Below are 66,629 nucleotides of genomic sequence, written 5' to 3'. Positions count from 1 at the left end.
GGTCAGGAGCTTACCTGTCCTCTGGGCTGAGGTTTCCCAGCCCCTGGAACCTGGGTGATCCACCCCTTTTAAGCAGATCAGCTCGGAGCTAAACCTCCACCTGCTTAAGGTTTCCAGCCCCACGGTCTTTCTTCTGGAGATGTGGAGGGAGGGAGCAGAGCCTCCGGTCCCGGGCTGTGGGTGGCCCTGGCTCCGCTCACAGCATCCCCGGCTCCGCAGGACCAGGAGCTGCTGCCCTGAGCAAACTCCCCCTGCCGATGCAGCTCTTTCCGCACGGAGTTAACAGGTGCGTGCTGTGGTGCCCACTCTGGCTGGCAGCTTTCACTAGTGCCACCCTCCAGAACACTAAAAAGCAGCCGAGTCTCCTCCTACCTGAAGGAAAAGACAGGAACGAGCCGAAGATGCCCAGAAGCCGAGGGCAGTGTGCCTTCTCCAGAGCTGAGCCAGCCCTCACGGGCTCCCTGGGCGCTCCTCGGTGCCACAGCCGTGCAGGGAGCAGCGTGCTGTCCGAGCACTCTGTGCCGAGCCCAGCCGAGCCGAGCCGTGCCAAGCCGAGCCGAGCCGAGCCCGGCCGAGCCGAGCCGAGCCGTGCCGTGCCGAGCCGTGCCGAGCCGTGCCGAGCCCAGCCAGCCCCGGGAGCGCGGTGCCGGTCCTCCGGCCGTGCTCAGGCCTTTAAAGAGGGAGTGGGGAGGCCGAGGCAGCCAACCAGCTGGGAACGACTCCTGAATATGCAGATGGCCGCCCGGCGGGTCGGGCCCCGCGCCCGCCGCCCTCCCTGCCGCCCCACAGGCCCGGCCTGGCTGCCCGGGTGGGCAGGCCCCGAGGAGCAGTTCCCCTGGAATTTGGCCGGAATCCCCGCTCAGGACCCAGGATGGTGAAATGCTGGCAAAGACGCCAGGCTGACAAGCAGTGCCACAGCAAGGAAGGAGCCGGCCAGATCCCACCAGCTCCCATCTTCCATGGGAAGCGGCCAGGCATTTCCCACATCCCGCACCGTGGGGACACGGAGGCAATTTAGCTGTCCTGGAGCTCTGCAGCATAGGACGTGGCCAAGAAATGGGACAACACAGGAAAAGCAGCAGCAGAGGGTCCCTGGCGTGTCACAGGGTGCTTTACAGACAGCACCAGCATCGCTCCCAGCGGAGCACACCCCGAGCCCAGCCCAGCACAAACCCGCCTGCCCCGCAGCACGCCTGGGGCTCAGACACTGCTCCTCACGCAGGAGCTGTGGGTGCGTGGGCAAAGCCTGGCCAGGCATGCCCTCCTGGGGCTTCACCTGCTTTGCTTCCGCACGCTAACCGGGCACGGCAATGCCTGGTGTGTTCACTGGGCAGGCAGGAGGCTCTGGCTAAAGGCAGCTGACGTCAGGTGGGCAGCACTGTTCAGGGATATTAGCCTTCAAAAGACAGGTCACAGAGAAATCCCTGGCACTGAGCCTTTCTGGCTCAGTCACCATTAATTGCAGCAGCCAGCTCATCCTCAAAGCCTCAGAGACTATCCCCTGTTGATTTTTATTCAACCTCTTTCCTTTGAAAATGATCTCATATTTTGAAGCTTGCAGTTAACCATTCATATATTATTGAGCAGTGGCTAAATTAAGCACATGTGCATAACCCAGACTTGGCTCCTTGAGAGATGCCTGGCTGTCAGACAGCCCTTTGTAACTATCCCAGACTGATTCTCAGAATCTGTAAATAGCTTCCTTGGGTTTTCTTCCACCTGTGGTTCCCTGCATGGAAGCAGGCAGAAAACAGAAGCCAGCTGGGGAATTCTCAAATGTTTTCAACATACAGAGCACACCTGGGGGACAGGGCTCACTTGAGGACTCCTTTTGCCGTTTGGCATGGCGAGATGTCCTCATTGCCCGTTTCTATCCGTGCAGCATCCCGCGGGGCGATGCCTGCGGCAATGTCAGCCACGGCTAGCCACGGTGAGCAGGGAAAACACGGCCACAGCTGCCCTGCAGCGACCCAGAGCTGCTTCAAAGAAGAGCGTCGTGAGTCAGCACTCTTCGTAATGCCCGGGGTTATTTATTACACATACACACATGCCGTTACATGTAATAGCAGCTATATATATATATAGATACGTGTTTATATAAGCATATGTACTACGCAGCTATTTTACATGTCTGTGATCTATAAGCAGTTGTTATACAGGATGTGTTCACACCTGTACCGTTACACGTACGGTACCACACAGCAGCACTGCGAGCAGGCCGCGGCCCCGCCCGCCATGGTCCCGCCCGCCTGCTCCCCCCGCCCTGCGGCTTGGTCCGGCCCCCCGCGCTTCCGCCTCGCGCCGGGCCTGCTTCCGGTGTCCGCCCTGCGGCCCCTCCCGCCGCCGCCGCCGCCGCCGCGATGGTGCCGCTGTGGCGGTCCCGCTGCCTCGGCCGCGCGCTGGGCCGCTCGCTGCGCGCCCTGCGACAGGTACGGCCCGCGGGCACCGCCGCGGGGAGCGGGGCGGCGAGGGAGGGCGGCGGCGGGGCGGGCGAGGTCGGCGGCGCCAAGGGCACCGGGACGCGTCCCCTGCCGCCCGGCGCTCGGCACCGCCGCCCCGGGGACGCGGCGGGGCCGGGCACGGGAAGGGGCGGCGAGGCTGTCCCCCAGCGGGGGCAGCGGGGAGCGCGGCGCTGCCCCTTCCCGGCGGGTGCCGCTGCCCCGCTGCCGGGCCCGGCCCCGCGGGAAGGGCGGCGGCGCCGGGCGGCGGGACGGGCTCCGAGCGAGCCGCGCTCGGGCTCCGCCGTCCCGCCTGTCCTGGCTGCGGCACCTGCGGCCCTCGCTGCCGGCAGCCGCCGGCCCGCGCCGGCAGAGAGCCCCGGCCGGGGTGCGCCGGTGCAGGACCGGCTGCAGGGCGGTTTGCGGCTCGGTGTTCGGATCCGTGCTGGCCCCCGGGGCGGGCATTGAACCGCGGCAGACCGCGGTCACCTCTGCTGCCTGCAGCGTGGGCTGACAGCGCCCGGTAACCACCTAACCCTGCGGCTGTCCTTGGCCGGCTGGCTCCTGTGCCCTGCTCACACATACTGCATTTGAGCAGCAGACACGCACAGCTTCATGCGCGCACACGTGTGTGTGCATACCTACGGGATGAGAAGGATCGCTTCTCTTCCAGCGACCAGCTGGAGCCTTCAGCATGAGACTTGATTTTAGACATCCTGTGAATGTAGGCGGGCAAGTGTTGACAGCTGTTTGTAATGTAATGACACCTTTGTGTTTATAAATGAGTGCTTATACTGCATTATGAACAACTTACAAGTAACTGTATAGTTAGAGTTTGTTATACATATATGTAGAGAAAAATTGTTCATAATGCAGTTTAAACAAGCTTATTAAAGTGGCATTTTAGCAATATTTAACCTTTGTCAGCCCTCAGTGCGATTGTAAAGAATAGGAAGAAGTCAGATGGAATATTCAAACCTTTTACAAAACTAGTCTGAAAATCAGGAGGTTTTAGGCTGAATGCTAGTTAACCTGTTAAATGGACTGGAAAAATTATAGTAGTAGTTTGATTTCCATTTTAACAACGATATGGGAAGTAAATTTTGATTATGATGTAATACAAGATTTTTGGAGAGATAGAAAGAAATTCCAGAACTTGGCAAACCTCTGATGGCAGAAGTGAGAACAGTAGACATGTACAAAATTCAGAGGTGGAGGATTGAATGGGAGAATAGTGGAGTCAGTGAGGGTGAGGAAAGGTTGACTGGGTTTTGACTGTCTGTAAAAGAAGAAAAGGCCCTGAATTCATATCAAGTAGAAACCATGAATGTGCATCAATAGCCTGTAGCACGTAAGAGTCAGGGCAGGGGCAGGCAGACCTTGAAGGCCACGTGAAGAAGTCCAGAGAAGAGCTAGTCTGGAAAAGATAGGTTTGATCAGGAGCTGCATAAAATGCTTGGAGAATCAAATCCTGTTTATCTGGGCAGGAGTTTGTAAAGAACTTTTTCTTCCCTCTTTGATGCTCCCCTCATGCTGGAGGAGTTCTGAGGCTGTTGTCTTGTTAACAGTGTCCACCACTCAGCATTGTTATCTCCAGCCCATCTTGGCACAGTTATATACTCCCATGCAGTATGTCATTGTTTTGATACCCATGAAAGCCCAGCACTGGGGTTTCCACGTGTAGCAGGGGTTTGTGCTCATCCTTGTGGAAGCAGCAGCTGCTTTGCTCTCAAGAAGCCATGGCTGGAGAACCAGTTGCTGCTTTGCCTGTTGTTGGAGCTGCCCAGCACTGGCCTTCTGGTTTGCCTCTGTTGAAATGAGCTGTACTGTCAAGTTCATAGATTCCTTACCTGAACTGGTCCCTCACTGTTGGTATACAGGCTGTTGCTTTAGCTGATGTGTCCATCCTCTGTTTCAGTGTGCAGTGACCTGCTGGAAGGTGATGGCTCCTTGAAAGGTGTGGCCTGGGACGGTGCATGCCAGGGTCACTTTGACGTAATAACAGTTATAAAAACAATTCTGAGAAGTCATGTGAAACGAGAGGGGAATATTAATCACTTGGTACATGAGTCACTGGCTAATTGGACCAAGACTTCTTTCCCCAAGTGAAGGCTGTCTTTTTAAACTGACCCAAAGTGCTAATGCCACGTGCAAAACTGAAATATTTCCATTCTCACTGAAAAAGCTCCAACAGAAGGCAGAGGGCAAATTTAGCCATGTGATCCAGGAAGAGGTGCAATCAGAATGATTCCTTCAGGGAAAAAAGGGAACAGGAAGCAGCCCTGTCCAGTGTCTCCTGAAGCTGCTTGTTCATCTGAGGTACTGTGATTAGGAGACAGACACACAGCAGTTCTGCAGAACGTAAGCCAGAGAAATCACAGTATCTTTTATTAATGGCTTCCTCCTCACATGAAGCTCTTCTCCTAATTTCTTAACCTTAAAGGAAAAGAGTAGAATGATATCAATTTTTTCCTTAATTTTGCTGCAGTTGTAGAACACAGACTTGACACCACTGGTGGAAGAGAGCTGCAGATGTTTTTTCACAGCAATTATTTTAGGATGGACCTTTAAACTTTCCATTTTAACTCCACAGTAAACTGGTCCTCAGCAAATAAAATTGTCTGGTTTTGCATCAGTCTGAGGCTGTTCCTTTCTTAACAATTTATTGTCTGGCATGCTAGGAATGCACTTTTTTTAATAGAGCACCCAGGGAAACATTAATGGATAGAGGGGAACTCAGGTCACTTGATACTCAATTTATGATTGACTCCATGCTATCTGGGACACTACAGAAAGTGGGAAAAATTGATCAATACAAAGTGCTGAGGATTGTGGTGCTCTAGAGAGCTGACCCAGTGGAGTTAAGTTGGAGTTTGTCTTACTGATCCTGGCTTAGAGCTGGCTCTACACAAACCAGATCTGAACTAGCAGGGGCCAGTGCTGCACCAAGATTAGGCATTGTAGCGCTCCAGATGACTCTACAAAGTCTGCACAGTGCTTCCTGCCTTCCCTTCCCCAGCCTGACCCGGGGCAGGGGCTCCAGCAGGCTCTGCCAGAAGCCGGTTTTGCAGAACTGTTGGTTCAGGATCATTGATCCCTGCCGTGAAGTGGCAAGCAGGGTGGCTGCGTGGTGTTGGGCTGCAGCTTAGCAGCAAGTCAGACTGGCTGCCTGCACCCTTGGCACAGCTAATTATAACCCTGTTGAATTGCCCATTGATCATTGAGTTGTCTCCGTGTTAATATCCAACAAGTCAAATCCATTATGAGCTTGGGTAATTAAACCACCAAAGGGGGGGCTTGATTCCAGGCCTGTTAGTAGTTTTGATATAAAGTGTTCATAGAATGTTTTTTTTAGGCTGCAGCACTCAGTCCTGTAGATGGTGTGCCCAGCTTAAATATATTGTTGGTCCTTGGTCTCTGTTGTCTTGCCACACAACTCCTCAAATTATTTTGATATTTAAGGTCAGTTATATCCCATCCTACTTGCTTTGCTGAAGCTGAAATCAGGGCTTGTATGCAAACTTCAGATGCTGAAGGTGTGACGGAAATCTAACTTTTACCTTAGCTGCTGGATAAGGGTGCTTTGAGCTCTTGCTGTCATTCTAAGCCAGTCAAGTGTATTTCCATCATGGCTATGGTGCTGTTTTCTAATTGCTTTTAAAGAGTTCTTATCTTCTCCAATCCTGCAGGTTTGATGTGAGACAAATATGTAATAACAGTAGGGGGAACTAATTGGAATATTTTTAAATGTGTTCTACTTTTGAGCGTTGTTATGCTGAGCTAGGAGTGCAGTCAATGATTACACAGGTATGAAGTGAAACATCATAGAATGTGGAATTCCTGACTAACTGACAGCAGTAGAAATTCTGCCACTGGAAGGAATTCTGGTCTTCTGGAGTTCAAAGGCTCCATAGCTTTAGAAAAAAATTTAAAACCTCTAGATGCTGCATTCATGACTGTAGGAGTGAACATCATGGGATGTTTTATCATCATATCCAGTAGCTACCTTTTACCTTCTCATTCATAGCAAATTCTATTGGAATAATCTGTTCCTTCTTAAAGAGGAAAGTGTGCATGAGAAGGTCAAAACTTCTGGATCCAGAACTGGAAAATGCAAGCACCAAATTTAACATCACTGCATCATAAAGCACCCTGGGAGGAGACAAAGGATAAAGAAGGGCACAGGTGTTCTCCTGCTCTAGCACAGAGAAAAGTGGAATGCCTGCAGACTGGAGCATGGGAATGGTGGGTCCTGTGTCTGATTCAGATCTCAGGGAAAAACCAAAGTCCTTCTAGGATGGGATTATCTTCTTGCAGTACTGATACATCCTTTTCTCTCTGACAGGGAAACTGTACTCTGGCAAGATGCCCTCTGTCTGGTGAGTCTTACACTTTTATTTCATTTCAGGCTACCTAAAAAGAACAGAGCTGGTTATGGAGGTTGGTAATAGGTCTAATTGGGGTTTATTTCTGTCAGTCAGGTAGGGAAGAAGCAGTGGAATGAGCTAAGTTTGCATGGGAGTGCCTCCCTTGCCTGATGTACATGCTGCCTGATCCACTTGGCTCTGGTGAAGATTTCACAGCAGCAGCACAGTGTATTTCAGGCATTGCACTTCTCAAAGCACATGCTGTAGCAGAGCCCTAGCTCTATGATAAACTCCTTTGAAAATGATGGATGGATATTAAGTGACATGTTAGATCTAATGTGCCTGTGAACTCTGCTTCAATGCTTAAACTGTTTTTCCTTAGAGCTCTGTTTTTTCTAGCTGTACTGTAGAAATTGTGCTGCTTTTTTAAAAAATCAAGTGGGGAAATGGTTCTTCCCTCTGGCATTGTGTAATTGAGATAATTATGTCCTCCAATTACTATGCTGACTCTCTTTAAGATCAGTCTGGAAAACTGCCCAGTGCCCTGTAAGTGACAAAGGACAGGAGTCCAGTTCATAATAAAAAATGCAGTGTCAGGGCATGTGAGCAGTGTGGGAAGGGGACAGTGGGGTATCTGAAACTGGGAAGTTGTGCAAGTATTTCCCTATTGTGAGTTTTGGAAAATAATTTTCTCTGGGCAGGGAGTGGGCAGAGAAGAGGGGTGGTGGTGGTTCATCACTCTGCCCTACACCCTTTTATCAGTCCTTTCTTTCCTCTTTGGCTGTCTCTGCAACTGTGAGGCTTTCTGGGGTGCCTCTTACAGGGCTGATACCTTGCTCCATCCTTGCATGGGTGTGGATAACACAGCAGTTCTGGAGGTTCCTCATAGCTCTTTCCTGGTTTTGCTCTGAAGGGTAGCTGCTGCTTTGTTTGCCCTTTTCAAAGTTACCCTTGTTAGCTTTGTTGTCAAGCTGTAACTGTTTTCCCCATCCCTATAAATCTAGATGAAGGCAAAACCACTGTTTTTAGCAAGCTCTGGCCCTGTTTGATGGCACTGAGGTGTCTCTGCATGGATATATTCCCCATTTGGTCCCAAACTTCTTTCAGGGTGGGCAACAGTTTCTGCCTTCTTTTATCTGATGAGGGTACCTGAGGGCTAGACAGCTGGATAATATAACTCCTTTCTCATTCACAGGTGTGTCTGGGAGCCAGGGACTGGCTTACCCAAACAGCAGGAAGCTTGTGTAAGTACCCACAGGAAAACTGCCATGTGGGGAGACTGGGGCTGCTCTAACCATGATAAGATTTGAGGTCTGAGGAACAGAATATGGTTGGCTGTCATGAAATCCTTGTAGAATTGTAGCAGTATGGCGATAGCCCTTAAAAAATCTAGGTTTTGCAGGTTGGAAACTGAAAACAAGCTTTGTCTGCAACCAGATACTGAGACAGGGAAGGGACAGGGATGAGGAAACCAGAAATAATGGATTTCTACTCTTTGATTATCTGACTAGAGGTGGTGTCTGCTCTATGATGGTCTCCTGGTAGATTTTCTGTCAGCAAAGTGGGGTCATTCCCAGAGCTGTTGTTCATATGTTGGGGTTTGCACTAATGAGGTGGTCTTACAAAAATGTATTTGGGAAAATAACCAATAAGAGTATATGCATAAAAGCCTGAAATACTTTGAAATCCTTTGTTTGTACAAAGTAGCCTTTGCTAGAGGAAATGCTAAAGCACATTTGTTTCAGTTTTCCAAATGTGATGTCAGTAGATATAAAAATCATCCTTAGGAATGCTTGGGATTGCTAGCTCCCTGTGAAGAAACATGGTGGAGGAAAATAGCTGGTTTTTGGATGTATTGCCATAGGCAATTTATGGTGCTTTTTTTTTTTTTTTTTGAGCAATCTTAACAACTTCTGTGGATATGACAGTCCTAATCTGGAGGTAAAAAAATTGTTGCTGCCCTAGTCTTGGGCATTATTTGGGCTGGCCGGGTCACCCTTTGATCAGTATGTAAACTATGAAGGTTCTGTTGGGTTGTGTGTCTAAATGGAAATTCCATACCTGTCAGTTCTCCCTGAGTTTCTGAGAGCACTGATGATGGTAGGATGCAATGCTTCCTTTCTTACTGGATTGTTACAGCTTGAGCAGTAAATAGGAGTCCTTTGGATCAAATACATCAGAACAGCCAAGCCTTTCACATCAGTTAAGCAAGTGTAAATTCTGTATTTGAGCTTGGAGCTGGCAGCCTGCAGAGTTCTTCTGTGTTCATACTCTTCTCTCTTTCTGCAGAGTAAATAGCTCCAGTGTCTTCGCTGTCCGCTACTTCAGAACCACCGCGGTACATAGTAAGTAAAAAGGCAGGAGTCGGCGTGATGCTTCTTTTGCTACCTCTTGCTGTCTGCCAACAGCTACCTTCCATCCTGGTCAAGGCTCACTGCTGTCCTGCCTGCATGGATGGCTCAGGGTTTATATCCTCAGGGCCCTAAAGATTTTGTCTGGCATTCCTGTCAAAATTTCAGTCAAATGTGAATTTCTCTGGTGTTTAAATGTTAATCAATGTTGAAGCGAGGAGACGGACCGCAGTTGATGTCCGATGGCCTACCTCCTTTAGCAGAGTTGTGACGACAAGAATGAGACAATACCTTACATTTTTGGCTCTGAAAGCAGTCAAGTCTGTTTGTCTCTCCCACAGGGGATGACGTGGTTACGGTGAACACACCAGCCTTTGCAGAGTCAGTCACAGAAGGAGATGTCAGGTGGGAGAAAGGTAAGCAGTTGCCTCTTCCCTGAAATTCTTATCGCTGTTACTGCTGTGTTGGACACCTTGGGGATGCATTACAGTTTCACTGGCTGACATCCTGCTCTGTGCCTTTCAGTCTATGACAAATAAGGCATTGAATTGCAGCTATCCTAAGGGGTTAAGAATTGCAGTTACTGCCTCATCACTTCTCTGTCAGGGATAGTGTTGGATGAAGGGAGATGTCTAAGCTGGGATCAGACTCTTAACTGTGCAGTAGATTGCTTGAGCTAGTCTTTTCTTTAGAAGTTGTGGAGAAGTGGGATGAAGAAGTTATGGGTTAGTGTGGGAAACTGCTGTGGGTAAAGAGGGGAGGCCAGAGCAACCTCCCTCCTCACAGTGGTCTTCATATCTGTCATTCAGCTGTTGGAGACACAGTGGCGGAAGATGAAGTGGTGTGTGAGATTGAAACAGACAAGGTAGGAGTTTCTGGATCAAAACTTTTTCTAGTTCTGTAGCAGGTACCCTGTGTGGCTTCCCTCCTGCTAAGAGCTCCTAGAGCCTGCAGGCCCTGACTGTGTCTCCTGCTCTCTTTATGGAGAAAAGCTTTTCTCATCTAGTATAAAACTTGCTGTGCCTTAAGTGAGAATTCTTGATAACCCTTACTCATCCATTTGATTTAATCATCACAGGTGTTGTTGATTATTGGAGCTGTAATTTTACTCCTCTTCCAATTTGAGTGCTTTGAGTTTTGAAACCTGTTTGTGCTTAAACAAAGGAGAAATCTGCAAGCCACAGGTTGTCTTCATATCGTGTAATTTAGGCTTTAAGTTTATCACCCCTGAAAGGACTGTTAAGCCTTGAAGTTGTTGCTGAATTCTCTTCTGAGTTCCGTTTCTAGCTTTGCTGTCGGGAAGATGCTGGCAGTGGGTCACTTCTTGACTCTACCCTGGAGATCAGGCTATACATTACGCTGCCAGCATCTCCAAAGCTTCTAACTATTGTCACAAAATCCCAGTGGAAGGTGTGAAAACTGGTGCAAATAGTGTGAGACATAGCTGCTGGCTGTGCCAAATTACAGTGTGTATCTGCACATATTGGCATCTTCTCTTGGGCACTTGGTCTCCAGCTGATGCTTGGGAGAATTTCACTGATTTTCTTTTTTTTCAGACATCAGTGCAAGTTCCAGCCCCAGCAGCTGGTGTGATTGAAGCCCTTCTGGTACCCGATGGTGGCAAAGTGGAAGGGGGGACACCTCTATTCAAACTCAGGAAAACTGGAGGTACGTCAGGCATGTATAACTTGCACAGGCCTTTGTGTTTCTACCAGGTTTTTTCTGAAGATTTAAGCATTTAGAATAAAATGCTTTTTAGCATTTAGCAAAGCATTTAGAGGGATCCTGAGAGAGGTTAAATAATTCTCCATCTGCCTTTGTAATGGGAAGAAAATACTCCTGTTGTCCATTAGAAAAGCATCATTTTAGTCTTTCTGAGGGGGATCTTCTCTTTTGTTCCCTCTGGAGGAGACTGAGCTCCTAGCTATAACTAGTTGAAAATTCCCCTCACTCCCTTCTGTGCTCTCTTCTCTGTAGTAGCCAGCCTCCTCCAATGAGGAGGTCAAGGGTGTTGATGGTAAAACACTCTACAGTGGCATTCTCTTGTGGTGACTTCTGTCAGCTCAGCAGTGCTGAGAGCATAAAGGCACTCTGCCTGAGGGTTTACTTCTGTTTGGTTGGTTGGACTCACAGATCTCTGCCAGTGAAAGCTGGTGCCCTTACCCTGGTTCTTCCTTGTCTTTCAGCTGCTCCTGCCAAGGCTAAACCAGCAGCAGCCCCTCCTCCTCCTGCAGCCCCTGAACCTGTAGCTGCGCCTGCTCCCCCCCCTGCTGCAGCACCAATTCCCACTACAATGCCACCAGTGCCGCCTGTGTCAACTCAGCCCATCGACAGCAAGCCAGGTGAGGCAACAGCCATTTGTTCCTCTCCTCGAGTCTCTGCTTTGGGGCAGAGTGTATAAGGTCAAAGACATCAAACAGAGGCATTTATGGTGAAGGCCTTCCACAGTATTGCCTTGCTTGCTCCAGACTGGATTGCTCAGCTATGCCTGGAACCTTTCCAGCAAGGCTGCTTCCATACTGTGTCACTTAAGAAAGGAGCTCAAATGTGCTTTCTGCCTCAGGGCTTTTTCTACCTGGCTTCTGTTTTTGACGGATGTGTTTTTTACCCTCAGTGTCTGCTGTGAAGCCGGCTGCAGCCCCAGCGGCAGCCCCTCCTGGGGAGGCAGTGCCCACCAAAGGTGCCAGATCAGAGCATAGGGTAAGCTGTGGGAACGGGGACCTTGCCAGCACGTCTGTTGCTAGGTGATAATCTGTTCTGGCTTGAGCTTGCCGGATGTGTCCATATCCACCTGTACACACCCAGCTCAGTAGAGCTGTGACAGGTGGGAAAACTCTCTGCATGAGGGAACCACTTACAAGTGGTGTGGAGAAAGAGCCTGGACCAATCTGGCACGGGTCTTTTCTAGGGAAAACTCTTGTCTTGAGCGCTGCTGACTCAGGACAGAAGGACTCAGTGTGATCTTGGTTTGTCCACAAGCCCTCAGCAGAGGGTTGAGGCTGCTGAAACTGCCTTTTGCATTCTTAAGAGAGCATGGTCAAGCAACCTGCTTTCTTAGCAGTCTTGCTCTTCTCACATTAGCCACATGGAAAGCTATGCATGCTTGGAGGTCTTGAGGAATGCAGAGGTCAGAAGTAGCTACACTGTGATGCATTTCAGCACTGCTTTTCAAATGAACTGTGCATTGAGCTGAGCACTGAAATAAACACCTCAGCCCATTGTGGTCCTGACCCAGAGTGAAAACCTTGGCCCTAGGCATCTAGTCAGTCAGGTGGCAAGAGGAGGGCCTTTTGGGTTTCTTGTGCATTTTGCCCTTGGATGAGCTTTAGGCAGCTTCTGCTTATACCTTTTTAATTTGCAGGTGAAAATGAATAGGATGCGTCAGCGTATTGCTCAGCGGCTGAAAGAGGCTCAGAATACTTGTGCCATGCTGACCACTTTCAATGAGATTGATATGAGGTGAGGAGTAAACCTCTTTTTCCTTTTATGAGCAGAAACAGATTAAGGCAGTAATCTTTAAACAGCAGTCAAAACCTTGCAGGTTTTCTTTGAAGAGACTGGCAGCATGTCTTTTGGGCCCTCTTTCTTAAGTATGTACTGTAGTCTGCGGAGCTTCTTCAAGACCACATTGGTGTTGTGGTATGAGGGGGTACATAGCTTCCTAATGACCTGTCATTCCTTGGGAGTCACCTGCTGCTTGTAATAGGGAGAGTCTCTGACTCCTCTTCTGTGGGCTTTTTGGTGGAAGACTGGTAAATGTTGAGCAGAAGAGCAAAAGGGACTAGGATCACTTGCGTATAGTGGCTGTTAGAAGACAGCAAGATGTAGCATCTGCTTTCTGCCACTCCACCAGGTTACTGCTTTTGGAGGTGTTTAACTTGCAGTGAGTTGGTTCTTCAGGGCTCATCAGCCTTTCAGGTGAGCATTGCTTAGGCCCAAGGCCTTTGCTGTCAGATGGTACAGCTTTCTAGAGACAGACCAGCACCCTTCCCCATCCTCTCAAGCAGGTGGGGGGCTCCTGACTCAAGTGCTTGCATGGACTGAGCACACTAATGTCTTTGGAGGGTGGGCAGCTTATGTTACAGTGCATTAAGGGGAAATTGTGCCCAAATCAAATTGCCTTGTGAAATCCTATGCTACTCCTTAAGACAAAACATGTAAATATTTGGGTCTCAGAACAATAAGGCTGACAAAATAGTCTTGATTGGAGGGAAGTGCTGCAGCTTTATCTCCTCTCAGAGGCTCATTGAGGTGTCGCTTTACGCCGGCCTGGGGCTCTCGTTGCATCTGCTAATGTGGTTTGGATTGATTACTGTGAAGTTGATTTGTGAAGACCTGTGCTGGGGCCTCTTGCTTCCCACGGGGGTCAGTGTCTGAAAGGAGGAGCCCTTAATGAGGCAGTTGCATAGCAAGTTGTATCCTCATTGCTGCAGCCCTTGTGTCTTGGGAGGCACTAATGTCTTTGGGCAGTAATCCTAACTCTAAACAAGGTTAGACACAGGAAAACAAACACTCCAAACCACAGAAAATCCTGCTCCTTGGTGAAACTCTGAAGGTCTCTGAAGGGGGAAGGGATGAACCATGCAATTCCATGGCATCTGATGTTAGGCTAGAATAGGCAGAGCTTGTAGCTGCAGCTTGGTTGATGTTTTGTAAATGGCCTCAATTTTGATTAATAGAAACAGTGGGAAAACGTGACTTTTCTGGTCAAGAGCTATGGGTGGACTGGCACCCACTACCATAGCTCCTGGGAAAATTCCTTTCATATTCACTCAATTTACAAAGCCAGAGAGTTGGGTACAAAAGTGGTGTTGTGCTGTCTGGTGCTGAATTTGCAGAGTGGTTGAGGTCTTTTCCTTTGATCACTTTGATTTTATTTCCTGCATGTTTACTGCTTTTGCCACATCTTGGTTTTTCACCCTTCTCTGTCAGTCCAGCCACACCTGCATTTGCTGTCTGTGGTGCCACACTGGTATGAGCACTGTTGTCTCCAGAGAATAGGTGGCAACATCAGGCCTAAGCAGGAAATATACCATGCCACATCTTGCTTCTGTTCTTGGCAGTGTGGTCCTTGCAGGTTTACCTTGGCTGTGGAGCTCGTGGTCCAGGACCAGTTACTGTTTGATCCTTTGGCAGGAACCTTAGAACCCTGTTTATATCACACATGAAGGCTTTTGCAGCAGACTGGAGGTTTCCCATTGGTGGTGCAGATTTGCATCCTTGGGGCTGGCACTGAAATCTGTTGCAGAGTGAGGGAAGAGTGTTTTCTTGGATTCCCTGTTCACCAGCATGTGTTATCATGTGTTTCGCAGCAACATCCGGGAGATGAGAGCTGTACACAAGGATCCCTTTCTGAAAAAGCACAACTTGAAGTTAGGTTTCATGTCAGCTTTTGTGAAAGCTGCAGCCTTTGCTCTGCAGGACCAGCCTGTTGTGAATGCAGGTGAGTGGTGACCCTTGCTGGTGACTTGCCTATCTAGGGAACATGGCAGAGTGGGGGAAAGCCAATGGCCAAGTCTATGGCAGGAGTAGTAGCTTGCAGCAGCAAGTCAAATGCACAGAAAACATGGGGACAGCCCTGCATGCTTCTGCTGATTTTGCTAAAGCCACTTACATAGGTAGAGGACAGCTTGCCAAGAGGGACTCAATTAGGAAGGGATGACCAGGAGTGGGGCTGGGGCCTTGCATATGCAGCTTGCAGAGGGCAGAGCCTGCTGGTTGGTGTACAGGTGACTGCTGTAGGCACAGTGCAGTTCCTGGGCGTGTCAGAGGTGCTTGCTGAAACACAGAAGAACAGAATAACCAAGGGGAGAATAACTGAGCAGGACTGAGCTGTGTGGACTGTTTTCTTTCTGTCTGTCCTGGTGCCTCACCCACAGGTACAGCAAGGAATCATTCTTCTCTGGAGTTATGTTTAAGCTGGACATGAGCAAGTTGTTATGATTTTTTCAACTGTCAGACCCTTGATCTTAGGTTCTGCATATGTAACACAAGTTTTTTCTCTTTCTAGTGATTGATGACACGACCAAAGAGATTGTGTACAGGGACTATGTGGACATCAGTGTTGCTGTAGCAACTCCCCGGGTAGGTGCCTTGGATGCTTTGTCCATGCTTCCCGCAGCCTTTCCTATGGGATGATCATATACTTTGAGCCAGCTCAGCTTTGTACTCTGCTGCAGCAGAAATTAACTGATAAGACTGATTCTAAAAATGAGAATCATTTATGGACTGCTGAGATAGGTTTTGAGAGAAGGTGGAGGACCAAGAGTATTCTACCACTATATTCATCTTAATAAGAGATCTGGTAATAGAGTCAATATAGATCTCAGTTGTTAATGAGTAAGGCCAGGTTAGGGAAACCCTTTCTTGTCATGAATCCATGACATAGGCAGTAAAAGCTTTGAACGTCCTGTCCTCTGGCTAACTTTGCTGTGCTGTTCCACAGAGATATTTCTGTCCAGGGAGAGTATGGGATGGAGTTACAGATGTTGAATTAGTGAATTACCTTCTTGATTAGAAGATTCTGCTATGAAGCAGAGGTTTCAAAAGGACTAAAGTTCTGTCACTGTCTTCTCCCAAAGTCAAGGGGAGGCCCAGCAAAAAGAGGTGAGAGAAAGAGGTGCCAGCTGAAATCTCCCAGTGCCTCACCTGGGAATTTATCAATGTGGATCTGGCTCCAGACAGGCTTGGTTGATTTCATGAGATAGGCTAGCAAGGGCAAAGATGATGGCACAATTTAAGGTGTCAGCCTTTGATGTGTGTCATGCCAGGTTTCCTGTCAGGCTACCAGGGTGTGAGGCAGCTCTGCCAACCAGCTGCTGTGGGCTGAGGGGGAGGCAGGAGCTCTCTGGGGCTGTGTCCAGATTCCTGCCGCATGACAGCTATCTGTGTGTCACTGCACTGAATTTGCTATTCACGGACTTTGCTTCTCCCCAGGGTCTGGTGGTCCCTGTGGTTAGGAATGTAGAAAACATGAACTTTGCTGACATAGAGCGTGCTATCTACGAGTTGGGGGAGAAGGTAAGGAAAGTTTTCTGAGGAGGGTTGGGGGGAATGGAAAGATTTGAAAATGCTGGATCGGCATGTATTGATTTGGTCTCTGTGTCGTCATCTCTGACCTCTGACACACTGAGCTGTGCTGTGGGGAGTGATCCAGTTACATGTTTGGCTGTGTCTTTGCCTTCTAGGACAGCTCTACTTGTTGCCCATCCAGAAGACTACAATCTGTGCATTAGTGACATGGTATACCTTCACCTTTGTCTTTAGAGGCCAAGGCTGAACTGCCCTGGAGTAGAAGTCCCTGTGTCTGTCTCCTGCAGAAGCAGGAGTTGGAAGCAAAGGCGAGAGAATCCTTCCCCAAAGCCACTAGGTGTTCGCTCTAAAGACAGGATGCAGTTTTCAGCAATTTGTGCTGGTTTTCAGCTGAACAAATCAATAAGCAAAGCTCTTGCAATCAGTATTTATTCCTGGAGAGAGTGGATGTCCAAACCCTCGTTCTTTGATCTCTATGATCTGTGTGGCTTTCTAAGACCTTATTTTTATTTCTAGGCACGGAAGAATGAACTGGCCATTGAGGACATGGATGGCGGCACTTTCACAATCAGCAATGGTGGGGTTTTTGGGTCACTCTTTGGAACACCTATCATTAACCCACCCCAGTCTGCCATCTTAGGCATGCATGCCATCTTTGACAGGCCTGTGGCTGTGGGAGGCAAGGTAGGTGGACCTGCACAGGAGGTTTTATGGAACAAAGGACGGGGCTTAGCAGACTGGGGACCTTTTTCTAAGGGCTTGGTGTCACTTCTGAAACACTTCAGTGTGAAGAAGGAGCAGAGACTAATGGGTATAGGGCACCTTTGCTGGCCCTGGTACTTGCCTGAGCTGTGGAGTGGACTTTGTCCTATCTGTAAGTGGGCAAACTGGTTGTAGTCTCCTTAGGTGTGGGAAGGAGGAGGTTATAGCCTTTGTGATAGGGAATGGTTCCAGGAAGGGCCCTTATCTTGTATATGGCATGGACCCAGCCTGGGTGTATGGGTAGATAATTTTGCCAGGCAGGACACATCCAGGAGGGCCTGACTGCAGGATTCGGGGTGGGAAAAAGCCAGGTCTTCCCTGAACTGACGGAGGGGGCCATGCAGGCAGGAGCACTGAGCTCTGTCCCCTGTCCCTCCTCAGATCGAGGTGCGGCCTATGATGTACGTGGCGCTGACCTACGACCACCGGCTCATCGACGGCAGAGAGGCCGTGACCTTCCTGCGCAAGATCAAGGCAGCGGTGGAGGATCCCCGCGTGCTGCTGCTCGACCTGTAGGGCAGCCACACCCCCACACCACCCACCCAGGACAGGGCCGCAGCACCAGCAGGGACGATGCAGGGCATTCGGGAACTGGCAGGGGTCATTCCAGTCTTTCTCCTCCGCTGTGATTGGAGCTGTCCCAGAGGGAATTACGGGGATAGCTCCTACCTCCTTTCCTCTTTTGTTTAATGAAGGTTTAGTATCTCACAAGAACTTGCCGTGCAGTGGGCCAGCCACTGAATGGCACTGCCTTTCCAGAGCCATCTGTGTGGCATCCTCTCCCTCGCAGCACCAAACTCTCACCTCTAGCTTGTCCTATACCACTGGAAACTGCTTGCTGCTGCTGTGCTAGGGTACCCTTCCCTGCCCCTCCATGGCAGGTTCAGCTTTACTGCCTAGCACTAAGGTTCCTGGGAGGGAGAGGAGAGGAGAGGAAAGGCTACTGTCCTGTCCATGTTTTGCTTGAAAATATTTCACACTCATCTGCCTTGCAAGGGTGGTCTGACCCCGAGGCCACTTGCAGGAAAAGTTTTGGTCAGAGCAGGGCTTGAGGTAGGTGTCATGCTTCTGGCAGTGCCCTAGTTACACTCCCTCCACAGACAGTAGCACGGGGTGGCAGCTCCTGTTCTTTCCCTTGGCGATTGTCTTTCACCAGCCCAGTCAGTGTGGCGTGAACGTTCTTGTTGGGGTGGGCAGAGCCCGTGACCTCTGTGGAGGTGGCACCGTTCCTGGGGACAACCCTTTCACCATCACATGCCCGACACGGGGGTGAGAAGCAGCCCCCAGCAGCTGCCCTTGGCACACAGCTCACTGGCGGTGGGTCTGCCTGCTGGCTTCCTGCGTGCGGGGGCTTGGCTGCTCCAGCACAGCTGGGGGGCCAGGCCTTTCACTGTCATGTATATCCCAGCCCACGGGTGCTGGTTTTGGGGGGAGGGGGGCAGTTCTTAATCTGATAGCGCACACATGAATTGAGGGGTGAGGGGGTTGCTAGTGCCTGCGGAGTCTATTACTCTTACCCCCTACACAGAACTTGTAACAAAAATATTTAACACAGCGGATTTTAAATGAAATAAAACTGTGCAACGACTGCAAGGTGGGGTGTGTTTGAGTGGGCGAGGACTCTGGCATCAGCGGCATCCTGAGTGCAGTGCAAGAGTCCTGTTATCTGGTGGTGAGAGAAAAGGGGCAATGGGAGCTGAGCCCATCGCTGGTGGTACTAAATTGAGTCTTCTGTGCCTGTGAACACTGCTGTCCTCAAAGTCTCTGCCAAGGAATTGGCTCTTCCCAGCACAGAGGAGGTTTTTAGGGCTGGAAATCCTTTTCTAACAACAGAACAATTGCAGATGGTGAGGAATTCTCAGTATTAGCTAAAGGGCATGATGGCCAAGAGGGAGACCTGGGACAGGCTCATAAAGTTTTTCAGAAGTTGAATTTTTACTGCTGCAACGGGGAGAGTTGTAATTCATGCAAGTGTGGAAAAGCTGTTGCAGAGGGAGAAAGGAAGCAAGAGCAAGAAACAGTGTAAGCTGTCTGTGGTACTGGGTGTTTCCCTAAGAAGCTGTCCTTGGGACAACACCAAATTATTCCTAGATCATGGCAGGGTTTTCCCAGCTCTGACATCAACTTCAGAGATGGTTTACCCTTCCCAGCTACAGCTGAAGAGGGCAGCCCCTTCTAACAGAAAATGACTGCACTCACAGCTGCCAAACAAATGGAGGGGAGGGCAGTTCCTGGTACTGCTGCCTGCATTTTCCTGGCAGCTAGGGACAAAAACAGAGTGCAGAGTCAGCTTCTTTGCCTGGCCCTGGTAGGTTAGGGAAAGGAAAAAACCCTTCCTTGTTCTGGGAAGGGTAGAGAGTCTAAATTCTTGCACAAATAAGTTGAGTGAAAGAGAAGGTTTTGATTAAAAAATGCTGCTTACACTCAGCCTCTGTGCTGGTTTAGGATACAGAGTGTCCAGCTTGACTTTGTACATGAGCCTGGGGAAGCCTTTATTCTGTCTGGAGCTGCAGTAAGTGAGGTCTTTGAACCAAGCAGGAAGGGTCTCTTCAGTCAAACTCTTAAAATTATGCAAACTGCTTTATTTAATCTGCCCTGTCAAGGCTTGCTGTGAGAATAGTGCTTGAAACTTCCTTTTGACTCTCTTGGGTGACACCCATGGCTCTGAATTGTGAGATGCCATGCTGTGCCTTTGGACACAGGGTCCTTCCTCCTGAATCTCCCCTGAATCACAGGACTAGAGGCTGGTGGATGGGAGTGCAAGGCTGCAGCTGGAGGGTTCAGCCACTGCGGGCTGCCATGGAGAGGAAAAGCTCCAGGCTCAGCTGCTCCTGCTCTCTGGCCCTCTGGCATTAGTGGTCAGCTCCCTGCACAGCAGTCGAGGTGTCTGTACCTTTGCTGGTGTAGGAGATGAGTTTCTCCAGAGCTCTGCTTCCCTCTGCTGGACGAGCACTCCTGCTGCTGCCTGGGAGGGTGGCTGCGGCTGCGGGCAAGCAGGAGCTGGAACTAGCGAGCCACAGAGAGGTGTGGCTTGTACCAGTAATCCCTTACTAGGGAAGGTAAGTGAGAAGTGTGACGGGGTGCTGGGAGAGGAGGGTCAGAACTGCACCGCTGCCATTGCGAGCTCATCCTTCAGCTTTGATGTGCACCACTGAGCACGGCAGCCTCCACCTTGGGCTGTCAGCAGACACACGTGTTTGTGCTTTTTAATCCAGAATCCACGTACATGTGGCCTCCTTCCCTCTGTGCTGGCTCCCAGGTTCCCCCCTTGAAACCCTCAGGCTGTGAGGCAGCAGGGATGGCTGTGCTCAAAGCACGGTTGGCAGGGTTGCTGTCCTGCCCGCGGGAAGGAGCACCCGGGTGTGGATGGCTGGAGCCACAACACCTAACAATGACAAAAGGCTGGAAGAAAACCCAGGCATTTCTCCCACGTCTGAGCTGCAGGCACGCAGCTGTGCAGACCTGAGGGTGTGAGGCAGGCAGCAGCACAAGGACACAAGGCCAAGCACTCACTGTCACCTTCTGGGGTTTGGCTGCAGGGTGCTGATGGCTGGGGTGACACCAACCCAGGGTGCCCAGGCAGGTTTCAGAAACAGATCTGGGGCTCTGTCACTGAACAGGCTTGGCCTACACCTCGCTGATGCAGCTCAGAAACAAAAGGACACTTCTCTAAGTGATATTGAGTGGTTTATTTTTTTTTCAGAGGGCAAAGGGGAGGAGAGCAGAGGGCTCCTTCTTGTGTCACCCCTGCAGCAGGGATGACCCACACACACACATGCAGTCAGGGAGGGGCAGAGACAGCAGGCTTGGGCTCCAGCCAGCAGAGCCCGGAGGGGCTGCATTTGAAAGCCACAAAAAGTAACAGAGCAGGGGGGTCACTGTGGTAGCAGCAGAGATAAAAAACACAGGGAGGGAGTTCCAGGGCAGGGTGCTGAGCTGAGGAAGAGATGCCCCAAGAAGGGGAACACCACCACTTCCTGGAGGTGGGTATCCAGGTTCCTTTTCCCCCCAGGGAGGACCTAGAGAAGACAGGCCCAGCCTGTCACCTCCTCTTTGGAGATGGCAACGAACAGAAGCAGAGACAGAAGGACAGGTAAGGCTGCAGAACCTCGTGTGTGCCCCACCTCAGAGCAGCCCTTGAGGCAAGCCTTCCCCAGCAGGCAGTGCTGCCAGTGCCACTGCGGCCACAAGTGCCAGGGAAGCAGCCCAGGGCCCAGCTCCCTGGGGGAAGGACAGCCTGCCTAGCCCACCAGCTTGTTCCACGGGACTGTGCTGAAGAAGGAGTGAGACTTCAGCTTTGTTATGCCACCTCCTCCAGAGCCCAAGCGTCGTTTTGGATTGTACTGCAGGAGCTGCAGAGAAAAGCAATGGGACAGGAGGATGGGGAGATGGGGACACTGGAAATGGTACCCAGGCTGGACCCTGCCCTTCCCCAACCTCTAATCCCATTCTCCCTCCCATCCACCCAAGCCCCTCACCTCGGTGAGCAGCGATGTAGCAGCCAGGCTGAGGCCCTCTGGCAGATGCAGCTGGGTGTGAGGCTGAATTCCTGATGGATGGTTTTGGGAGAGTGGCTGCAGGAGGCAGAGGGTGATGGTAAGCAGAGGCACCAAGGAGAGCTGGAGCACCATTGAATCATCACTGCCACATAACCCCAGCCCTACACAGCAGCATTTAAAAGCCAGGGCCCTTAACACCCAGAGACCATGCACAGGCACTGGCAATCATAGGTCTAAAGGAACCTGGCCAAGAACTGAGGTGCCAGCAGGGCAAGGCTTCCTCCCAGCCCTACACAGCAGGCAGCCCCTAAGCCTCCTCCTCCCCTGCCCTCCTTGCACAGCTCCTCAGCCTCTTACCACTCCTGTCAGCAACTCATACAAGAGAGAGCCAAAGCTCCAGCAGTCAGCTGCTTCAGTGGGCTCCATGATCCCCCCCACTTCTGCAGAAAGAGAAAGAGAGGGGTTGGAGCTGGAGGCAGGGGGCACCAGTGACTACACTGTGCTGGGCACATTTCATTGCCTGCAGGAGCCCCCTCTGTCCAATTGGAGCCACTGGGCAGAGAGCTGGAGAAGCCAGGGGACACATCCCTCACCTGGGGCACTGTAGAGCTCTTCCCGTGCCTGGCTGCAGTACTGGGGCTCCACCTCTGTCCACTGGCCAAAGAAGGTGAGACGGACATGACCTGCAGAGAGAGCAGCACCAAGTCAGAAGCTGGAAGGTTGGGAAAGACTGGGCACTTTGGTCGTAGCATGAGGCCAAGCCATATCCCTGCCACTGGAGCAGCCAGGGCACTGGGGCCCTGTAACGCCCTGAACACAGAGGAACTGAGCATCCCTGGCACCACACACCCCTCTGCTGGCCTCCCAGTGCTTGCCCCAGGTGCCCAACAGGTGAGACTGCTTAGGCAGGCTCCAAGCTCACAGATCTCAGTGCAGGCTGTGGTGAGGAAACAAGCAGGTTTTAAAGGGAAAGGGGGGGAGAAGGTTAGCTTTCTCCTTGCAAAACTCTCTGCAGTTTTCTTTCCTTAAGCAATTTGTAGCTCTCCAATTCGTCCCAGATGTTGCCAGCTGAACGGGGACTTGCACTGACAGCAAGACCCATGGCTCAGAGGGATGGGACAGCTCCAGAACATCCCCAGCAGGCAGTTACTATAAGCAGGGGACAACTAACCCACTAGCCCCACTAACCTCAGGCACAGTTCAGCTGGTCTCAGCTTCCCCAGGCTGGGATTTCCCAGGCAGCCAACCCCCACACGGGAGCAGGGGCAATGCATTTCTGTGGCTATGCCCCTTGACTCTCCTGCTGCAGAGCCATCTCTTGTAAGAATTACTTGGAAAACCTAAGTGAGATCACACTTCCAATTTCAGAAATACCAAACCTTCCCAGACTCCACCCTCCTCCAAAGCAAACACAAGAAAGTCCACATTTTCTGGAAATGGGGCAAGCAGCAGTCTCCCAGCTGGGAGACCAATTTCCTCCTCCTTGGGGCAGCAGCAAAGGGCATTACCTACCAGCTGTATCAAGCAGCAGGTTCCTGGGGTTGAGGTCCCGGCACAATATACCCTGTTGGTGAAGTCCCTCTAAGGCCAGGAGGATTTCTGCTGCCCACAGCTGCACCTGCTCTTCCTTTACAGCCCACGCTCTCCGGTTGTGCCCGTGGGAAGCCAAAGCCCTGCATTGTCCTGATGCTGGCTGTTTGCTGAGGCAGCCACAGGTCAGGCTTGCTCCCCAAGAAGGCTCCCACACGGCTGGGTCAGGCACACTGGGTTTGCCAGAGCTGGACAGGGCAACTCCTGCAGGAAGCTGCCTCTCACCCTGGGTCAGGAGGGGCTGAGCCTGGGAGGCCTCAGACACTTTCTGAGCTGGCAGTTGCCCTGCCCCTGGCTGGCCCCCTCTCACAGTCTTTGGAACAGGGACAAGCCCCTGGGGAAGCCTGGGGCCTTGCTGGGAGGCTGTTCTCTCAGATATGCAGCCTGTGCTGCTGGTTAGATCATTCCATGGGTAGACAACCAGGCCCTGGCTGGCAAGATGGCCAGGGCATTTGGCTGATGCTGCTGGAAAATGGTCCACAACACCAGATACAGTCTGTGTCACACTCAGATCCTTTCCTCCGGGTGCAGCCCCACTGCCACCAGCAGGAGCCAGGAGAAGCTGGCAGTGGTTCCCTGAGCCAGAGTCTGTGGGACCAGGGGACTGCTCCTGAGGGAGCGAGGCATCAGTGTTTCCCAACACTTGGTAGTTCACAGAGCCTGGGAGGCCACTGCCTGTCCAAACAGGGAGGAGGGACACTTGGCTGCCACCCTGGGAGTTTCCCACACCATCCTCTGTGCCATGGTCCTGGAAGGCTTGAATGGTGTTTGAATCAGCACAGTCCTGCTGCACACAGTACTTGGAGCGGAGGTGAGACCACAGTGTCCCCCCTGGAAAGCAGAAAGGAGAACAAGTGGTGAGGCAGAAATTATCCCTGGTTCCCCCATTCAGGCCAGGCCAAGGCTCACACAGTGGGGCTGTGATGGAGCATCATTAATCTCCCCAGCAGCAAAGCTCAAGTCCATGCAGAATGCAACCCTGCCCTACAAGCACACCGTGCACAATGCCCCAGCTTCCCCAGGACCTGGCACACCTAAGTCCCATTGCCTCTCCCCATTCTACACAGTCTCTTTGATCCCACCTCTGCCACTACCATGTCACAGACAAGCCACATATTCACAAATGCTCCTGATCCCACTGCCATCTCCACTTCCCCCTGAAAGCCTTTCCTTCCTGTGTGACAGAAATTCCAGAGAGCTCCCACAGCATGGCATGAAGCCATGGGTCAGCAAGGAAACAGAGCAGCAAACCCTGGAGCCCACAGCACGTTGCCAGGGCTTCCCAGCCTCACTACATTCAGTGCTGGCTTCTTTCAGTAAACTCATCCTATGGCAATGCACAAGGAGTTGAGCCTGGTCTCCATGTCAGCCTCCTTTTGTCATTACTGGACTCCAGCTGCTGCTCCCTACACATCCATTCAACCAGCAGAGTAAATAAGTTCCATGGGAGAAGCTTCCACCTTGTCATACTTCTTAACCAGGATCTGGGACAACCTCAAGTATGCCTCCTTGATGTACCCAAACCCCAGTATGGTCTCTGCCCCTTATGCCCTAATTTTCCATCTCCTCTCTTTGGTATGATCTCAAAATCCAGTGTGACCTTTTGTAACCAAAAAAAAAAAAAGTTTTATAAAGGTCTTGTCAAAAGATGGTTTTGTTTTACAACATTCAGGTGAACTACCTCACTTCCTTCTCCTTCTCCATCACCTTCCTGTTATGATCAGATAATGCCAGTAAAATGAAGAGGTTTTCCTTTCCAAGATGCTGAATCACATCAACTTTGTTACCTAAAGGCATGACCACTCCCTCCCATGAGGCGAGGTGGCTCATGTCTCTAGAGACTGAGGCTGGGTTTTATATAACACAGCCACACACAGACAACCTCTTTCTCCTTGTAGGTCTCCATAGGCCCATTTCTAGGTTACATGCCCAGCCAGTTCTTATCAAACCTCTGCAATTCACAGCTGAACTCCTCTGCTCACTAAGTCTCCAGGCCCGGGTAGCCACCACCCTTCTATGAAGAAGACAGCTTACATTATCACTATAAAACCAGTCCCAAAACAGGAGGAGAAACATACTTTGGGTTTTGAAGAAAGGACAGTTTGGGATAAACCAGGATGCTTCACAGATGGAAGGCAAGGCTGTCCTCACTCACCCTGCACGTGCTCCAGATGGAGGAAGATGGAGTCCTCACTCACATAGTAGCACAACAGCTTGACCATGAAGGGGACCCCATGAGGGATGATGGTCTGTCGCTGACGGGTCTCAACGTGGGATTTGGGGAGGCTCTGGGGAGGCACAGGGAGATGGGTGGTACAGCACAGTAGGAATTGGGATTCTGTGCAGCCTAGCACCTGGCAGGGCTGGAGGCCAGGCAGAAGGGAGTGTGCCTTCTGCCAAGCCCCGTGGCTGCTCCCAGGTCACCCATGATGGAGTCCCCATCTACACAAACTTGTGGCTCATACAGCTCTGTCTGTCCCCAGCAGCCAGCTGTGACAAGGCAGTGCTGGGCACAGCTCTGCCAAGGTAGGGCACTCCCCATCTGCACTGTGGCACCCAGAGGGCACAGCTGCTCCAGAGCACTGACCCCTTTGCAACCACCCTGCTCCCTTCAGGGAGGAACCCGCCATCCCAACCCTTTCTCCTCCTCCCCTGGAAATGATGCTTCTCCCTCTCATGCCAGATCCTCCTTGTCCAGTTAATTAAGTACCTCATTATTAGTTCCAAGGGCACTGAAAAATACCCTAAGACTTGTACTGAGCACACTTCACAACCTGCTTCAGGGGTTGACCCAGTTTAGCACAGGCTTGAAGTGTTACAAGCCAGAGAAACAGATGACCAAGGGGAACCACTTCCCTTCTGATCACAGAGGATGGCTGAGGCAGCCAAAAGAAGATTTTTGAACCATGAGCTTTGTTCAGCCTTTGAGAGCTGCTATTTGTGATCCTCTCACCTGCCCATCAGCTTGGACAAGGTGGCCCCAGCCTGAGAGGGAGAAGCAAGCAGATGAAACTGAACACACCCACCTTGAGTATGAAGGTCTCACCAGTGGCTGGATCCTGGACAATCTGCACCTGGACAGTATACACAGCACTGTCAGAAGTGGTGACACAACACACAGCCTATAGCAATGACCCAAAGGTCTCAACTCTGGAAGTGAAACCACCCAACTGGAAGTTTCGTGAGGCTCAGACCCCTACTTTTGAAAGGCAAAACACAGGTTATTGGCAAGGAGAGAGCCATGCAGCCAAGAAGCAGGAAATTAATTAAACCAAGAGGTGGCATGCCATGGTGCCATGCTAACTCCCATGCCACTTTTACTTCCTTCACACTGAAGGGTTTCACAGTGCCCTTTTTGGGCTCAAACTGGAGGACAGGAGGATCACATCAGTCCTGACAAACTGAGATGTGTGAACAGCAGTGGAGAGCAATGTGCCATGTGTGTGTGGATACAGTAAGCCTGGCATCTTCACTCCAAGATAATTAACTTCTAATTAGTTTATTCATCTGGATAGTTCAGCTTTTGCTGAAGTCTAGATTATCCATAGGACTCCACCATTGTGGCATCTGGCATCAAACACAATTCCATATGTGGGAAAGAACAAGGTGCATAAACCTCCTTGCAAATATCTTGGGAGGTCTGGTAAGCAAAAGCAATGGGAACATTAACAGATTGCCCAATCAACTCCTTAAGGGGCCTTGAGTCCTCTCCTATGAACTTTTCTGGGTGGGAATGGAGTGGATGGATACCCCAGCATCGCTTGATGGATATGCTGAGGGCTGGCACCCCCATTCCAGCTGCTAGGACCCTCCCTTTGGCCCAGCCCCAGCCTCACCCCCACGTCCAGGTGAAGTGATTACCTTATCAATCACTCCCACAACCTTGCAGCGTCTCAGGTTCTCCACTGCTGAGCTCAGGGTCCTGATGGGCCGGAAGCGCAGGCTGCTGTAGCCCTGCAAGGTGGTGAGAGAAGAGGATGTAGGACCTAGAAATGCTGTTGTCCATTGCAGTGGGTGAAAAAAGCCCCTGCATTTTCCAGAGGAGGCAGCAATACTGCCCAGCTGGTCAACATGCAAAGAAAACACTCCAATGGCCACAATTCATTTCTAACATCAGCTGAACAATTTTCTTGGCCAACCCCTGGATTTTTAAATTTTCTGGGGAAAGACTGCACTTGCAGCAGAGGTAAAAATCACATCAAAATTTGAAGCTAGACCTGGACTGTTTCACCATTAAGGGGATCTGTGTGGAAGGTAGTTGTCTTTCTCCCTGCATTCTTCCCAGTAGGTTCTGACCTTGCCCTGCCTCACTCCCCTTTCCCTTCTTTAACCACTTCCTTCCCACAACGCAGAAAGCAGCCATTGTCTTTGGCTTCCATACAGATGGAAAGGACGACAGATGGGAAAAGGACATTTCTAACATTTGACAGGTTGGTTCCCTACAGTGGCTTCAGTCTCCACAAAAATGTCCATACCCACAGTGGTGGCAGCAAGCTAAGCACACACACTTTGGAGGGTGGGGTCCTGGAAGCACCCTGGGCAGCCTGGGCCCCCCTCGGCTCCTTGATCCAGGCAGGGCGAAGAGCTGCCAGCTCCCTTGCAGCCACCGGCAGCCAGGACACTCGGCAGCTCCATGTGCTTGCCGTTTTCTCTACACCATCTCAGCGTGGCATTTGGCAGAGGCAGGCGAGGCTGGGGCTGCTCTATCCGCGTGTCCGCACGCCCAGGCCCGTGTCCCAGTGTCACAGGACGCTGCCATCCCACCCCGGCCCCGCTCCCCTCACAGCCCTCACCGCGGCAGTGGTGCTGCCCCGCTCCCCTCACAGCCCTCACCGCGGCAGTGGTGCTGCCCCGCTCCCCTCACAGCCCTCACCGCGGCAGTGGTGCTGCCCCGCTCCCCTCACAGCCCTCACCGTGGCGGCCGCGCTGCCGCCCCCCGCCGCCCGCTGCAGGTGGCAATTGAAGATCTCCTCGGCGCGCCGCAGGTACTGCGTGATCTTCCGCTTCACGGCCTCCCGACGCTCCTTGTTGGGGTCAACTGCGGTCGGTGCAAAGGGTGGCAGTGAGGGGCCTGGCTCGGCCCCGAAGGACTGGCCTCAGCCCCCAGGGGGATGCCCCAGCCCTCTGCCCTTCTCCGGTAGGGATGCACTCCCTGACAGATGCCCCAGTGCCCTCGATACAGTCCCTAGCGGGATTTTCCCGTCCCTTCTCATTCTCCCTGCAGGGATACCTTGGCCCCTCACGGGATGTGAACGCCCCGGTCCCCTGGCTGGTGTCCCCGGAGGGATGCCCCGGTCCCCGGGAGGCCGCACACACCCTGCACGCCGCGGAGCAGCACGTCCACGCCGTTCTGGTAGTGGTTGAAGGCCTCCTCGTAGTCCTCGCTGACGTCCCGCTCCAGCGCCAGCCGCAGCTGCCGCGCCGCCTCCACCAGGTAATCGCGGCGCCCGCCGCCCTCAGGCCCCGCCGGGCCCCCGCGGCCCCGCAGCTGCCCCAGGTAAACACGGGCCTGCGCCAGCGCCCGGGAGCAGGGCTCGGCCTCCGCCCGGCTCATGGCCCCGCGCCGCGGGCCCGCCGCGAGCGGCGCTGCGCTTACCGGCACGGCCTCCCCGGCACGGGCCCCGGCCCGCGGTGCCGCGCCCGGGCAGCGCGGCCGCCAGCATCCCCCGGGCGGAGCGGCTGGGGCGCGGCAGGGGCGGGCGGTGCTGATTGGCCGCGGATGAGATCACCATCACCATCATCATCATCACCATCATCACCATCATCATCGCCCCCCGCGGGATCCGTGAGGGGTCCCGCCCCCGCCCGAGGCAGGCGCTCCCCCTCTCCGTTAACGCGCGGCGAGCGCCGCTGCTCCGCTCGCTTTATTACCATCCTTATTCACCATTAATTGCCCTTAATTAACCAAGCTCCCGTTCATCAAATTATGCCTTTGCAGCCGTGTTTCCTCCCTCCCATAACGCGTAATTAGCTGTGTTTTAATTAGCCTTTGTCGCTGCCGTCCAGCCGGCAGGTGCACCCATTCAGCAGCTCCCCACTGCCACAGTTAAGTTGGTGGGTGTCTTGCCACTTCATCATGGCCAGCCCAGGGTACCCCTGGCTCTTCCCAATTTCCTCTTTCAAGTGGGTGCCGTTGGCCCTGACACTGAGCTCTCAGCCAGCCCTTCTACCAGCTCTTGCAGACTCATTGGGTTTTACCAACATTCCAAATGTACAGCACAGGGAACATCAGCACAAGTGCATTAAGATGCAGCAAAGTGACAGCATAATTGAGATCCCAGCTGGTGTTTAACAAATGCTTTGTATGTGGATAATATCAGTCTTTGGCTTATCCTAGAAACACTGCCCTCCTGGCCTGGCTTTTTTCTTGGAAGGCCAGGATGCCTTGCAGGGCCTGCTAGACCACTGCAGTTATTAGTGAAGGAGATTTGCTGAACCAGGAGTGCTCAAGTGGTTTCTACCAACTGGTTTGCTGTGTCTGTGGGATGGCTGGTCCCAGATTAAATAGCTGCCTTGCTGGCATGGCAGGGGACCTGCAAAAGGAGAAAGGCTGGAATGAAAGCTAAAGGATACCCTTGGAAAAACTGTGCTAAGGTTGTTTGGGAAGAGGGAGGCCCCAGCATCTTTGTCCATCCGTTGCTAACCTATGCATGTCCCACTACAACAGGAAATGATCCTAAGATGGGGGTTTTCATTTTGTCAGGAGCTGGCCCTGTGCTGTGCCATCACACCACAGCAGCCTGGTCAGTCACTGTGTCCAGCCCCTGCTGGACCTGGTACTTGCTGTGGGACTGGCAGAGGGGGCATCCATTTGTGGCTGACCTGTGGTTACTTCAACCCTGCACACCTTTGTAGGGAATCTCCCTGGGCTCAGGTGCACTGGGCAGCTCTTTTGCACAGCCCATCCTGTTAACAACAGAACAGGACAGTAAAGCCTGTGCCCACAGCTCAGCATCCAGCAAACAAACACTTCTCTCTTAAAAACACCATTTCTTTGGGAGTATGCAAGTATTAACTATGCCTCAGAGGGCAAGTCTAGGAGGATGTAAAGCCATCTGCTTTGTAAGACAGCTCACTGCCCAAACACAATCAGTGTGCTTCGTCCTTTGGTTTCTCCTCAAAACACTTCCAGGTTCCTTTTCCAACTTCTGCCTAACAGAGACCGACTTTTTCTGCCCAGCCTATTTACACCCCACACTCTTTGTCATCTTTTAACTCCCTCCAGAGACTGGAGGCTCCTCCTTGAAGTGAAAAGTCTGAGCAGGCAAGAAGTGAAGGAGAGCCAGGGATGAGAGCAGGGGTGCTGCTGGGACAACTCACTTGCCAAATTTTGTGAGTGTGTGAAAGACTTGTAAATCACAATCAAGAAGTTAGGGCCTCAGTGTTTTTTTATTTGCATGGAGACACGTGGGAGACCTGCATGGCATGGCCTGGAGATGCTGCTGGGTGGCAGTGCTCTGATGGCAGCCTGTGCTCAGGGAGACCAGAGGTAACCAGTGAAGCTTTAGCAGGGCTTCATCAGCTACAATGCTACATCTCTGGGCCAATCCCCACATCACCTTTACTGTTACTTCCCAAAAAATTGAAATTTTTTTTCCTGCTGCATAAGGCTGCTTTATGTTTTGTCTCTCTATAACTATCCTCCTAAACCCTCTTACTGCAGCTCTGGCTCCTAAAGCCTTATTAAACAAACCTTTGCCCTGTAAGGCTGGAAGACACAGCGAGCCCAGGGACACTGATAACCCAGTGATGTGTTGTTCCTGGGCTCTGTGGGACAGCTGCAAGGGGTACACAGGCAGGGAAAGGATGAGGGATTTGGGAGAGCTGGAACATGTTTTCTGCCTGTCCATGGTGGGTGCTGCTGGCTTTGGGTCTGGGGTATGTCAGGGTCCCTTCACAAGGACACCAGTCTCCCCCTGCAGCCCTGCACTGCAGTGCCTGGGGGACATGGGTTCTGCAGATGTAGATGGCCTTGTCAGAGTGCTCACACATCTGCTGTGGCCAAGGAGGGCTGCCAGGAGCTGCAGGTACAGAAAAGCTACAGCTGGGACCACACAGAGGAGGGACAGGCAGACAGTGGTTGGTCCCCTTGAGAGGAAACAGGCACTGGACACAAGCCCTGAAGCAGGAAACCCCTCTGCCCCTCAGAGCAGCAATCCCCCACCCTGATCCTCATATTTCCATTGCATGTGATGTCCTGCTGGAAGTCCCTGCCCCCTGGGATGAATAGGGTCTTAGGACTGTCGCCTCTGGCAGGGATAAGGAAAGGAGCTAGCATTTCCCTGGGTGTGTGATGCCTGCAGCAATCACAGGAAGTTCATGAGCTGGGGCTCATTAGGTTCCTGTTACCTCCAGAGAGCTGGAAGAAGCCCTAACAGCTGGAGATGCAGCTCCTAGAACTCTTGTGTAAGAGGTGTTTCCCCCTGCTCCTGCCCTGCCCCAACTATTCTGCTCATCATGGCTCCACTGGGACAGCCACATCCCTCCCAGCACCCACATTTTTTTCTATCCAACACCCCATGCCATGGGAGGAGCAGGGGACAAGGCCACACACGGCACCCAGGCAGCTCAGGTGATGGAGGGAGAAGCAACACAGGGGTCTGTGCAAGGCAGGTGCTTGGTCCTGCCATGTCTGATGGGCAGAGCTGCCTGGAATATTTCAGTGCCAGGCAGTGGCCAAAGAGATGACACCAGACACCAGGAACTGTTTGGAAAAGCCACTGTGTGTTAGTGTGTTTGACTTTGCTTTAATCCTAATAATGAGTCTTGATAAACTTATTTTTATTAATTAACATACTTGATTTAGGTAACTTCCTTTTTTAAATATGTAATACTACTGGGGTATTAAAGACAATACAGAAACCATCACATACATCCTCAAGTGCTGCACATGGTTCTCCTTGGCCTCAGAGCAAAACCAGCCAGGCAGAAATGACACACAGTGATAGGGAAAGCCTGCGTGGACCAGGCCAGCACACAGCCCACACAGACTTTGAGTGATATGGGAAGGGGAGCAGTGAGTTCCCCTCATCTATGAGGTAGTGAAGGAGGAACTTCATGGGCTATTTCTGAGGCAAAGCCCATGTAGGCTGTGCTCCAGGATACTGTGGATGCCTGGAAATGGGATCCAAAAGGGATCCAGCAAGCTCCTGAACGATATGCCCAGCTGCACAGCTACAACTCACACAGTCCATGCCAGCTACATGGTGGCAGCATGCAGGTTCACATTACCACCTCCAGCTTTCCCTGACAGGGAAAAGGGATCTGCCCTGTCCCCACATCCTTGTGCCAGCCTCAGGCAACACCACCATTATGGCTTAGAGAGTCCTAATTAACCCCCATCACAGGCAGCCCTGTCAGATGTGGGAAGGAGCCACCTTGGACCCCACTTCTTGCTATGTTAGGCTCCACCCTTGTTCCTCAGAGCAGGATAAACCACAGGTCCCATCATTTAAGGGTAACCTTGAAACCTTTGCAGATCTTGCCCTCCAGTCTTTTGTTTGAAGCTTTCAAGAATGACCCTTGATTTTTTTTTTTTTTGCCCAGTGCCAGGAGTGCCCCACAAATATGCAAATGCCAACTCACCCCAAAGGTTTCCAGCCATATGCACTGCTGCAGGATATGGCTTGCACAGATCAGCATGGCATGCATTTGGCAGACAGCCCCAGACCCACTGCAGCAGGGGTGGAAATGGAGACAGGAAGAACTCAGGAGAACTGCTTAAAGCATGGAGAACCAGGGGCTGTGGCTTCCCCCTAGACCTGGGCAGAGAGCTGGCTGAGTGGGAAAAGCAGGAAACAGTAGTCCCCACAGCCACCTCGATGAGGACCACCAGCTCCTTGTATCCTAAGGGTATTCCCAGTAAGGAAAGGAGGCCCCAGGCCAGTCTGTTCCCATGTCAGGTAAATGACCCTCAGTGGGGTATTTCCCAAGTGGGCAGCCTGCACCCCAGTGCCCTAAACTTTGCATCAGCCCTGCCAGGGAGGACAGGACACTGAGCCAGACATTTGCACTGGGGTGAGAACAGGATGGGCACAGTGAACACAGAGAGGTACCAGTCCCACACTGGTGTGGAGAGGAAGGGCAGCCCACCCAAGGGTCTCCCAGCAGCCAACTGAACTCCAGCACATGGATAGCCCCCAGCCCAGGGGGCAACCTGCTGGTTGCCCATCTCCAGCATCACACCAAGGGCAGTGCCTTTGTGCTGCAGGATAGGTGATGGGGACAAACCCTGGGTCACTGCCCCATTCCAGCCTGAGTGGGTGCCCTTGGGGAAGTTCCCTGTGCTTGTTGGAAAGCAGACAGGAGCTGCCAGCTCCCATGTCTGACCAGCTTTTATTGAGCAGGGCAAAGCTGAGATGTAGCTGTGAATACATGAGGAGCCCAGCTCCCTTCTGTTCCCAAGCAGAACAGCTTCCCAGGCAAGATCCCTGGCACCTGCCTGGGCTGCCCTGTGCCAAAATTGGGACGGATGCAGCCCTACAGCCTTGCCTGCCCCAGATTTCCTTCCTCCCCAGCTGCAGAGTGCTGGCAGGACAGAGAAGTTTTGCAGGTGCAGTTCTGTGAGCCATCTCCACATCATGGTGTCCTCCCCAGCCAGTTCCAGCAGCACATGGCTCCTCATTGCCCCTAGAATGTCCCCAAACACAACAAACTGCTTGAGCTCCTCATCTTCAGCCCCAGGCTTGGTCACAAGTCCTTTTTTCTTGCTGCCAGTGGGGCAGATGGGGCAAGGGAGTCCTTGGTGCCAGGCCGTGTTCCCACCAGGGCCAAGCAAGAGTAACAGTCAGCTCTTCCATGCTGGAGTCCTGCTCTCCGCTGCAGCTGGAGGGACATGACTCCACAAGTGTCCCATTCTGGGGACAAAGGCAGCTGGCTCCAACCCAGGTGGCAGGAGCGAGGCTGGGGGCAGGGCAGAGGCTACCTGCGTGGTGTGCCACATCTGCAAAGAGAGCATGGCACAGGGTGAGCACTGCCAGCATGGGAGGCTCACCTCTCTGCCCTGCATCCCCTTCTTTGTGCCTGGCCCCTGTGACACACAACTGCAGGGGTAGGGCCTGCAGGCAGCCTCTTCGTGGGGAGGACTGAGGGTGGTGGGGCTGGCACCGGCTGAGCCCCCAACAGCAGACTTCAGACAAAAGGGGAAAATGCTGGAGCAAACTGCTAGCCACAGGTGTCACACCTCAAAAGTGCCCACAATGAGTCCAGCCTGTGCTGTAACAGCAAGGAGTTTGAGAAAGTGAGATAAAGGTTGGAAAGAGTAGAGTAACCCAAACAACAATCAGTCAAGGACAGCAGTAAGGACACAACTGGCAGCAAGATGATCTGAAACTGGAAATTCATGGATCCAGGAAACCCAGCATGGTCTGTGATGGCAATAGGGCTAAACACCATCAAGTCACCCAGCCCATCCATCCCCATTGTGCCCGGTTTGAGCTGCTGAGCCTGGAGACTACCAAGTACCTTCTGAGTCTTTGGTAGAAGGCCTGTTTCCCCTCAGCCACTGCCCCCTCCTGCTTACTTCTGTGTCTGCTCTGCACAAACCCTTCAGTGCTCACAGTGTCAGCAAAGACCTAAATGCTTAATGAAGACATTCATCCCAAGAAAATTAACCCAGAAGATGCCACCCATACCTGCCCCTGCTCACTTACAGTTCACAGTCTTTCCGTCCCTTCTTGTCTTGTCTTCTCTTACCTCGGCCCTTGGACCTCCTCCTTCAGAAGGAAAGTACCACAAGAAGGGCTGATGTGTGGGAGGTGAGACCCACAGTCCCAGCCAGTAACAATGCCCCTGGTGTCACTTACCTTCCCAGCCTCATCAGGTCCTGCCGGGGCCTGCAGAGTGGGAAAAATGACAGAGAGATGTGGTTATTGGGCAGTGTTGCAGGTTGAGCTGCAGGAGCTGCTCCTGTGACATGCTCCAGTGCACAGCACAATCTACCTGTTATCATTCATGTTTAAAACAGACACAACATCACTTCTCTTGAACTTATCAAGCCCTCAGTCAGGGCTGATTGCAGCAGGCAGAGAGAAGGCAGAGAGCAAAGGGGCTGGTCAGCTTGGGTGACTACCCTGGGGATGTGACATTTTGCCAGTGAGGCTGGGGAGAGCAAGTTCAGTCTTAGCTGCTCTTAGTGACGGCTTTCACATCTCATAGTGAAACAAGGTGCAGCATCCTGAGTAACAAAGATGGGGGGATTTGCTGCAGAGTCTCAGCAGTAGGTTCTCAACCATGACCTACCTCTCCCATGGGGGTCACAGCCAGGAGATCTGCCACACCTACACTAACTACAAAAGGGAGTGATGTACAGGTGTGGAAAGCAGATTAGGAAGAAGCCAAAAACTGCTGCAGAAGGCAGCCTGTACAAGTGCTCATAGGAGATCCCCTGGGAGATACCCTAGGCAGGAAAACCACAAAAAGCTTAGGAAATTCCCTGCATGGGAAATAGCTGGAAGCAGAGAAGGAGGCAAGTGACACATCTGCTTCTTCCCACTCTCCCTTCTGCATGTAGTGACAGACATTCCAGACAGACACCGTGTGGAGCTGGGTCTGCTCCAGTACAGCTGCTCATAAAACTGCAGGGGAATACCAATATGGGAATCCTCAGGATGTTCTTCCAGGCAAGGATCATGTCTAATGGCTGCCCAGCAGGACACACATTCCCCAGTTTTCACAACACTAAATCACCCTTGGATCATGATGAAGAGTGATTACCAGGACCCCCCATGCAGGCAGTGCTGGAGTCTCTATGGCAAGGACCAGCTGCAGGCAGCACCAGAGCTGCTCCCACAGCATTGCAGTCCTCAGGCAGAGGCCCCATCCTGCCCAGGCTTTCACCACTTTTGGGACACAGTGAGCACCCCAAGGGGTTGACAAGGTGCCAGGAGTCTGTGGCAGGCACATCCATTCCGGGCCAGCATTGCCTATCCAGGCCAGGCTGGCACTGCATGTTTTAGGCTTTCATTTGTTGCCTTGGGTGTAAACCTCTGCCATACCCCCAGGTCTGTATGGGGCAGCCTCCCTCAAATGGTAGCCCAAGACTCAGCTGTTGAGCTTTCTCTGTGGGCACGGTCACATGCAGGTATGCCAACCTTGGAGCTCCCCGCTGAGCCACCACCTTGGACGTGCTGTCACACACCAAACACCTGCCACAGAGCCACCAGCCTCGCTCCATTAGCCACAGGCAGATCCTCTGGCTAAAGGAGCATACAGCAGGCATGCCAAGGCAGCTGCAGGGGTGGGGAGCACAGCCCTGCAGACAGTGCATGGTGCCTGACCAGTCTTCACAATGGCATGCACCCCGTCATCTGTGGGAGCAGGTGCAGAGATGTGCTGCAGCCTGCAGCTGGACAAGGGCCACATGCACTGGCAAACCCTAATGCAAAGAGAGCAAGAAGGGGTGCCAGCACAGCCAGGGTGCCCACAGGGCAGCTCTGCTCCACACACAGGGGGAGCTGACAGGGCTACTCTGGAACCCAGGAGTCCCCACCTGCACTCGCACCGCTTGTGCTCGGTGAACGCCATCTCCACATAGGGCGCCTCCCCGTTTGGCTTTATCTTCAGGAGCTGAAAGAAGAGCAAAGGTTACTTCTCAGGCAGTGGCAGGAGGGGGCTGGAAAGACTCCTGAGCCACTGCCTTGCCACCCCAGGCTCTTGGGAAGATGCATGTCTAACCTGTTCCTCGGGACCTCCAACAGCAGAGTCCACCTCCACACGTAGGCAGCACTGGCCAGGCCCAGCTGCCCTGGCAGCTTGGGAGGCTCTGCTAGCGCCACCCCTTGTCTTCAGGGCTTTAAGTCTCGTGGTCTTGGGATTTCCCAGCCTTAGAAAAGATTTTTCAGTCTCTGCCTTTCCAGAGAATTTTCACATATTTGACCCCTTTGCACACCTCCCTTCTCTGACAGAAATATCCCCCCAGTCATGTTTTTCAGGCCAATCCCATTGCTGCTGCCTCCTCCCGGACCCCTTTCCTACAGCACTGAATTGAAATTGACTGGAGTCAGTACCACAGTGTCTCCTCAGCCCAGGAGTACAGGATTCACTCTCTCACATGTCACAGCCCAGCCTGAAGTTCAGGCTAGACATCCAAGGGCCTTACAGGGCCCTTACAGTGATCCACACTAGCCCCTGCAGAAGTGTCTGGCATTTCCACTCTGTACACAGCAGGAGGATCCCTCCCATAGAGGGAGACCTGTGCTTGGGGAGCTGCCTCCTGTTCATGCCAGACTTTTGATCCACCTCACCCAAGAGCTTTTTGCCATCCTGCCTTCCAACACACTTGGAGAGAGACCAAAATCCTCACAGACCTCAGAGAGACTAAAATCACTGGTGATTTATTGCAGGAATTCCCTAGTCCATGATCCATGGCAAAGCAGAGCATTTGCCTGGTCCCTGCAGCATTAGCAGGTTGATCTCTGGCAGCTCAGTGCCGGAGCAGCAGTGTGAGGACAGCTGCTGCCTGGTACGTGGGGAAGAGTTGAACGGCCCAGGATCTCCCCCCCACATCTCACAGCTCACACAGTGGTGACTGAAAATGCAGTTGGCTCAGCCCTTCATGCTCACCATGCCCCAGGGCATTCATGTCAGCACTACCCCAAGCATCGCCTGATAGAGGAGAGCCTCACTCCTCCCTTCGACCCAAGGGCAGTACCTGCTTTGTCCCAGCAGGCAGCCACTGCTAACTGGAACACCCCCCAGCCCCACCACAGGACAGGAAAGGTCTGGGAAAATGACAACAATAAGCAAGACAGACCACACAGAGAGAGGTCGGGGAAGGAGGGAGTGAGGCCAGTACCACCAGGGGTGACACCTGACCTCAGGGGCAAGCTCAAAGAGCAGGCAGAGGGACCCTACTGGCTTGGCATGCATTTGAGCAGCGTAAGTCCACTCCCTTGCTGGCCACACTGCTACAGTGTCCAGAGGATGTAAAGCATGTAAAGCTGCTGGTTCACCTTGCCGGCGCTCGGTGAGCACAGCCCGGCCCCGCAGCAGCAGCACGTACCTGCATGGTGACCGTGCTGGTCTCCACGGGGACGCAGCGGAGACCCTCGTCCCCGCAACAGCCTCCACAGCGCTGCAGGGAGACGCACGAGGGTCTGAAAATGTACTCCACCTCGTTGGGGAATTCGGTAATGACGTCCACCAGCTGCTCCAGAGGCCGGCAGAAACTACGATTCCAGATCTCCCGAAAGGTAAGGACTGCAAGAGACGGGGACAGGGACTATAAGGAGGCGCCCAGAGAGGCAGAGCCCAGCCGGGCCGCTGCGGGACAGGTGCAGCAGCCGCGGGGGGATCCTGCAGCCACCACGGAGCACAGGGGAGCAAAGCACCACTTCGTGCTCTCAGAAAGTCCGTCACCGTACTGTGCACATCACTGTGCGGGGGCTCACACAGCCGCCCCGACAGGCTCTTTCTCCCTCTATCCGCCAGCTCCGTCTCCTGCCCAGGCACTCTGCTCACCCCGAGCTCCGCCGCGAAGGGGCTCCCCCGCACCTCGCCCGGCCGGACAGCCGTGCCCTGGGGCTTTCCAGCAGGAGAGCTGAAGCGGAGCGCTCCCACCCGGGACCCCGCATGCCGGCACCGCAGGGGCGGCAGTCTAGGGACTGGGCTGCGTTCCGCTCCAGCCCGCGGCCGTGCCCGGAGCCCGAGGCGGGCTGGGGGCACCAGGTTGCTCCGAGCCTCGGCACAGCTCCCGGCTGCCTCCCCGGCTGTCACCACGGGACTCCAGAGGTAACACAGCCCCGGGTAGTACCCAACGCGCCCCGGCCCTGCGCGAAGCCTTCCCTGGGTTGCTGCCCCCTCCCAGCCGGGGCACCGGCGGCAGCCCACTGCCGACTCACCGGGAGACTCCGTGCTGGCGGTCCCCCGCTCCTCCGGGGCCTGCAGGGAGGGAAAGGCGAGCTCTGGAGGGGCAGCACGGGGTGACCCGCTGCCGCCCCCCGCCCAGCGCCGGGAGCAGCTGTCCCGGCCTTCGCGGCCCCCCCGGGCAGCCGCACCCTGCTCCGACCCCCTCCCGCCCCTCGGCTCTCACCGGGGCGGGCGGTGCCCCCAGCGTCCCGGCCACCAGCAGCCGCAGGAAGGCGCCGAGCAGCCGCATCGCCGCTCCCGCCGCCCCGGTACAGACTCGGCGCCGCCGCTACCGCCCCGCCGCCCCCGGCATGCCTCCGCCGCCGGGCCACCGGCCCCGCCGTGCCGCCTCCGCCGCCGCCGGGCCATGGGAGCGCGCCTCGCTCCGCCGCCGTATTTCACCGCCACCGCCCCGCCGCCGCCCCGCCCCGGCCCCGCCGCGGGGCGGGAGCAGGTGCCCGGCCCCGGGGGGACGGCCGGTGCTCCCGGACCCGGCGGAGCCCCCTCCTCCAGCGCCCCGCACCGCCTCCGGCCATTAGTCCATGGGGCTGCCCCGGCGCTTCAATTCACCGTCCCGTGCCCGATGAATCCCCGGCCGGCAGGAACCACCGGGGCTATGCTGGGCTTCTCGGCTTGCTGCTTTCAGTGCTCCGTGCCCATCCACCCATTCTGTGCCCACCTGGCTCCTGCCTCCATACAACAGCCCCTTTCCCACCCATCCTCTTCATTCCTCTACTGACGTCCTGTTCCCACTCAGACTTCCAGTGACTGTCTGCCCAGCCCCTTCCCCCTCAAGCTGCCCCGTGCCTGTTCCATCAGCTCCTGCCGTTGGACCCCTGTCAAAGCATTTCCAGCTCCCCCTGCCCCAGGGACAGCATCCTGGTTCTGGTCTACAGCTTTGAAGGGAAGGGGGTACAGCAAGTCTCAGGTCGAGCCCTGCTGCCAACCCAAAGGAGCTCTGTTGGCCTTTTCTGTTCTATTTTTAAGCCCCAGACTCCAGGGAAGCTGGAACTATGGGAGGTGTGATGAGATGCCAACAGGCAACACGATCCCCCGTGGGCTGCAGGTCCTAGGGAAATAACGAGCTCTGTGTCCGTGCCAGGATTCACGTTTCTGTCCTCCTGGGAGAGTGGGGAGGCTGCTTCAGGGCTTCCCTACCCAACACCATGTGAGGTCTGTCCCTGCAGCATGAGGATGCCTGTGATCTGCTCCCAGCCCTGTGGGATCTGTCCCCAGGGGATGCAGGACATTTCAGCTGCCTGTCCTCAGCCCTGTTGGGCCATGCAAGTGGAAGTGACTTAGGCTGGGCTCAGTCAGGATCTTCTAGGCAGTGGTACCACTGAGTATGTGACAAAGCTGCTGGAGCAAGGCCTGGCAAATTAGCATGGAGATGCTGCAGAGATAAGCACACAGAAATCCCAGCCCCACCGTGGGGAGGGTGTGCTGCAGTTCATCACTCAGCAGCACAACACCAACTCAGCAGCTGCCGGGGCTGCTGGGCAGCATTCAGAGCCTGTTCATACTCCTCCTGGCCGGGCAGCAAAAAGCAGGTAACATCTTTAATGTGATGACTGGAGTATGCCTGTGCTCTCCCTCTGCCACCCTATGGACCCTCCTGGGCCAAGGGAACCCCTTCCCACTTGCCCAGGGATGGTTGTGAGATGGGGTGAAGAGAGCATTTCCTCCCACCCGAGAGCAGAGGCTGCCCTGAGCAGCAGCTGCTGCCAACTCACTGGACAGACAGAATCCTGTTATTGCAAAGACCGTGACCACATGGGGCCTCATGCCTGTCCTTGCAGGAAGGTCCCTTGGGGCCACCTCTCAGACACAAGGCCAGCCTCTGGCGCTGGAGCAAAGGGCTCTCCCCCAGGCGCTGTGTGGCTGGGGAGACCAACCCTTAATTGCTGAGTGCAGTCCTGTTCCTGGTCTGAAGCTATTTCCTCAGAGGCCTTGGGCAGAGTTTACATTCCTGGGATGAGCATCCACTTTCTAGGCAGTGTGGAGCAGAGACAGGAGAAGAGGAATAATATTTGGACACCGGTAACCTGTGATCAGCAACATCCTCCTGCATATGGGAGAAACATCAAGCTGGCTGGGGTCACAGCTGCTTGCTTCCCCCTCTGCCATGCTCCTCCCTGGGGGGCCAAATCTGCCCTTCCCCAGCTGCAGGATAGGGCTGGAGGTCGATGCTATAAATGCACCAGCATGTCCCTCGTGCCGCCTCCCACTCGGCTCTGGGGAGCAGAGTTACGCACTTTGGGAGCAAGGGACAGAGGAAGCTCAAGGAACCAGCCAGGCACGTAAGGAAAACAGAGACATTTCCTTAAAGAGTAAATGCCTCCCCTGCAGTGAGCCCCACACAGTGGGGCTGACTGAGAGCATCACCTCGGATATGCCACTGCCTGCCTGTGCCACCTCCCTGCCCTGCTCACAGAGCTGAGGAAGGAGGTGGGTGAGGAATGATGATGTGTCCTTGCTGTGGTTGAGTTCTGGCTGTCAGGTGGGAAGGCCAGCTCTGGCACCCAGCTGCAAGCATGCCATGGCACAGCCCTGCCAGGGAACAGGGTCACCTCCATGCCTCCTACACCTTCAGGGTGAGGGGCAAGAGCAGGGGCCCTGACTGCCCATGAGCACTGAAGGAGCCCAGAGGAAGCAGCTGCTCTTCCCTGCAAAACCACACCCTGCCCATTGCAGGCAAGGTCCCTCTTAAGTAATCTTTTCCATAAAACAGCCCCATTTCAGCACCAGAGTTCTCTCACGGGCATCTTATACCCTGCCAAATCCCTTTGGTATCTCATATGGAAAGAACCCAACAAAAATTTGTCCCTGCATCATTCTTAAACTGACTGCAGCCAGGACCTCCTGTGTCACCCCTGAAGCCCTTGGAGAATGCCTCTGAATCCTCAGGGCATTATTTTTGTTCTACTGCTATTTAGGACACATAACTCAGTGTCATCAAAGCTATAGGCTTCTACCAAGGGAAGGGCCACGATCCAGTGCCCAGCACAGTCACTCTCTTGTGTTTGACCCCAGTAGGCAAGAACCCCACCAGCAGCTCCCTATATCCTGCATTGTGACGGGACTGCTGAGGTCAAAGCAGCATGAGGATGTAGGGCATTGGGCCCCTCACACCTGCCCATCATCCCAGAGCCCCCAGGTCTCACCTTCACTGTTTTATTTGATTGCTTTCATTTGATTGCGTCTGGGATCTCTTCTTAGAGTCTCCTAAGCTCCACTACCAGAGAGCCAGTCCACAGCTAGGACTGAGATAAACCAGGTCAGTCATCAGCAGTTTGTATCTCCACAGTGAGAATGAGGATGGGAATGGTCGGGCTGGGGCATCCCCAGCTCCAGCCTCTTGGCACAGGTGACCCAGGGCAGGCAGCCCATGGGTACAGGGAGCCCAGGCCTCTCTCTCAGGAGACTGACTTCTGAGAAACGCAGAGATCTCCAGTGCCCTTGCAGGCAAGCAGAGCTGCACCAATGACCCCTGAACAGTCAGGGCTGTTCCTCAAGGAAACAGCTTGCAAACAACCTGCCTGGGCACCTGGGTCCTGAAGGACTCCTCAGAGCTGAGCTGCAGCAGCTCCAGCTCTGAGATGCCCTGGGCAGCACATCCCCTGTCCCTGGCGGCTGGCCGCGGTGGCGTCAGTGCCTCTCCCAGCCCAGGTGCGCAGGGGGATGTGTTTGCTGAGGGGCAGGCTGACAATAGAGGGAAATGGGCCGGGCTGTGCACCCCAATGGAGGTGGCTCACGGCCCCGGCCCCGCGGCCTGCGGCAGGCGGAAGCGTCCGGCCTTAGTCAGCCCCGGCCGCACGTGGCAGGAACTCTGCTGTTTGTTTTGGTTCCTGGGGAGGGGAGCTCAGCCTCCCTGGGGACCCACAGCCAAACCTGCAGGCACCTGACAGTCCAGCTCCATGCCTGGGGACATCAGGGGCTGGTCCCCACGGGTCACAGGCACTGCAGGCTGGCCTAGGTCAGACATGAGTTTTGGAGGGGCATGGGATGAGCACCAGGACTGCCTGAGAGCACTCCAGGCAGAGAACCCAGGCAAGGGGTATCCTTGGCAAGCCTGGGTACTGCTTTCAGACACTAATCCCTCGTGGGGGCAGGGACGATACTACCAAGAAAGATGTCCCTGAGACTGCCAGAGCCAAGCCCTGGGTCGGGTGTGTGCGGCCCTCATCCAGCCAGTGTTCCAGGAACAGATAAACGCTGCAGACCCAGTGCCACTCACTTAGTGCCCCCACGCTGTGGGGACTGGCCAGGCCAGGGGTGTTTGCAGAAAAGCACAGCCCTGGAGCAGGGTGAGGCACTGGAGAGCCACACCACAGCCCCAAGCATACGTGGGCACCTACAGTTCTGCCAGCAGCCCCGAGAGCCAGCGCAGGTACCGTGCCAAAACAACAGCCCCATGCACACCAAGTGCCTGAGAGCAGAGCAGGAAGCAGAGACATAGTAACCACAGCACAGCTCACCCTGCTCTGCCCACCTTCCTCTCCTGAAGCCCGGGTGGGAGCTGCAGCTTCAAGTCCCAGAAAGCCTGCAGGAATTTCTCTCCAGAAGCTGTAGAGTGCTGTGCTTGGGAAAAACAAGGCTGAGAGCAGGACGGACTGCTGCAGCAGTGTGCATGACCTTCTGCCACCGGCAGAGACAGAGCACCCTGGGCCCACACCGGCTGGGGCACAGGGAATGGCAACCATGGGAGGGGCGAGATTCTCCCAGCAGGAGCAGAGCAGCCTCTCCTCAGGAAAGACAGAGGTTATTTTTCCACCAGAGAACCAGGCATATTCTGCACATTTATCACGTTTCATCTACCCTGGGGAAAGGGCAGTGAGCACTGAGCAGCGAAGAGAGGTACACGGGCACAAACTGGCTGCTGCTCTGCTGCTGCTGCCCTGCTGCTGCTGCCCCTGCTCTCCAGCTTTCCCAGCCCAGCCGGTCGGTGGGCAGGGGCTGCCAGGCGCTTTTCTCCCCTGCCAAACTGGAACCCGATCCACGCCCAGCCCAGAGCTTCTGGCCGCTTATCATGTGGATGCAGTTCTCCTGCTTTTAGTTGTCAAAATATTGACACAAAGCAAAATAATAGTGATGGCGAGACTCTGCCTGGCTCTGGAAGGCAAACAGGCAAGGAGACGGGGAGTAGCAGACTCTGCTATTGTGTGGGACAGGGCAGGAGCCAGGGCTGCTTCCAAGCGCTGCTCCTCAGCATCACTCCTGCTGATAAGAGGGGGATGTGGGATGCGGGCGGAGGGCGAATATAAGCTCCACAGCACACCCTCCCTGCTGAGGAGAGCGAACGTGTGTATCGGCAGGGCTTCATCCCAGAGGCTTTCCTAGAATGTGGGTGGAGGAGTGGCTCATCTCTCCCTTTCCCCGAAACCTGGCAGCCACTGAATAGCTGCCATCACCCGCAGCAGACAATGAGCACGGCGAGGCCGGGGCCAGCTGCAGCGCCGGGAGCGCGTGAGCAGAGGAACTGCGGGGAGCTGGCTGGTGACCAGGAAGCAGCCCAGACTGCTGGTGTCACGGACCCCTTGGTGACCACAAAGCGTCCGGGCTGCACTCTGTCTCACTCCAAGGGCCTGGCTTCCTGCAGCCACAGCAGGCTTGCTCTGGGGCTTCTCTGAAGCCAGCTGGAGGGATGAGCCCCAGCAGCACCTCCTCTGTGTTGCTGGCCCAGCCAGCGTGCCATGCACCCTCAAAGTGGTGGCAGGGCCACAGCCAACACCTGCATGGTGGCACTGAGTTTTCTGAGCACTTGTACCTTTGGTGGCAGCGAAAAATGCCAATGCCTTTTCAGAGTATGAAAGTCCAGGACATAACAGCAATGCTGAGGACAACAGCTCCCACCCAGCTCTGTAGCACGCTCCCTCATCCCTTGCTAGAGCTTGTTTTCCTACATGACATGCAGTGACTTCCCACACTTCCCTCACCTCTTCCTGACCAGCCTGGCCTTTGAACCAGCTGTCTCCAGCTGCCTGTATCACGAGGGGAGACCTGGGCTACTGCCATAGATGAATGAGCCGACGAGTGAGGCTCCACATCCAGGGCAGGCATTTGGACGCCAGCTTCCCATGCCTCTCCCAGGGGCTGGGAAGAGCAAGAGGCAGCCCAGCTTCCACAACAAGCCCTAGAAAAACCTTCATGCTTCCCAGCCTTGGTCTCTATTTTTAAGGCTCCTAAAAGGAGGGGGGCACAAATTACAAACTTGCTGGCAGGAGAGACGGTCCCTGGGCCGGATTCAGAACCGCCTACTCATTTTCCATAGGGATTGTGGACTCCATTGGTACCACAGGGGTCTGGCTATGGGCTTGGCCTGCCTGTGTGTGCTGTGCTGACGTGAGGATGAGACAGCAGCCATTTTCCAGACAGAAACAAGCGCACGTACGCGCAGGCGGCCAAGCCAGGAGCTGCACCAAATCTTTGCTAACCTGGGGTACTGAATCGATCCTGTCATTCCCCTTAGCAACCCCTGCCTGCTTCCCCTTGGCCACCCAGGCAGTTATGGCAGCCAGGCTTTCCTGAGGATGAGCAGTTTAGGAGACAGCTGCTACCAGAGTCATCAGGAGATCAGCAGAACACGTGCCCCGGTACCTGCAGCGTCAGACGTGAATGTCAAGCATGCCAAAACTGCCGATGACTCAGACAACGCCTGCGTGCTCCTGAAAGCCACAGAGCTCGGCTTTCCAGCTATGCACGTACCTGCATTTGATCAGCAGCTCTTTGTTTGGGCTTTTTGTCTTCTTTCCTTGGAAGCTTGAATTCTAAACATGCATTCCACACTCAGTTCAGCTCATCATTTCCATCCCCTTCACTTACTAAAGTGACCTACTTTCTCCCCTGTAGCACACAGAAAACACTGGTTTGGGCTCCCTTCAGCAGATTCATTCCTGCCTCCGTGTCTGTGGTCTTGTTTTTGTCTCAGACCTTTGAGCACAGGTTTTCTAAAGAGGAATCATGTCACACCAAAGATACCTTAGTGCATCCTTCCCCTCAGACTGTGCTTTGTGTTCTCCCCACACCCATGCACTGTGACCTCCTTAATTCAGTCACTTGTGCTCAGCAAGTGGCTTAGGCACCCAGCAGTAATGCTGCTTCTGCCCGTGTCACCCACCCAGCCTTCAGTCCATGCTGAGCTGACAGCCTGCCTGCTGCTCCTGCTGGGCCATGGCTCAGCTGGCTCTCCTCTGCTGGCTCCTTTTCTTTGCCTGTGCTGAGCGTGAGCAGCTCACTCTGCTTACCCAACTCTTGCAGATGAGTCCAATTACTAGAGTTCAGCAAACTGATTCCCCTCCCTGGCATTTTATCCAGCCCACTTATCCACTGAGAGTTTCTAATCCAAACAGCCTCCCAGCACACAATGTTCCAGTGCTCCCAGGCTCTACCCAGCCTCTGTCCTGCCTTGTCCTCCCTCACATGAGCACTCGGAGGATGACATTCAGCCCCCAGGGATGCAGAATTCCCTGGGCAGAGGGAAGCAGTGTCTCCAGCAGTTGGCCCTGATGGTACAGAGCAGGATGCCATCCTGCCGAGCCTGGCAGCTCTCCAAGGAGGTGAGACAGTTTTCAGCTCCTCTGCAGGCCCATAAAACGTGCTGCCGTGCTCGGCTGGCCAGCTCATTCCCTGCTAAGGCTCTTTTGTGCACACAACCAGCACTGTGTGCAGCTGTGTCAGCCTCCTTGCTTGCTTGTGCACCAGCTGGGAAACTGCAGCCACCAACTCTGCCCAGGGCACACCCGGGAAGGGAAGGAGGGTGGGCTGAGCAGAAGACAGTTCCCTGTGCCTGTGGCAACAGAGGGAGGTCCTGCTCCAGTACACCCAGCAGCTGTGGAGCAGCAGGTGAGACTCCTTCCAGCTGCACAGGGCTGCACCTCCCGTCACTTCTGCACAGTGCCACGGGCTGCAGGCAGTGGGATTTTAGCAGAGTACACCGGGCACCGACATGCATCTTTCCTTCCCTGCTTGCCCTATGCTCCTGTGCTGCTTTGCTGCCCGTCCTCCTCCTCAACAGCTCCTCTGGAGTCCTGCTGGGCAGTCCTTGTCTAGCTCACTGGGTCCTGACAGCAGCAGCTGGCTAGTGACAGTGAGATGTCCTGCAGCCATGGTCCCTGTGAGCAGCCTGGGGTTTGCCTCGCAGCTCTCCAGAGAGCCCCAGGCTTTGGCTCAGCTCAGCTGTGCAGAGCTAATGGCTCCTGAAATCCCCATTCAGAGGCTTTCATTCATGAAACACAGGGCAGCAGACCAAGCGCAGGACTCTGTCCCTCAAGGGACACCAGACTGCCAGCTGCCTAAACTGGCTGTGGCAGCAGTGCCCGCCAGAAAGTGCTACAGGGAAAAGAACAGAAACAGCACAAACGGGAAAAGCTCTGCAGCCTGGCAAAGCGCTGGGAAAAAACTGTCCTGGAATCATTACTGGGACTGAACAGGGAATGTAAACAGCCCAGCATCCACAAGGAGGTCATAACCTCAGAGCCCAGTTTCCCTTCCTCTGCTCCGTCCTGCCTAATCTCCAAGAGCTGCTCTGTTTACTAGCAAGATAAGTAAACAAACAAAGGAAAGCTCCAACGCAGTGATTTTTATTTTTCTGGCCAATGCACAGGTCCCAGTCCCTGGGTACATGTGTGGGAGCAGTTTCTGCAGGCCAAGGCAGCTGGCACACAGCACTGCAGGACCAGCAGCAGGCACAGCCTCGCCAGCCCTGCCTGTAAGCGCCGGGGCAGAGGGGCAAAGGGGCAATGGGGCTTCCCTGCACAGAGGCAGAGCTGGGCAGACCTTGCTCCAGGGAGCTCCGATTTACGGCCTGTGGAATGGGGAACCAGGACATGTCCAGCTGGGACAGTGGGGCCCAGCACAGTGGAGCCAATAGCTGGGCAAACCCTGTCACCCTCTACTGACTTTCTCCAGGGGCAAAGGATGGGACAAGCTCGTAATGGAGTGAAATTCTGACTTCTGTCCAGGGCTGCAGCAGCCGCCAAGCACATCCAGTCAAACTCAGATGCGTGGCTTTTTGCCAGGCATTGGAGGCATACAGTGGGCTTCCTTCCCCAGGGTGCTGGGCTTTCTGCCTTCCAGGCACAGCACACAGGGGCACTTGAGGAAGCAGGAGGAAAGGAGAGGCATGGAAGGACTCAGTCCCCTGCAGGCTTTGGGTGACAAATCACCTGCATCAAGTCCTCAGAGCCAACACACCAGCTGTTGTTTTGCTGGGGACCCAACAGTCCCTGGACAGGAGCTGGCTGCAGGGCGAGCCCTAAGCTAACCAGACAAACACAAAGAAGATGTCGTGGACATCCAAGGCCCTACAGGCCTCGGCATGAAGCAATCACTGAAAGCTTCCAGCATAAAACTGTTTGCTTTTATTTCCTAATCTCAAACAACAGGACACAGACCAGAGTGATAGAGTAAAGCAATAAGGCAATGAGAATTATTCCATGGCTCCTGCCTGTTCCCTGGACACATTGCTCCAGGAACTAGACACAAAGGAGCTACATTCCTGCCTTATCCAGGGCCGGTTCTGGCTCTGCCAGCAAGAACAACTGGGCTGCCAGGGGCTGCGCCTTTCCCGGCCCGTTTGATTTGGCTCTGCAGAGGCCGGCGCGGCCCGCTCCAAAGCGAGCCCCCCCCGGAGCGACCCCGCTCCACGGCGATCCCGCTCCAGGACACGCCCGCTCCAGGACACGCCCGCTCGGAGCGATCCCGCTCCAGGACACGCCCGCTCCAGGACACGCCCGCTCCATGGCGATCCCGCTCCAGGACACGCCCGCTCCAGGACACGCCCGCTCGGAGCGATCCCGCTCCAGGACACGCCCGCTCGGAGCGATCCCGCTCCGGAGCGATCCCGCTCCAGGACACGCCCGCTCCAGGACACGCCCGCTCCAGGACACGCCCGCTCGGAGCGATCCCGCTCCAGGACACGCCCGCTCCGGAGCGATCCCGCTCCAGGACACGCCCGCTCGGAGCGATCCCGCTCCACGGCGATCCCGCTCCACGGCGATCCCGCCCGCGCGCTCCGGCCCCGCCCCGCCCGCCTGCGGCACCGCCCCCCGCCGGACGCGCCTCTCATTGGCTGGGCCGCCGCCGGGGGGCGGGCACAGCTCGGCAGCCTCCGCCAATGGGACGGCGGGGGGGCGGAAGCGGAAGTGCCGCCGCCATGCCGGGCGCCGCGGAGCGCGGCTCGGAGCTCTCCGAGCAGATCGAGGCCTTCGCGGCGCGGCTGCGGCGCGGCGGGGAGCGGCCGCGCTCCGAGGACACGGCGCGGCAGACGCTTTCGCTGCTGCGGAAGATCGTCGGGCACGGGCGATGGAGCCGGGCCGGTGAGGGCCGGGCGGCGGCGGGCGGACGCAGCGCGTTCTCCGGGCGGGCGGGCGAGCCGCGGGAGGGCGGCTGCGCCCCGGTCGGGTGCGGGGGGATCCGCAGAGCCGGGCCGGCCCGAGGCGGGAGCCAGCAGCGGGCTCGCAGTGCGTGTCCGGCCGCGGCCGGCCCTTCCCTGCCTGCCGTGCTCGCGGCCGCCTCAGCGGAGGAGCCGCCCTGCTGCAGCCGTGCGCTCCCCGCAGCCAGCCCGGGCACGGAGCTCTCCAGCAGCACGTGCTCTCCTCTTTCAGAGGAAAGACCAAGTGCTCTGCTGATGGTCTTCCCTTAGGCCTGTGTTGTGTCCAAGCGTTTCCGACTGCAGAACCCAGCAGCGGAACCGGCTGCTTTGTGGGGGCTCTCTGCTCGTCCCTTCCCGGCGTTTCTTGGTGCTGTGGTCCTTGTGCTGGAGCAGCTGCTGGCCCTGGGATGCTGAGGGGGTGCCCTCGTTCGAGGCTCACTTGGGCTTGCTCTGAGCAGTGATAACCGAGGCCCTCCCCTCTTTTAGGGGAGCTCATGGATCTGATCCGGACAGAGGGCCAGAGGATGACAGCAGCCCAGCCGTCAGAGACAACGGTGGGCAACATGGTGCGGCGGGTATTGAAGGTCATTCGTGAGGAATATGGCCGGTAAAGTGCCCCTCTTGCTCCCTGTATCTCTCTGAAAACCCAGAACTGCCCTTTTAAGCTGCCTCTGTAAAACCCCTTTAGTTTCCATCACCCCCTTTTCCCACCTGTCCTAGAGAGGGATTCAGGAGTCTAATGCTGAAGGAAACGCTGTTGTTTCCACTGTGGGTGATGACGTTCCTCTTTAGGAACCGCTCGGTGTACGTGTTGTGAGTGCCTGAGAACAGTCTGTGCCCTGCCTTGGGCTGTTCTGTGTCTGTGCCTGGGGGGTCCATCCCACTGGAGCAGTAGCCTCAAGCCTGCTCCTTGTCTGTGGACAGCAGTGTTTGCACACGTCTTAAGAAGGCACTTTCTGGCACAGATTCGGGTGTTTTTCTGCCAAGACAGCTATGGAAACTCTAGTGTGGCATGGTGTGCCTCCTGTGCGTGGCTTTCCTTCCTGTCTCTTCACATCCAGGTGTGCCAGCTCAGCCTGGCCGTGGCCCCGTGCTCTTTCCTGAGGCTGAAGAGGCCACTTCTCTCCACAGGCTTCACGGGCGCAGTGAGGAAAGTGACCAGCAAGAATCCCTGCACAAACTCCTGACTTCTGGAGGACTGAGCGAAGATTTCAGAACCCCTTACCCCTCCCTCAGAGCTAATGTTATTGAAGCTATTAATGAGATGCTAATTGAGCTAGGTACGGATGGGTCTGAATTGCTCCTGAGTGAAGATTCTTATGGGATGGGACTGATGCTTCTCTAGGTGAAATAAAACAGTAAGGATCTGGGAGGCTTAATCTGAAGGAACCAAGGGATTGAAGCCCTGCTGCTCCCAGGACTTAGTTTTTTAAGTCCTCTTTGGATGGATAGATTGTGGAAGGAGCAATATGTGGGGCTGTAGGCCTGTGCTCTTGGTCTTCTGGGAAGTCTTGAGTCCTGTGAAGAAGAGTGTAAAATCCCTATGCACAGATAACCTGACTCTTGTCACAAAGAACTGTGATACAATTTTCTTTTTCTGTGATTCTTGTGACGAATCAGGCACTGACCCACCTTCTGAGGCCCAAGTTGCCCCACTATTGAACTGCAAAAGTGTTGAAGCTTTGTGGGTCTTGTGGTTATCTGCAGCAGTGCTGACACAATCCACTCCCCTCACAACGGAGTTCTCAGTAGAGCTATTTTTATATATAATGAGGGTATAGCTAGGGAGCATGGGGCATTCAAGGGGCAGCTTCTTGGTTCCACTCTACTGGCAAAAAGATGGGGAGAAAAGCTGTTCCTTCACTACCAGTGCCAATAACACTGCTTTAGTGGAAAATAATCTTGGAGGACAGTCCTAGCAGCACAAGTGTTGCTCTTGCTGGCTGCTTTTACCCCCCTGTCTCCCTTGTGTTGCAGAGGGCACCACTGATAACATTGCCATGCAGGCTCTGGAGCACATCCACTCCAACGAGGTGATCATGACCATCGGCTACTCGCGCACCGTCGAGGCCTTCCTGAAGGAAGCTGCTCGCAAGCGCAAGTTCCAGGTCATCGTGGCAGAGTGTGCGCCCTTCTGCCAGGTGAGGCCTGGGCTGGCTGCACCCCATTGTCCCACACATTCCTACTGAAAGCTTGTGTCTGCAATCAAGATGAACATTACGGAAATTCCCCTGCAGTTGAGAGATTGGAGACAGCTCGTTGTCCTACCCCAGCATCCTTGAGTTGAGGGCTGTGTTCAGGTTTCATCACTTGGTATTTTTGCAGTTCAGACAAGAATTGAGTGCTGATACCTTTACAATTACACTGCAGGGGCTATGTCACAGGGAACCAACTGGATTCTCCCTCTTTTTAGGGTCATGAAATGGCTGTCCAACTGTCTAAAGAGGGTATCGAAACTACTGTCATGAGCGATGCAGCTATTTTTGCTGTCATGTCTCGGGTCAACAAGGTAAGGAGGGCTCCACTGGAGAAGGGATTTCATGGCAGACTGGGTGCTTGGGCCTCTCAAATCAGCTGCAAGTCCCAGCAGTGATGGATGTGTCTCTTCACTGAAGACTCAAAATTGTAATAGTCCCTGTTCACTGTGGGGGTGGAGATTCAGTGTGGAGCTCCAAGTCAGTATGATGACTGACTGAATAGTGACAGGTTTTTCTGGCTTAGTGGCTACACTTACAAGAGAGCCTCAAAGCATTAACCTCAGTTTTCAAAGGAGGTGGAACAAAAAACAGCATTTCCAAAGGGAAGAAACACCCCTTTGCCTGAAACAGAAGATTACTGATGAAGGGAATCATTACGGTTTGTCTTCTTAAACTGACATTTCTGTACTTTTAGAGATGAAAACTTGGCACCCCAAAATGGGGGGGAAAAAAATACTTGTAGCATACTAAAATGCAGCCACATCAGTTATTATCTATATATTTTGAGCTGCTTTATATTACTCCCTCAACCATAATGCAAGGGAATTTTTGCAGTGAGTAGTCAAGTTACTTGTACAAAGCTTACTTTGTAGGTTTGTAGAAAAGGGACCACAGCCCAGTTTCTGCTTGGTGTTCCCTGCAGTAGAACATGCATTTGTCTTCTGAAGTTCTCTGTGCTGGCCTCTCTGTGCTGAGCTGTGTTAGTGAGGAACGTTTCAGTGCAGAGCCAGTGCCAGATGAAACAGATCAGGCATTCAGCTGCCCTATAACTCCAGCCACTGGCTGGCTGGCTGCACTGACACAGTCCTCCTCCAGCTCATCTGTCAGGGTGTGAGCCAGGAAGTGTTCCTTCCCCAGTTTGCTGTGGAACATGCTATCCAATCCTGATTTGCCCTTTTAAGGTCATCATTGGTACAAAGACAATCCTGGCCAATGGCGCCCTGATTGCTGTGAGTGGGACTCACACTCTGGCACTGGCAGCTAAACACCACTCCACTCCACTCATCGTGTGTGCCCCCATGTTCAAGCTTTCACCACAGGTAAGTACAGCAGCTCCTCAGGACTGCACCTGCCGGGGCTTTTACTTGTAGGAGCTTAGGGTGGAGAGCAGCATCTGTCCCAAGGCAAGGTCAGTAAATGAGCCATCTCCCCCATCTAGCGCTGTTACTTCAGACAGGAGATCCTCACCCCAATCTGGCACACCTCAGGATCTCCTTGAAGCTCCTCTGCCACGTGCAGAGCAGTACGTGGGATATCAGGATGTAGGCACTGCCTCGACTGATGAGACTGGCACTGCCACACTTATTTTTCCTAAACCATGACAGACTTCCATTTATACCATTAGTGTTGAAAGGCAGAGAATGTAGAATGAGACTCTTTCTTACACTCAGTACTTTTTCAATATTGTCAACATGAAGTTGCAGACTGAGGAAGTCACTCCTCCAGTTCACTAGGCTTTGGTAAGGCCAGCCATGTCATGGAAGGCTCTAAAAGCTTTGAGGAAAAACCTTTCACCTGTAAATGTTAGAAAGTGCTTGTGCCTACAACCTATGTGATTATTGTAAACATAATTAATATCACCTGGCAAGTCACCTTCTACTGCATTAGTTCCTTCCAGTGCCAGGATCTGTTTTCACAAGGATAATCAGGGCTTTTTTCCTGATGTTTCTGTCCTCTTTCTCATTTAGTTCCCTAATGAAGAAGATTCGTTCCACAAGTTTGTGTCACCACAGGAAGTGCTGCCATTCACAGAAGGTACTGGTTATTCTTTATACATCTGGTCAAGCTGGTTCAGACTATTTTTTTTTAAACATCAGACTATGTTATAACCCAAGACAGAAAATCCTTTTTTACTTTGACAGAAAAGAGTGCTGTGAACGATCCAGTTTTATAACTGCATATAATGTAAAGTAGAGAAACAGGATTTCTCTTGAACACTGTCTTTGCAGTTTTGCTTCTGCTCTGAAACAGTGTTTAATTATAGGATGGTAATAATGATACAGGTAGGCAGCAGTTTCCTGTGGGACAGGGCAGATGCCCAACACCAAGGGCAGCTTCTGTTCTTTCCTGTAACTTCTTGAAACTTTGTTACATGATACAGCCATTGAAACAACAGTGTCTCTGCCATGGGCTTCCCACACAAGCACCATCTTTAGAAAGCCATCCGTGCCCAAGCCCATTTTCAGTTAGCAAAGTCTCTTTCAAAGCCCCATTTCTGTGTGACAAAGGGTTTTGAAATGAAGATAGCAGGCTTGGCAGCAGATTTTAGTTTTGACCTTCTGAGCATTTCTTTAAATAATAACTTTGGCAGTATCAGGACTCTTGTATTTTATATTGGTAGGGTTTTTTGGCAATGAGTCAGTCTATATCAGAAGGGATCTGGGGTTTCTACCAGCAAAAATGACCAGAAACAGAGTTTTGCCATTCACTGAAGATTCCTGTGTACCTGTAATTCGATGACATCAGTGAAGAAGCTGGGAAGTATTCAGGATGTTCAAATACTGACTTCAGGGTGGCATGTGTGTAGCCACTTTGTTTAGGGACTCCAGAAGGTGTGCAAAAGACTAACTGTACTTTGAGTTGCTTTGACTGATATTGCTGCTCTTCACAGGGGAGATCCTGGCAAAAATCAATGTTCACTGCCCAGTGTTTGACTACGTCCCTCCGGAGCTCATTACTCTCTTCATTTCTAACATTGGGGGTAACGCGCCTTCCTACATCTACCGCCTCATGAGCGAGCTCTACCATCCGGATGACTATGAACTCTGACACTGCCAAGCACATCACTGTCCAGGCTCTTTTCTCTTTCTCAAGATACAACAACTAATTAAAGTGTATGTTGCAAAGGCAAGTTGCTGTGGGGAGCCAGTAGGGAATTTGCTCAGCAATGTCTTTCCTACCCAAAGCAAGATAAGGCAGAGCTCTTGTACAGGTTTATATCACATGCTGTGTAAGAAACCATATGGAGCTGCTAACCTTGATTTTAACATAGCAAGGCATATGTGTAACTCTGGGGCAGCTAAGCTGTTACTTCAAAATGCGCTGCAATAAAGGCTGTTTACAGTGATCTCACTGTTAAGCACATTTTCCATATGCAGTTGTTTTGTTTATTTAACTAGCAGGAGTTTTACCAGTGTAGTCAGTTGCCTGCACTCACTACAGGATGCAGCAGCCAGCTTTACAGTGTGCTTTCACATGTAAATGTGATAGGAGTAGGATCCTATCAACAGTTGTCTTCAAAATGGATATTTAGCTATTGAGTTATTCCTATGGGGCTAGGTGGGGATTTAGAAATCTCTCACTCAAGAGCACAAACTCAAGGAGCTGGAGAAGGCAGCTGTGTGTGTCATTCATTGCCTAGTTAAGTGTTTCTGGATTCTAAGTTGGCCTAAATGTACTATGAAGCTGGTCGATCCTCATTCCAACCACTGCCATGAGCCCAAGGAGTGAGTTGAGTGTGAACTTTATTAAGAAATACCTTCCAATTTTCAAAGTACTATAAAATACACTAATTAAAATTCCCCTCTCTATTACACAGAATTATGCTGTGCTTGCAGAAAAGTGCTTTGCTTCAGTACCTGCAAGTGGCTGCAGCTCCTTGCACGCCGCAGGCCAGCACTGACATAGCACCCAGACTTACAGCGCTGTTCCTTAAGGTGGAAGGTGCTTCTCCAGGCTCCAAGGGTGGGCTCCTCCTGCCATGTTCTCCTGGTTGGTCTCTGCTTCTTTGGTCAGTAGTTGGTGGAGAGCTTTGGTGACTGCACTGGCTCAGAACCTGGCTCCACACAGGGTAGTGTAGTCTAACAACAGGATCATGGATCATACCAATGCTTCTGGTGGTTGCAGTTTACAGTTTTAACTTTTTTTTTTAATAGGTTCTTTTTTTTGTCCAAATAGCTGCCATGCTCGTGCCATCTTCCTCAGTCTAGTCAAATTGGGTTTAGGCTGGAGGGAGAAAAATTAAGAAGCACAAGTTATAACTGAGTAAATAAGTTTCAGTGTTTCCATACTCCTTGCCCTAACACAGTCATTCCTAAGTTCATATCTAATTCAAAGTCCCACCTGACTTTCAACAGAATCCAATTTAATAACAATAAAGCACAGTAATAGCAAAAGGGAGGAGTAATGATTTTGTTTTAAATTTAAATGTCACCTGATTTAAATATAATTTAAATGTAACCTTTTCTAGTGGAAGGTGTTTGCAGTCATGGCAACTAGATGATCTTTAAGGTCCCTTTCAACCCAAACCATTCTATGATTTTATAACAAATGTTGCTATTCCTGTGCTTTATCCCCATTTTATAGCATCTTAAAGTTTGGGAAAGTAAGCATTTGTTTAATTAGCATCTTTGCCACTAGCAGAATTTCAGAATTTCCATGTTTTCCAAATTTTACACTTTAAAACTGCAAGCACTTTAAATGTATGCTTAACCTTAAGGACACTATTCAAGTCAGTGTGACTATTCAAATAATATATGGTAAGATCCTTGCTAAAGTGTTTACAAGACAGATGGCTTTTGTCCTAAAGTTTCATTTTATTGATAACAATATGTTACAAGTCAAGTAATAGAAGGCCACTTGGGATGGTTTCAAACGGGACGATCTTAGTTCTCACACACGTACGTGATGCACCCCTGGTAACCCAGAACACGGATTACCAGAGGTGTGTCCCACACAGTACCTGTTTTTCCTGCTGTAGATGGTCTATGTCTGCAAGAGGCAGCATTGAAGGTCTTCCATGAGCACACTGGAAGGGTAGCTTACAAGATGACAAAGCTTCAATAAGCCTGCAGCTCTCCTCCAAAGTCAAATGCTCATTAAACTTAATAGCTCCTGAAAAAGAGAGACACATTCTTGCCCCTGCTGCCAAAGAGGACTCCCTTCCACAGCTGTGGATTTCAGTGAAAACACTGGGGACATCTCCAAAAGATTAGCTGAGAGGCTGCAAAGGCAACCCAAAGGCTGCAGTGCAGCAGCCTTGGGGCTTAGCTCAGTTAAAGAGTGCTGTATAAGGAGATCAGCTTTCCATGGCTTAAACTTTAACGTAGTCCAAGTCTGATGGACAGTAAGATTATTACGTTTTGGCATTTCAGGTAATGTTGCAAGAGGCAAATGGGCTTTTTTGTGTGTGTGTTACAGCTAAGTTGGAAGCAGTTCACAAATCCAGAAGTATTAAACCAAGACAACAGTTAACAGTTTCATAGGCTTTAGTGGCTCTCTGTGGGTGCCACAGACAGGTGTCACTTCTGAAGCCAAGTGCTAGCCCTGTCACTGAGTAGTCTCACAAGTGAGCACTTAAAGGTGTCCAGAGGAGATTCAAGCAGAACATTAGGGAGTTATTCCAGAGGTGTTTACAAACTTTAGCCTTCACAGATACACAAGACCATCTGCAATATACTTTCAGCCGTGGTACTTTTTTAGACACAAAAACCCAAAACCTATTAACTGCCAACTGAAAATTGAGACACTGTTGAGAAAACAGATACTTCTGGTTCACATTTGCCCTTTCAGTGTGATCCTGTTGATACTGTATATGGCACAGGAATTGCAACAAGAGGCTGGAGCTACTGCAGTCAAGACCAAGAAGGCCTGCTCCTTGCCCGGTGCTGGGAAGCAACAGTTCCCTTAGAAGATGTAAATTTTTACCGCACTCATTCCAAAAGTACTTGAAATGTTGCAGGCACACTTAAACTATCACTTGGGATACTTCAAGGAAATTAAAAATTTGGAAAGAGTGGCTAAGTGTTCTTTCCTGCATGCTTTCAGGCAGATTCTATCTCCTTCCCCCTTGGCCCAACATAGAGCTGTTATCTGAATGGTTTAGAGCACACACAGATGAATGCATCTCAGAACTGTATGTTTCACAAAAAGGTTGGGAAGTATGTTAGGCCCACACATTAATAAATTGGGGGAGTATTGCTTATACCTTAGTGCTGTCCATGAGCATTACCTCTTCATCCCTAAGAAATAGTCTTTAACCCTGCAATAGCTGCAAACATCCAAACACTGCCCCAGGGAGGATGATGCGTAGAGACAAAGGTTTGGGGGAAAAAAAAAAAAAGAAAAAGAAGGAATGAAAGAAAAGTACAGTTTCCCTACCATGACAAGCCTGGGAAGCTAACACCTTCAGAAACGTCAGAGGCAGTGTCCCTCGTGCTCCTCCTCTTGTGGTCTGCAATAGCTAAAAGCAGCAAGGAAACATCATGTTACTTTCCATTTAATATGAGAAGAAAGAACTGTAACACAAAGGAAACTGAAAATGAGGAAAAGCTAGGGGATTATTTAGTCCACTCTCATTTGAAGCTCAACAGGCTCCCTTTGATTCACGCAGTAAGCATTGGATGTTACAGTCAATTCCAGAAGTAGACAGCAACTCACCTCAACTTGTTCTTGAATAAGCTCCTAGAAAGAAAAAAGGTAATGTCATCAGTTGCTATTTTTCCCTTCCAACCCCCTACCCTAGTTTGTTCACATCTGTGTGTAATTTACTCTGTGACTGCCAGAATAAGTGATACTATTCGTAGTACACTGACCACAGTGTGGAAGATCTAGGTGGAAGTCCTGACCTCCCACTGCAAGTAATCACTTCAGAAATTTCTCCCTCAAACTGCAGAACATCTGAAACAGTGGTTTTTAGAAAGCCCCACTGACCGTGTAGAGATTTCATGGAAGCAACTTTAATACTGCTGATACACAATTATTATTTGTTACGACTTATTCATTTTACTGTTCCTTCATTTAATCATTTTTCTGTTCCTTCAAACATTTACTGTCCATTCAAGCATCCATGCAGTAAATTTTTAAAATATCTTTGCTATATACAGTTTTTCTTAGCTTCTCCACTAGTGCAAGTCTGAAATAGTCTATCATTTCAGTTCAGTGATTTCAGTTTTGGGACTATTTAGCTACTAAAAGGGTTGGCATTCACATTTGCCAGGGGACTTCATTGTGTCCTTCATCACAGAGATCCTGTAATACCCTGGGCCATGAGTACAGAACAAGACCTACTATCATAACTTCACCCATGTCCACAGCTGACCTCCACAATACTTTTAGTGATAGGTTGTCTTTTCCGTCGTAGTTCGTTGGCTTCTCTTTCTATAAAACACATTGGCACTTTCCTCACAAGAATCAAGGAGTTGTTTGTCTCAGGAAATGATAATTCAAGACCCAAGTCCTCCAAAGTTTTGTAACAGCATCTGAGGAAAAAAAACCAACAGAAATAAGACATCAACCATTGTGTCTGTGACTCCACAGCACATGTAAATATTTCTGTAGTCCACATACATGGTGGACTCATGTTCTCATATCTCTTCCTGTAACAGTTTCCCATCTCAAAATCCATGCCTCATGAGATTCCAAGTAATTTTGCCTTTTTGGCTTATGGGTGTTTTTTCCCCCCAATCAACCGTGCATTTTTCGTGTTCCACAACTACAAGATCTAAGAGTTCCTGTATTATGTGAAGAGAGGCTTTATTTCTAAATCTAGAAATCTGCCTTTTCTGAAGATGCACGAGATGTCTGGTTCAACATACAAACATTCCAAATACTGAAATTACACAGCATCAAAACTTCCTTAATCTAAAATAACTGTGATTTCAATTAACACATATTAGCAAATTCTTAAAATGGAAAAAATATTTTAAGAAATTTATGATGGTTTAATGAACTTTATATCCTGTTAAGCAAAGAAAACACAGGAAAGAACAACCTCTAGTTAATTATGACATATGTCAGCCTGTGGATGGAAAAATACACACAAAAATGAGACTTCAGAGACAGATGAGAGCTTATCTTCAAAATGAAAACAACTGTAACAATATATAATTTATTAATTCAGGGAGCATTGACTTAAAACAAAGGTGGTAACGGTTAGTTCTAGAAAAGAAATTCTTTGAACAAAAAATAGAAAGAAGCAAATCTAAACTTACCTAAATCAATAATGAGAATAGTACAATTATTAGCCTCCATGGCCTGTGAAATTCTACTAAAAAAAAAAAAATAGAAGACATGTATAGCCTTCAGCAGGCTATACAGAAAGAAAGACAAAAGCCCATTGTGAATGAAATGACAATATCCAAGCAGCTATTGAAGTCAACTGGGCTTTTCTATTTTTTTTAATCATTATTAAAAGAAAAAATAAAGAAGGAAGTTCAAGAGAGTCAACAGAACAATGCATTACTACAATGCTTAGTAGATAAATAACAGAAGCAAAGCTGCAGGTGAACCAGAGTCCAGCTAAACAATTAAACTGCAAGCATAGATGAAGTTAAAGGTCTTTTAGACAAGTTAATTTATTTTATTACATCAAACTTAACCACAGAACACAGTCACAGTTTGACAGTAACAGTAACAACAGAATTAAGATTTTCCCATAATACTTTTAATTCCTAATGTTTTAGTAATGATAATCTCACAGAGCATTTGCAAAGGGATGAACTGCTAATACAGACTGAAAAATTATTAAGTCACACAATAAAAGTACTAGTAAGCTAGCACTAGTAAGCTTCTTGCTGAGAATCACAACTGACTTCCCTCTGTGCCCCTCATATTCAACCAATGTCCTTAGAAGAAACACAGGCCTTCTTGATTTACTTTCTTACTCAGTTTTGCAGAATGTTTGTGATTTACCTGATTAAAAAACAAGTAGCTCTCAGAATTTATTAGCTCTTTCAAAAAACCTTTAATGCCACCTCTTAAAAGCAGATAAAAAAGGAAATGCAAAAGGTTGTCATGGATAGAGAAGCACCATCTATTATGATTCAGAGACTACGGAAGCAAGGTATGCTGGCAGCAGATGGTCAGCGTTCAACACGAGTCCTGATCTATATCCTCATGATTGTTTATTAATGATGTGGAAAAGAAGAGGCATGGTGAAGCAAGGAAATTTGTAAAAAGCACAAAATTATTTATGTCAGCTGAGACTAGAGACAAAGCTGAACTCAATCAGAATTTTAAACAAGTAGGAAAATTAAGATTAGTAGGATGAATGAAAAATGGGCAGAAAAACTGAATTTATTCCTCCTAAAGACAAATAAATACAAATTATTAGAAGTAATTTAATCTATTTCTACTTTTGGCTGGCTTCTACATAAACAACACAAATTCAAATAATAACCCCCACTACTCTGTTTCTTTGCCTTGACCATCAACAGAAAAGCAGCTCATGCAAGCAGCAGTAGACAAAAAAGGAATATCAGGTGTGGATATAATCCACAGAATATCAGGTGTGGATATAATAAACAGAAAACATGGGCACAGCTGCAAAGCTACTGTACAAATCAATGGGATTCTCTCACTTGGTATATTGTTTTCAATTTCAGAGATCCATTCTCTAAAGTAGATCTATTAGAAATGAGAGACATTCATAGATGAGTGCAAAAATAAATGGAAGTCAAACAAGAGGCATTACAAATATTGTGACGTTGGCAACAACATCATTGAGAGGTGGGAACAAAAAAAAATCCAATTGTTACAGAAATATGAACACCACTAAGCAAGTGTATCCCTGTAAGAGGCAACAACCTTAATAAGGACTGAATCAGCAGCTGTTGAGCTGATTTTGTGTTGCCACAGGAACCGCAAAATAAAAAAAAGAACAGTAATGAGGCAATACTGACAGAACTTCATCTGAAAATTCAGAGCAATGCACTGAAAAAACCTCACAAATGCATGTGGCAGGTGACAGACAGGGATGTGGGGGAAAAGAAAGTTTGATGAATGTCCAATAGGTCTGCAATAGTCCAACAAGAAATCTGTATCTAAACTCTTGAAGTACAAAAGTTAAATATCCTAATTGTAGCTAGGTCACCATTCTGAAACACTTGGGAAACAGTGTTCATTAGTTACTCTTGGCAGTCACCTAGGAAAAAGGAATGTGTTTTTGAAGGATTCACAATACAGACTTTCCATACCCCATGCTCCTCTTCTCAAAAAGTGCCTGTAAAGTCAGTACCTAGGTCGACAGTCTGGGCACTGCACTCCTTTGTGCACTCCGAGGTCCTGAGCCCCAGACAGGAGGAACTGTTGGAAGCTGCTTTGGCAGTCTTCTGGCCCACACATGAAGGTTTACTTTCCCAGGGAAATCAGAGCACATTGCAAAGGCACAGAAATGGCACACCCCAGGGTTTTGTCTCGAGATGTTGTAACAACATGCCTAAGAAGCATATCTGTTTCCCTCAGTACAGACAGAGCCAACTGGGCTCTGCTCAGGAAAGAATCAACAAATTTTCTCCTGAGTTTCATGATAATCTGGCAATATATAGAGATCTTCCTGGTCAACAGAGCCATTCCCCAAAATTGAGAGCTATTTGTCACTACTAACCGTAGAAATCTTCTTTGCTCTTCAGTAACTTCAATCTCCAAAGGGGGAGAGATGGAGGATGACAGTATTTTCTTCTTGCCACATGCTGCAGCTTCCTTCTCATAGGAATCTGTGAATGAAACATTTAGAAGTATCCCTCTTAAAATATTTACGGAGGCATTACCCTTAATGACCCTCTGGTTTGGCATGTAGTCCCCTGCTTGGATTAAAAAATGACCACAGAATGCCTTCTCTTGAAACTTGTGGAGGACTGGGAATGTCACAAACCAGACATCCAGTCTCTGGGGAAGGGTTGGTTAATGCCACTTTGTTTTTTTCCCACCAGTTCCAAAAAAGAGTCACCCTAAATAGCAAAACAACCTACTGATATATTTGGTTCAACTCAGAGAGAACAATTTTTCCACAGAAAAGTCAGATATAAATGGAGTTACAATACTATTCATTAAGCATTTCTCCCTTCAGTCTTTACCTTTTTTCAGTACCTGACCAAAAGGAGCAGAGTTCCTGGAACACTCAGCAGGAACTGCGCAGTGTTTGTTGATGTAAGAGAAGGTCAATGATTTTTAAGTACTTGATGGATGGCTATTGTGCTTTTTAACACTGAAACCAATGGCTAATGAGCTTACACAGAAGACTATTATCCCTTTGCAAACAGTCAGACTATGGAAATTTTAGGCTTTAAGCACAGTATTCAGCTAAAAAGGAACCAAATTAACTAGGCTCTTTACTCAGCATCCCGTGTCTTATTCTTCACAGTATAACCACACAAACTTACTGATGTTGTTTTATTTCCTCTTCATTGTTTTTCCTATCAGTCTTCCTGCTCTTTCATTATGTCAGGACTATTTTAGTTCAATAGTTCTGTGGGTAGGGAGTCTATCTTTTATTTTTGGAAAGGCTATAGGAATTTTCAGCTGCCAATATTATGATTGCTACAGATACTGAATGTCTGCACTCTTCTAGGGATCAGGATAAAGATGTCAAATGGATATCCTATAGGTTCTGGACATCCCAGAGAGCTCATCTGAACTTTTCTGTGCACTGATTATCTTTGTTTCTTAGACCACCTGAATCCTCACCTGCAATCAGCTGCTCCAAGCGGATCCGTTCATGAGCTGCATGTTGGTCCACCAAAATCAAGAGGTTTCCATCTAAAAATGTACCACAACAGATGAGAAATAGGCAACTTTGTACCAGACAACTGCAGTGGTGAGGAAGAATAACCACTTTCCAGAGGCCACATTTAGAAGATAAGTATCAGTTTGTTTCACAGAAACAAAGTGAGGAGGAGGCTGTGTTGGCAGAACATAAAGTTACTACAGAACAGAAATTCAGTGGTCCAAAATGGTGGTTAAATTAGGGAATTAAATTGAGTCAGAAACTCTTGTCTATTGACATCTTCATCTAACTTCAGAATGAGAGCTGAGGTCACCTACAAACTGTTCTGTTTGACACAATCTTTGAAAATGTTACAAAACCTACTGATTTTGAATGCCTTTTTTGTACAGCTTCAGAAAGCTTCAACAATGAATATGTCCAGACACTGTGAACAGAGCCTGAAAGATATTAGCAATTTGAGTACAATCTATTTTTATAACATTAATCTGAAGGCAGTAGGAACACTCAGCAATGTCCAAAATAAAGATAAAGAAGATCCAAGAAATTTCAAGTGAAGACTAAAGTTTTCCTCTACTAACAATATCATCCCAAGGCAAGAAGAAATTACAAATAGGACAGTGCTCCCTCTGCAGTCCACTTTACAGCCACCTCAACTTCATGCTTACCAGTCTTACCTGTCTTGTTTTCCATTCCATTCCTAGTGTTAATTAAACAAGCGATAAATTTATTGTCCACTTGCTGAAGAACCTGTAAGACACTCATAAAACTCATTATAGAGCAGTACAATTATTTTTAAAATGAAGGCAAACAAAAGAAACAACAATCAAAATGGATCAAGACTAACAAATAGCTAGTATGACAACTAGAGGACTGAAAGCTACATCTTTCCTAACCCAAAGGGCCTAGCAAAACTAGACTGAGAAGCTATATAGTTATTCTTTATCAATACAGTGGGGAACTAAATATGGAAAAAGGCAGACATTATTTAAACTAAATAGAATACTGGCAGAAGATCAAATGACCATTAAATGGTCACAAAACAGTTTAGTCTGGAACTAAGTGTTGAAATATATTTTAAAAAAATCTGGATAAACTTTTTCAAAGATAGTAATAAGGGCATGGGTACTACTGTTCTAAGGTGAATTAAATAGTCAGGTAGAAACCTCCTTGAGTTGGGAATGAAAGCTGGGCGCAGTGACTCCGAATAATAATTGATCTGTTGATATCACCAAAAGAGAATGTAAACAACTTTTTTTACTTGCTAATAATCTGCAGAAGAAGGAAGCAATTTTTCCCTTCATTTTTTTGATGTAGAATTTGCCTCTGTGACTCGATTCCACTTTCCCCTCAAGCATCAAAAATCAACCATGCAATATTGAGATGAGGTGCACAATGCTTTCAGTATCTTATTGTTTCTTATAGATTTCAAATATACAGATATGGTGTTATGGAGTAATTTCTCCCAATGTTACATAGACAGCTCACCCAGAATTCTCTGTTTCACAACATGTGCATTGTTCACCTGGTAGGTAAAAATTAATGTATTTCTTTTCAGGGGTACAAGACTAATGATTCTTTTTATTCTTTTCCTATTGCATGATGCAACGTTATCTGCTTTTAATCTTTTGTAGAGAGGTTCTCAAAATTGCTGTAGGGTACTGAAGGCAGTATTTAGCTTTTTCAGAGATAAGAAGTACTAACTTCCTCTAATTTTGCCTTCTTAAAAACATAGAAAGGAAAACATGACACAGGTAATCACAGAAACTTTCAGTTAGTTTTAAAGAACAGTTCTTATTATAAGAAAACAGACAAACGGTACCTTCCATTCTCCATCTTTCCTCTCTTGTCTTTGTGAAACATAACCTCTTCACTACAGTAACTTTATTTACTCCTATTATTTATGCACTCACAACATAAGTAATGGAATAATTTGAATCCTTGTCCACCCTGGAGATGAACATTTCCATGCCTCACCCAGTCAGGACCTGCAGTCTCAAAGTCAGCAACCTGACTGTGTAAGAGTAGTGCCAGCTGGACCTTTTGCTACTGGGATGCAAGAGAGGGAGAGAATCCACTCTGGCACTTCTACCCAAGCAAACCATCACATATGTAAGCTGAAGACTTATATTTACATTAGCTTTTAAGCTCACACTCAAAACATTTGATTCAAAAAACACAGAAATAATAAAATTTGATGTTATTATGCCACTATTAAAAATCACTTTTAAGCACAGACATAAATCTTAGGGTGAAATTTCAAGTTTTTTCATTAAACCTTGGATTTGATTTTGAAATCACTCTGCTAAGGAATTAAATTTCTAAGGTAAAAAAAAAAGGAAGATACAGGGCACAGATGTAGGAGAAATATAAACTAAGAAAATGCTAAACAAATACAAAAATTGTACTTTGAACTATCATTTCGTTAATAATGTTTCTAAGCAGCAGTAACAGGGCTATCTCTTGATTTTGATCTAATCATACTAGTCAAGTAATCTTAGAGTCACTTGCAGATAGCTGATTAATCATGAGATGTTACTAAGATATGGCATGACACACATGTCCACTGGTATCACACATGACCAAGAATTCAGTTAGTGCTTGTGAAAATTAGGAATGTGAACTGTTTTCCTGGATATTTCTTTCCTACCAGGCAGAAACATCAGCAAATCCCACCTACTGAGTAGGATTTAGGGGATGAAAGGTAGTAATAGATTATATTATACCTGCATTGAATGAACCATGTCTTTGGTGAAACGATAAGGATACAAGATATTGTGAATTTTCACAGCCAGACTGTCAGCCTGACCGCTGGTCACATCAACTGCAATCTGTAAAAACAGGATTTCACATCAAGGAAAGGCTCAACAATATGGCAAAAAACCCCAAACACACAGAGCAAATACTACAAACAAACCAGTTTTAACAAAAACTGGAAATAACTACAATTCACAAACCAAGCTTTCTATACAAGAATAACAGCAACTAAAAAAATCATCTGGCAATACCCATACTTCTACTCCCATGTATCTTTCCCATCTAGCTATTACCTGCTAATTTCAATGCATCCAGCTGATTCCAAGTACCTATCAAAAGCTGAAGTTAATTATCAGCCTACGTGAGCTCTCGGGGGATGGCATTACAAAGGATGGATTACCCTGGAATGAGTCAGAGCACACGTCAGTGCAAGGACTGAGCAGAAGTGTTCCCTTCCAGAAACTCACCAGCAGGTGGTTTGCAGCTCCATGCCTATTGTTTGCAGGTGGAAATGGTTACATACATATGTTTACACACACACAACATGAGGATTAAAGATAATGCTACCTCATGACAGCAAAGGAAGTTTTTCTAAAAGCTCCAACATTGTTTCCCTCTCACATGCTGTAATCCTGCCAGGCTTTAAAAACAGCTATGGTAAAATACATTTTTAAGACCTGTTCAAACCTGGGTTATTT

General features: G+C 50.9%; 6 protein-coding genes across 11 annotated transcripts in view; 2 read left to right on the top strand and 4 right to left on the bottom strand.

Moving 5' to 3' along the window:
- Positions 1–4,416, bottom strand: part of PROX2 (prospero homeobox 2) — a 10,677-nt gene extending 6,261 nt beyond the window's left edge. Inside the window, exon 1 of one of the 3 annotated variants that reach the window (XM_064423837.1) lies at positions 4,289–4,416. The gene's annotated coding sequence lies outside the window, so the exon portion shown is untranslated. Of the gene's footprint in view, positions 1–14; positions 350–372; positions 543–4,288 lie in introns of those variants that run through there. The other 2 variants (XM_064423836.1, XM_064423838.1) reach the window with 2 other exon arrangements.
- DLST (dihydrolipoamide S-succinyltransferase) lies at positions 2,297–18,543 on the top strand. 2 transcript variants are annotated; one of them, XM_064423840.1, is made up of 15 exons: positions 2,297–2,429; positions 6,784–6,817; positions 8,001–8,049; positions 9,095–9,150; positions 9,498–9,572; positions 9,966–10,021; positions 10,713–10,824; positions 11,343–11,498; positions 11,771–11,856; positions 12,518–12,615; positions 14,469–14,599; positions 15,167–15,240; positions 16,093–16,176; positions 16,705–16,872; positions 17,332–18,543. In XM_064423840.1, exons 1-15 carry the CDS (start codon positions 2,361–2,363, stop codon positions 17,464–17,466), a joined length of 1,383 nt encoding a protein of 460 aa, XP_064279910.1. In that variant the 5' UTR covers positions 2,297–2,360; the 3' UTR covers positions 17,467–18,543. The 2 variants fall into 2 exon arrangements, with proteins under 2 accessions (XP_064279910.1, XP_064279911.1); XM_064423841.1 differs by lacking the exon at positions 2,297–2,429 and adding an exon at positions 6,642–6,683.
- Positions 18,544–20,615: 2,072 nt separating this feature from the next.
- On the bottom strand, positions 20,616–28,734 carry RPS6KL1 (ribosomal protein S6 kinase like 1). The gene is made up of 10 exons (XM_064423839.1): positions 28,356–28,734; positions 27,953–28,077; positions 26,901–26,993; positions 26,066–26,113; positions 25,195–25,327; positions 22,962–23,870; positions 22,043–22,132; positions 21,807–21,889; positions 21,429–21,524; positions 20,616–21,302 (listed from the first exon to the last, which is right to left on the bottom strand). Exons 1-10 carry the CDS (start codon positions 28,591–28,593, stop codon positions 21,192–21,194), a joined length of 1,926 nt encoding a protein of 641 aa, XP_064279909.1. The 5' UTR covers positions 28,594–28,734; the 3' UTR covers positions 20,616–21,191.
- Positions 28,735–31,770: 3,036 nt separating this feature from the next.
- On the bottom strand, positions 31,771–40,003 carry PGF (placental growth factor). 2 transcript variants are annotated; one of them, XM_064423844.1, is made up of 7 exons: positions 39,070–40,003; positions 38,879–38,918; positions 38,041–38,237; positions 36,529–36,605; positions 34,844–34,873; positions 34,691–34,753; positions 31,771–33,981 (listed from the first exon to the last, which is right to left on the bottom strand). In XM_064423844.1, exons 1-7 carry the CDS (start codon positions 39,133–39,135, stop codon positions 33,960–33,962), a joined length of 495 nt encoding a protein of 164 aa, XP_064279914.1. In that variant the 5' UTR covers positions 39,136–40,003; the 3' UTR covers positions 31,771–33,959. The 2 variants fall into 2 exon arrangements, with proteins under 2 accessions (XP_064279914.1, XP_064279912.1); XM_064423842.1 differs by lacking the exon at positions 31,771–33,981 and adding an exon at positions 33,989–34,253.
- Positions 40,004–49,006: 9,003 nt separating this feature from the next.
- Positions 49,007–54,827, top strand: EIF2B2 (eukaryotic translation initiation factor 2B subunit beta). Of its 2 annotated transcripts, none has more exons than XM_064423824.1 (8): positions 49,007–49,201; positions 49,744–49,864; positions 50,389–50,537; positions 51,235–51,398; positions 51,671–51,766; positions 52,637–52,774; positions 53,423–53,489; positions 54,346–54,827. In XM_064423824.1, the coding sequence occupies exons 1-8, from the start codon at positions 49,039–49,041 to the stop codon at positions 54,501–54,503; spliced, it is 1,056 nt and encodes a 351-aa protein (XP_064279894.1). In that variant the 5' UTR covers positions 49,007–49,038; the 3' UTR covers positions 54,504–54,827. The 2 variants fall into 2 exon arrangements, with proteins under 2 accessions (XP_064279894.1, XP_064279896.1); XM_064423826.1 differs by lacking the exon at positions 49,007–49,201 and adding an exon at positions 49,310–49,314.
- Positions 54,828–55,181: 354 nt separating this feature from the next.
- On the bottom strand, positions 55,182–66,211 carry LOC135302860 (DNA mismatch repair protein Mlh3-like). Its single transcript, XM_064423827.1, has 10 exons — positions 66,183–66,211; positions 65,901–66,005; positions 63,852–63,924; positions 63,138–63,209; positions 62,059–62,167; positions 58,774–58,933; positions 58,113–58,136; positions 57,834–57,915; positions 56,416–56,567; positions 55,182–55,679 (listed from the first exon to the last, which is right to left on the bottom strand). Exons 1-10 carry the CDS (start codon positions 66,198–66,200, stop codon positions 55,590–55,592), a joined length of 885 nt encoding a protein of 294 aa, XP_064279897.1. The 5' UTR covers positions 66,201–66,211; the 3' UTR covers positions 55,182–55,589.
- Positions 66,212–66,629: the final 418 nt, after the last annotated feature.

The sequence above is a fragment of the Passer domesticus genome, chromosome 6, assembly GCF_036417665.1.
Source record: "Passer domesticus isolate bPasDom1 chromosome 6, bPasDom1.hap1, whole genome shotgun sequence".
NCBI lineage: Eukaryota > Metazoa > Chordata > Aves > Passeriformes > Passeridae > Passer > Passer domesticus.
Note: the sequence above shows the minus strand (reverse complement) of the source record. Positions and strands in the feature narration are given on the sequence as shown.

What these genes read in the sequence shown, in the direction of transcription:
- DLST (XM_064423840.1), top strand. Translation starts at nt 2,361, where the DNA reads ATGGTGCCGCTGTGGCGGTCCCGCTGCCTCGGCCGCGCGCTGGGCCGC. An exon ending in CAGAACCACCGCGGTACATA is followed by an intron (nt 9,151 to 9,497) that starts GTAAGTAAAAAG and finishes TCTCTCCCACAG; the next exon opens with GGGATGACGTGGTTACGGTG. An exon ending in TCTACGAGTTGGGGGAGAAG is followed by an intron (nt 16,177 to 16,704) that starts GTAAGGAAAGTT and finishes TTTTATTTCTAG; the next exon opens with GCACGGAAGAATGAACTGGC.
- RPS6KL1 (XM_064423839.1), bottom strand. Translation starts at nt 28,593, where the DNA reads ATGAGCCGGGCGGAGGCCGAGCCCTGCTCCCGGGCGCTGGCGCAGGCC. An exon ending in GCGGCAGCGCGGCCGCCACG is followed by an intron (nt 26,994 to 27,952) that starts GTGAGGGCTGTG and finishes ACCACCTTGCAG; the next exon opens with GGCTACAGCAGCCTGCGCTT. An exon ending in GTGAGACCTTCATACTCAAG is followed by an intron (nt 25,328 to 26,065) that starts GTGGGTGTGTTC and finishes GTGCCTCCCCAG; the next exon opens with AGCCTCCCCAAATCCCACGT.
- PGF (XM_064423842.1), bottom strand. Translation starts at nt 39,135, where the DNA reads ATGCGGCTGCTCGGCGCCTTCCTGCGGCTGCTGGTGGCCGGGACGCTG. An exon ending in CGCCAGCACGGAGTCTCCCG is followed by an intron (nt 38,238 to 38,878) that starts GTGAGTCGGCAG and finishes CGTCTCTTGCAG; the next exon opens with TCCTTACCTTTCGGGAGATC. An exon ending in CCAGCACGGTCACCATGCAG is followed by an intron (nt 36,606 to 38,040) that starts GTACGTGCTGCT and finishes CTCTTCTTTCAG; the next exon opens with CTCCTGAAGATAAAGCCAAA.
- EIF2B2 (XM_064423824.1), top strand. Translation starts at nt 49,039, where the DNA reads ATGCCGGGCGCCGCGGAGCGCGGCTCGGAGCTCTCCGAGCAGATCGAG. An exon ending in ATTCGTGAGGAATATGGCCG is followed by an intron (nt 49,865 to 50,388) that starts GTAAAGTGCCCC and finishes TTCTCTCCACAG; the next exon opens with GCTTCACGGGCGCAGTGAGG. An exon ending in AGTGTGCGCCCTTCTGCCAG is followed by an intron (nt 51,399 to 51,670) that starts GTGAGGCCTGGG and finishes CCCTCTTTTTAG; the next exon opens with GGTCATGAAATGGCTGTCCA.
- LOC135302860 (XM_064423827.1), bottom strand. An exon ending in TCACTAAAAGTATTGTGGAG is followed by an intron (nt 58,137 to 58,773) that starts GTCAGCTGTGGA and finishes TTTTCTTTCTAG; the next exon opens with GAGCTTATTCAAGAACAAGT. An exon ending in AGCTTCCCAGGCTTGTCATG is followed by an intron (nt 56,568 to 57,833) that starts GTAGGGAAACTG and finishes TCTCTTTTTCAG; the next exon opens with GAGCTATTAAGTTTAATGAG.